At 47.8% G+C, this 71294-nt stretch overlaps 1 protein-coding gene across 1 annotated transcript; it reads right to left on the bottom strand.

Moving 5' to 3' along the window:
- Positions 1-28373: 28373 nt before the first annotated feature.
- FAM155B (family with sequence similarity 155 member B) lies at positions 28374-55176 on the bottom strand. The gene is made up of 3 exons (XM_030807499.1): positions 54223-55176; positions 31713-31884; positions 28374-31306 (listed from the first exon to the last, which is right to left on the bottom strand). Exons 1-3 carry the CDS (start codon positions 55081-55083, stop codon positions 30921-30923), a joined length of 1419 nt encoding a protein of 472 aa, XP_030663359.1. The 5' UTR covers positions 55084-55176; the 3' UTR covers positions 28374-30920.
- Positions 55177-71294: the final 16118 nt, after the last annotated feature.

Here is a 71294-nt window from a genome sequence, read left to right as displayed (position 1 = left end):
TTATAGGCAAAACACATGGCCATGTGCCGATAATTGTTGAAGCTCGGTAATAGAACGTTTTCTTAATGAACTAAAGTATATGTGCAAGGAAAAAAAAAAACTGGTCACTTGGAAAAGACTAGATGATTATCCTAAGATTTCTCAGTAGGAAGGATCTTGTTCTGTCCTCTCATTTGGTCTCTGCCTCTATCTTCTGCCTCTAACTTCTGTTTTGTTCATCTATTCTGAAGCTTTTGCATAAGTATAGGTCCTCGGGCCTCAGTATGAGAGGGTCTAGCTTCTCCTGTCTTCTCAGGACCACAGCTGAGACGTCTTTTTATCCAGGCAGGAGAAAAAAGAGGTGGAAAGAAGAAATGAAGTCCTGATTGTATATGGCTTGTCCCTGGCATATGACCCTTGTTTTGGAACACTCTCTTGACCTGCTCTTATTCCTGTGTATCTGCTCCAGTACTTGCTGTTGACTATCCTATCTTTAGGACATTTCCCCCAAAGGCCTTTATTTTTCTGCCCATCTTTTTTTTCCTGAATTTTAGTAATAGCTTTATTGAGATGCAATTCACATGCCACACAACTCACATACCACACAACTCACATCTGTAAAGTGCACAATTAGGTTGTTTTTAGTGTATATTCAGAGTTATGCAACCTTTACCACTCATTCCAGAACATTTTCATTACCCTTAAAAGAAGCCCCATACTCCTTAGCCATCACCCCCAAACCAGTCCTAAACAACCCACTAATCTACTTTCTGTCTCTCCGAATTTGCTTATTCAGAACATTTCATAAAAATAAGATTATACAGTATATGTTTTTTGCATCTGGCTTCTTTTGCTTAGCATAATGTTTCAAAGTTTTTCCACACTGTAGCATGTGCCAGTACTTCACTTCTTTTTAAGGTTCGATAATATTCCATTGTATGGATATGCCAGCATTTGTTTGTCCATTCACCCATTGATGGACATGTGAGTTGTTTCTACCTTTTGGCAATTGTAAATAGTGCTGCTAGGAGCACTTTTGTACAAATTTTTGTGTGCATGTGTGTTTTCATTTCTCTTGAGTATATACATATTAGGGAGCAGAATTGCTGGGTCAAATGGTAACTCTATGTTTAACCTTCAGAAGAACTGCCAGGCTGTCTTTCAAAGTGCCTCTGCCCAGCTTTTTCAATGTTGCTGTTTCTCTTTTCTTTTTAACTACCATTGATATTTTCCAAAGTTCCACTTCTAGCTCAGATTCCCCTCTGAGCTGCCTATGAACATCTCCACCTGGGCGTCCCACAGACTCTTCAACCTAACATTGCAAAATGGAAAGTATCATCTCCTCCCTGCCCTATACTCTGTTCCCTCCTCCTCCCGTGTTGTCTATCCCAGCATATGTTACAGTAGTCTAGCCAGTTGCCCAAAGGCCAGACAGATACTAGATTCTTGCCCCTTCCTCATTCTCTACATTCAATTCATTACTAAATTCTAAAGGTTCTGTCTTCCTAATAATTATCCAGGGCCGGGGGCGGTGGCTCACTCCTGTAATCCCGGCACTTTGGGAGACTGAGGAGGGCAGATCACCTGAGGTCGGAAGTTCGAGACCAGCCTGACCAACACAGAGAAACCCCGTCTCTACTAAAAATACAAATTTAGCCGAACGTGGTGGCACATGCCTGTAATCCTAGCTACTCGGGAGGCTGAGGCAGGAGAATCGCTTGAACCCAGGAGGGAGAGGTTGTGGTGAGCCAAAATCGCGCCATTGCACTCCAGCCTGGGCAACAAGAGCGAAACTCCATTTCAAAAAAATACAAATAAAAAATAATTCTCCAATCCACCTACTCCTCTTTATGCCTATTTGCCACTGCTCCAATTAAGGTCCCATTTTGTCCAAAATAGTAGTGTTCCATCTAACCTCTAGTCTTACTATCCCTCCAAATCTTTCTAAATATTATTGCTATTGTGATAAGTCACTTTTCTGCTCAAAATTCTTCAGTAACATGCACCAGACGATGGGATGAAATTAACCTTCTTTGCCTGATACGGTAACACATAACGCTTCAGCAATATCGAATTCGGTATGCTTTCTTATACTTCTGTGCCTTGCACATGCTGTTTCCTCGGCCTCAAGGACTCTCCCCTTGGTTGTTCACTGAGAAAGTTTCTATTCATCCTGTAAAGTCCAGATCAAATGCTACCTCCTTTGTTCAGCCTTCTCTGACTTCCTCGGGTAGACTTGTCTGACTTCCTCCACATTTCCACTAAGTTTATACACATACTTCACTAGAGACATTATTATAATTGATGTTTGTTTAACTATCTTCTTTTCCAGCTTGCAAGACACTTGAGGGCAGAGATTTTATCATTTCATCTCTGAACATCCAGCCTCTACTACAGTATGTGGTATAAAGATACACACACACGCACACAGAAGCAAGGAAAAAAAGTAAGCTTTATAAGCTGTATAGACTCTTTGATCATCTGCTGCTCTGGGCCAAGAATGTTAAACAGTTTGCATATTATCTCATTTAATCCTTATTTAACCCTCTACTTGGTATTTCTACCTTTAAAATGAGAAAACTCGGGCTCTATGAGGTTAGGTAACTTGCACAGTGTCACATATACAGTCAAAGACAGAGGCAAAGGTGAGAGAGAGAAAAAGAACTGAACTCCTCTAGGAGTAGTCTTTCTTTAAAAAGGCCCCAACCTGAATTTTCACCAACTCCATCTTGCCTTCAGACCCAAAGCCTCCAAATAGTGTCTTATCTACAGACCATACTCATCTACATCTTCCCTCTAAGAAAGAAAAGAAAAGTTTCTAAGGAAGAAACTTTATGTCTCAGAAATGCCACCTTTCTATGTAACTTGCCTCCATCTTCTCTACCTAAGACTTCAACTGGGCCCATCGCAGCCATCTCCATTCCTCCCTGTTGGGAGCTTGAAACCTTCCCAGCTGTCTTGACCCTTCTATGGCCCAAGCCTTTCACTTGAATTGATCTACGACAAGCTGGGAGTTTTTGAAAAAGAACTTTTCTCAGAAGTTGAGGGGAACACAACAATTTTTTAAAAATTACAAAACCCTAGAAATAAATGAGTTTACAGAAGACATTTATTTTCCTAATGGATCTCAGATCTTTCCACTGATGGATTTGGCCGGCAGATTATAGGGCATTCAATCCCCATTCCTATTCTTGGCCTCAGCCCTGTCTGAATTGGATGCTTGACCATGCTATTCAGACTCATTGCCTGGAAAGTTTGGGTTTGTGCCACCATTAGGGCTGGTGGGATTCTCTGTCCTTTCCAGAATCTGCTTTATTAATTTGGCTTTGCAGTGGGGAGGGGTGAAGGGAGATGGGGGACATTGCCAGATTACCTCCTTGCCCTGGGAAACTCTATACTTGTCGGGAGTAGCTTTTCTGTCCCCTGAGCGAACTACCCTGGTTCCTGGTCCCAGAGTAAGGAATATACTCCCTTATATAGCCCAAAAGTGGCCTTCCTTGCACTTCAAGTAGCCTAGCAGATGTTTCTGTAACTCCTCTTAGATGCCCCTAGGCTCTGGTCTCTGAAAAGCCTACCTTCACTCCAGCCTGTTTCTCTTGGTCCCCTTAGGTTTTCCTGAAGCATATCTGGTAGACACCTCCTGCGGTGGTGGTATGGCTCACAACAGCACCCCTATGGCAGTCACTGCTGATTTTCTATCCAGTAGACCTGTCCCTGCTCCATCACTTATTGTTCCAGGGTTTAAAAATCTCTTACAACTCGGTCCAAACAACTTCACTCTCCAGGGAATTTTAAACCGGCAGCGGGAGACACAAAGTGTGGCAGCCAGTCATTGAAGCTGGGTCTCATGAGCAGCAGTGCTTTAATGAGGAGGGGCCACCAACTGCCACTGTTTAGGTCTACAAAGCAGTCCTGGTTCCTGCCTTTCCTAAGGGTAACTCTTTCTTCAGTTGCTTGCAACCCAAAGAGCCTTAGATAATGGTATCTAACGAATTAGACTTTAGGACTAGTTCTACCCTTCTGTGACACACACAGCTGTTATTGTAGGCCTGAAATTACAAATTGCTTTCATTTTCCATGTCAATGCCTAGCGTACTCAGTTAAGAAGGACTTCAAAGTAGCATCAGCGCTGAAATTGGGGTGCAATGTCCACCAGGGGCAGAGGAGTGAGAAGTGGCATTATGTTTGCCAAGTATTTGCAGACCCTATCTGGGCTAATATCTGAGACTATTCTCTCTAGTAACCTATGTGGCCTCTTCCTGAAGCCTGTTTGTCTACGTAGTTCACTAACTCTGTGACCTTGGACAAATTTCTTCCCTTCTCTGAATGCCGGTTCCTTGAGTATAAAACAAGGAGGTTGGGTCAGATGATCTCGAGGTCCTTTCTAGCTCTATGACTCAGGTCAGCCCCCTTCAACGGGCAGTAGCAGACTCCCTGTCTCTTCCTGTTTCAAAACTCCCTCCCCTCCCCCTTTACAGCACTCACTGAATTCCAGTGTCATGTTTGAGGGACACCTTCAGTTCTCAGACCATTGGCAGAGTACAGTGGATTGACAGGCCTGGAGCCCAATGAATCATCAGGCCTTTCCTAGTTCAGGTTACTAACTCCACCCACTTCCCCTGGGTTTCTCTGATGATTCATTCAGGTGCCCCTCTCCTATCCTTGGGAATGACCTTCCAGAATTTTATCTCTCCAGTTTTGCAATAGACAAATACTTCACATGCTGACTTATGGTAAGAGACAATATCCATCAGCAGTAAAAGGGTTGCTTTCTCACACCCTCCCTCCTCGGCCCCCACCACCATCATCCAAACCATGTGCCTCCCCAGTCAGGCTCTCACTGGCCCTCTCTTTCCTGTCTGCCTTCAGACTCAGTCCCGCATTCCCCGGGATTTCCTCTCCTAAGGCCCAAGTGCCTGCACCTCACCCCTTTCCCCGCATTAGGCTCTGGTCTTCCGTGGCAACGCGGCCTTTACCTTTTCCCCACCCTGCCACCCCACTCCAGTCTCATTGCCCCCTTCACGGGCCTCTCCCTCTGCAGCTGCTGCAGTCTGAATAAGCACAACAAAAAAATTACCACATGTATTAAAGCGAAGCTCTTGTTGGACAACTGCAGATTTCCCTGGGCAGGATTTCAGTTTGATTTTCTCAGGGTTCCTACGGAGCCGGAGTTCCTGCCCAGAGCCACCCCACCCCCGCCCCAGATGTCTGGGCCTGTAGGGAACCAGAGCCCTTCGCTTCTCCGGCCAGTTCTGGAAGACCAGACCCCCTTCCCACCCTGAACTTCCTTGTCCACCAGTCAGGGGCCCAAGGAACAGAGAGGGCAGAGGAAAGTCAGCCAAATGGGGCAGAGAGCCTGCAGTCCGCTCCTTAGGGAAGTTTAACTCAGAACTGGGGGCCCCCCCTCACTGAAGCAGAAACCAATCTTGCAAATAAACATAGAGACAGATTACCAGTGAGTTAGGAAGGGCTGCTAAGGGGCTGGAGAGCTGAGCTGTCCATGGCCCCACCCCTGGCACTTCCCCCAAGGAAGAGGGATTGAGTCTCCAAAGCCTAGGCCCCACCCAGCCTCTCAGTTGCTGAGCTTGGCCAGGCTGGGGCCTCTTCCTTCACTGTTGCCCCTTTCTCCCTGGCCTCTCCACCCAGAATCCCACTCCAACTCTTTTTGCTTCAGAAGGCTGCGCTCCTGCCCATCTCTTCTGTGTACTCCTGCCATCTCTTGCCAGATTTTCGCCATCCCCAGCCACATTCTCTATATCCCCAAGCACATTTGCCACCGTGTGCCTCCCTCTCAAGTGCTCACCAGGAACCTTGAAAATGGCCACAGATAACACTCACTTCACCCCCATCCTCACTTTTACTCTTTCAGAAGACCAGGCAGACCCTTCTATTTAAGTTGTCTGGGCCTCAGCTTGTCCCAAAATGCTGAGAGCCTTGCCCACACCCACGGGCACCCCTGTGAAGTATCTGTATGCTATGGAGCAGAACTGTGGTGCCCAGGCTCTGGGCCTCAGCAAGATTTTCCCAGTTTGTTTCTTCCTGTGGTTGCTCCTTTCTATCACTCCCATCATAACCATTAAGGAATGGTTCCAAGCATTCAGATGCTGAGAGGGCCCAAGGGGAACCTGGTAACAGGCCAGAATGCTCTGCTGGAGGTCAGGTTGCCCATGCAGGTCACAGTCTCCATCCTTGGCCAGAGGGAGAGAATACTGTCCCTGGGCCAGGCTGGAAGTTCTACCGGTCTGTTTAAGCTCTGTTACTGTATCCTCAAGGCCTAGCACAGTGTCTGGCACATAGGAGGCATGCAACAAATATGTTGAATATGTGCATGCAGAAATATCTAAATGAATAAAGCTGACAGCAACAAACTTCTAGGGCGATGGTGCTTCCTCACATGACTAAAACTCTAAGGCTTCTGTATTAGCTTTCTATGACTGTTGTAACATATTAGCACAAACTTAGCAGCTTTAAAACACCACCTATTTGTTAGCTCACAGTTCTGTAGATCAGAAGTCTAGGTGGGCTCAACTGGGTTCTCTGCTCAAGGTCTCATAAAAGCAAGATCAAGGTTTCTGCTGGCCTGGGCTCTTATCTGGAGGCTGAGTAAATATCCATTTCCAAGTTCATTTAGGTTGCTGGCAGAATTGACTTCCTTGTGGCTGTAGGTCTAAGGTCCTGTTTCCTCGCTGGCTGTCAGCTGGGGGCTGCTCGCTGTCCTGAGAGATTGCCTGCATTTCTTCTCACAGGCCCCTTCCTCCATTTTCAAAGCAGCAACAGCGACTCAACTTCTTCAAATCACTTTGCCTTTCTTTTCTGCCTTCCTCTTCTGCCACCAGCTGGAGAAAGTTCACTGCTTTTAAGGACTCGTGATTAGATCAGGTACATCCAGATATTCTCCCTTTTTTATTGTGGTAAAATACAGAAAATGGGCCACTGAACCATTAAGTGTATAATCTGTTGAGATTAAGTACACTCATATTGCTGTGCAGCCATCCCCAACATCCATCTCCAGAAGTTTTTCATCCTCCCAAACTGAGACTCTGTACCCATTAAACAATACCTCTGCATTCCTTCATACCCCCAGCCCCTAGCAACCACTATTCCATTTTCTATCTCTGAATTTGACTACTGTAGGTATCTCATATAAGTGGAATCATACAATTTTTTATGACTTGCTTGGTTAACTTAGCATCATATTTTGAAGTTTTAGCCATGTCGTGGCATGTGTCAGAATTTCCTTCCTTTTAAAGGTTAAATGATATCCCATTAAATCTCCCTTCTGTAAGGTCAACTGGGCCATATAACGCACTATAACCCTGAGAGAGATAGCTTATCACATTTACAGGTTTTGGGAATTAGAACATAAAATCCTGGGGCCATTCTTAGAAATTCTGCCTACTGCAGTCTCCAATTCAAGGATGTGGACTATTGCTATCCTCCACCCAGAGCAAAAAAGAGCAGCGTGGGTAGTAGCCAGAGCATGCAATGGGCCTGGTGAGGGTGACTGGTATGGGGAGTGGACTGAGAGGGCCAATGGAGAAAGGCACTAATCTTTATTGCATGAGCACTGTACACAGGGTGTTAATAGGTGCTTTTACATGCATAATTTCATCAAATCCTGACAACACTCCTGAGAAATACGGATTATCATTTCCATTTGACATATGAGGAAACTGAAGCTCAGAGAGTTTGAGTAACTTACTCAAGGTCTCACAACCAGTAAGAGGAAACATGTACCTGATACTACAGCCCATGCTCTTTTCACTATATAGTGCCACCTTTCAAGACTGGATGTGAGACTGGTCAAACTTATGAGGGCATGACTCAGTGGCTGTTGCTCCCACCTCTCACTAACTCTGCCCACCTGTACCAGAACAGGATTTGTGAATGCTGGGCACAGCATAGGGTGACTGTTATGAACTCAATGTTTTATTCCCCCTGCCCCCGCCAGATTCATATGTTGAAGCTCTAACTCCCAATGTGACTGTATTTGCAGATAGGGGCTGTGAGGAGGTAATAAAGATTAAATGAGGTCGTAAGGATGGGGCCCTGATATGATAGAACTGGTGCCTTTATGGAAGAAGAGAAACCAGAGCTCTCTCTCCCTTCACTATGTGAGGACGTAATGAGAAGATGGCAGTCTATAAGGCAGAAAGAGAGCCCTCACCAGAAACCAAATTGTCTAGCACCTTGATCTTGGATGTCTCCACCTCCAAAACCATGAAAAAATAAATAAATTTCTGTTGTTTAAGCCACACAGTCTTTGGTATTTTGTTATGGCAGCCCAAGCAGACTAATAGAGTGACCACGATACACAGCAGCAGAAACAAAGATCGAAAGAAAGCTCCCAGCCCAATTGTGCAATCCTACTCTATGTCCCCTTTCTGGCATTTACTGAGAGCCAGCCTGGGTGTCCTGCTGGCCCCAGTTCTGGCGCCTAGAAGAAAAGGAGAAACGGACAGTTTTTGAGGCTCAGGCTGTCTTAATGCAGCCGCCTGTGATCTGGGTAGGGCTGCTGGAGCAGCTGGGGCCCTGGGTGCAAGGCCACATCCCCAGGTGGGGTTAAGAAAGGTTGCAAGGGGAGTTAGCTACAGCTGAAAATCTGCGGCGAGAAGCAGGGCAAGTGTACAGTACCATCAATCTGCAATTCATTTGTGACTGTGAACAGCATATTTGGGATGTGACAGCCGACTGCAGGGTCAAGAAGCCAGCAGAGCTGGGTTGGTTTGGAGGCAGTTCAAGACTCTGAACTGAAAAATCATATATTTTTTAGGTAGGGGAAAGACCACAAGCATCTGTTTCAACTCCGAGACTGGCTCCTCCCTCCTGTTGTTGCTGGTTTCTTTTGTCAGAATGTGTAGGTCCCAACTGTGGCTCCTGGAAGCAAAGCTCCCAGTTGTTCAATGGCAGGTTACCCTTGGGACTGTGCATTAGTTATCTATTGCTGCATAACAAATTACCACAAATTTAATGGCTTAAAACAACACAAATTTATTATCTCATGGTTTCCATGCATCAGGAGTCTGGGCACAGTTTAGCTGGTCCTCTGCTCCAGGGTCTTACTAGGTTGAAATCAAGGTATTAGCAGGGCTGCAATCTCATCTGAAACTTGGGGTCCTCTTCTGAGCTCACTGGTTGTTGGCAGAATTCAGTTCCTTGCAATTATAGACCTTAAGCCCCCGTCTTATTGCTGGCTGTTGGCCAGGGGTTAGTCTCAGGTCCTAGAGGCCGCCGCTCTGAGGCCATTGCCACATGGCCCCTTCCACAAGCAGTTCCTAACGTGACTGTTTGCTTCTGCAAGGTCAGAAAGAGTGCGTCTGCTCTGTTGCTCACTCCCTTTCACTCTCCCTCCCTCTTCCTCTCTCTCTCTTTAATTTATTTTGAAATAATTATGGAGTCACAGGAAGTTGAAAAGATAACACAGAGAGGTCCAATGTAGTGTTCCCCGACAGTTATGTCTTGTATAAGTATAGTAGTATATCAAATCCAGGAAACTGACATTGGTGCAATGTATGCGTATACTTCTATGCTACTTTATCACATATGTAGATTCCTGAAACCACAACTGCAGTCAGGATTCAGAGCTGTTTCTTACGTTAAAGGTTTCCCTTGTGCCACCCCTTTGCAGTCACACTATCCCATTCCCTCCCACCATCCCTAACTTGCAACTACTTACCTGTTCCCTGACTCTATAATTTTGTCATTTTGAGAATGTTACATAACATTCAGCATGTGATCTTTTGAGATTGGCTTTTTGTCTCCACTCAGCATAATGCCCTTGAGATCCATCCAACCTTTTTTTATGTATCAATAATAGTGCATTCCCCTTTTATTGCTCAGTAGTATTCTATGGTAAGGATGTACCATAATTTGTTTAACCATTCACCAAGTGACAAACTTTGGGTTGTTTTTGGGCCTGGCCAGTGCAAAAAAAAGGCTGATAGGAACAATTGTGCGCAGATTTTTGTGTCAACATAGATTTTCACTTTTCTGGGATACTTGTCCAAGAGCTGGATTATATGGTAAATGTATGTATAGTTTTAAAGAAACTGCCATACTCTTCTCCAGAGTGGCTGTACTATTTCACATTCCCACCAGCGAGGAAGGAGCCATCCAGTTTCTCACATCCTCACCAGCATTTGGTGTTGTCAGTATTTTTTTCAGTCTTTTGGATAGGTGGTTTTAATTAGCAATTCCCTAATAGCTACTGATGATGAACATCTTTTCATGTGCTTCCTTCCCATCTGTATATTCTCTTCGGTGAAATGTCTCTTCATGCCTTTCACTTATTTTCTAATTGGATTGTTTGCTTTCTACTGTTGAGTTTTCAGAGCTCTTTATACATTCTAGATACATGCCCTCTGTCAGACATGTGGCTTGCAAATATTTTATTCAAGTCTGTAGTTTGTCTTTTCTTCCTCTTAACAGATCTTTCAGAGTAAAAGTTTCTACTTTTAATGAAGTCAAATTTATTATTATTTTTCTTTTATAGATGAGACTGTTCATGTCAAGTCTAAGAACTCTTCACCAATTCCTAGGTCACAAAGGTTTTCTCCTATGTTTTCTTCTAAAAGTTTTAAAGTTTTATATTTTGTATTTAAATCTACAATCCACTTGGAGTTACACTTTGTATAAGGCATGAAATTCAGGTCGTTTTCTCTTTTTGTTGTTGGATGTCCACATGCAGCAGTATCATTTGTTGAAATGACTTTTTGTGTGTTTTAAAGACTCACCTCAATCATTCAGGCCCCACTCAGGAAAATCCCCATTTTGATTAACTCAAACAGAACTGATTATGGACCTTAATTATATCTGAAACATCACTTTGTTAAATAGTAGCATAATCATGGGGGTGATAGCCCTTCATGTTTACCAGTTCCACCCACACTCAAGTGGAAGCAATTATACAAGAGTGTGGATCATTGTGGGAGAGAGGGTCATCTATAGAATTCTGTGTATCACAGGCCATGACTCATGACTCATTCACACTCCCTTTTTTTTTTTTTTTAGGAGTTTTGCTCTTGTTGCCCAGGCTGGAGTGCAGTGGCACAATCTCGGCTCACTGCGACCTCTGCCTCCCAGGTTCAAGTGATTCTCCTGTCTCAGCCACCTGAGTAGCTGGGATTACAGGCATCCACCACTGTGCCCAGCTAATTTTTTGTATTATTGTAGAGACGGGGTTTCACCATGTTGGCCAGGCTGGTCTCGAACTCTTGGCCTCAGATGATCCACCCACCTGGGCCTCGCAAAGTGCTGGCATTACAGGCTTGAGCCACCGTGCCCAGCCCATTCACACTCACTTTTTCGTCCCCTGGGGTGGGAAAGCCTGCTCAGCTCTAGGGCCTTGAACAAGTGGGGATTGGCTTATTTGAAAAGCCCTGCAGGGAGCTGAGGGTGGGTATGGGTACATGTGTATATGCCATGGCCCAAGCAAAACATGATTGTTCCTTCCCAGGGTTAGGGCTGGGTACTCTCACTCTGTACTGAGTAGCTCTGATGGTGATGTGAAACACAAGTGGGATGGGAGGACACTACCACATGAGCCTTTTCTTTTAAAATAGAGCTTGGATTAGCGAACTCAAAGCAGAAGATTGTCATAGGCCCAATTAGTGGAGGAAATGCCCATTCTCTTGCAAACTGTTTTCTAATCTTCACCTAAGTCAGTGTTCTTTCACTGACATTCAGCCAAGAAGCAATGTTTGGGGCCCAAGAGTGAGACTTCCTTTAGCTGTGACTTCTTTTAGCTATTGAATACCTCCTGTCCCTCTGTACTTATCTCTGAAACTTCTACAACATGTCTTCTGCCTGAAAGAATCAGGCTTGTAGAAGAGAAGGCCCACCCAGATCCTTGTAGCCAAATATCCCAAAAGTCTCAGCAGACCAGCCACTTGGCTGATTCTGTGATTCTTGAATGGAAGGTGGTGAAATCAAGTCACAATGATGCCCTTTCAAGCTGGGGCCCAACAGGAGATTGTAAGCAGTAAGTGGCTGAGGACGTGGAGAAACATTCAAGAGAAAAGCTGAATTGAGAGATATAATGGGAAGGCTATTAGCAGATGCCTATTTTAAATGAGTGGGATCCCAAACCTGCTTGTTAATCAGTCCTTCATGAAGCCAAAGAAAAACCTAAAGCAAGCAGAGTAAGGAGAAGCACAGAAGTCTTATCTGGTCACAAACATTCTCCTATTATCTCAACTCCCAGCTCCTCTGGACTTTCTTCTTCTTCTTTATAATTCCAGCGTGAATATCATCCCTGGGTCCGAGTGGTAAGGCAGCCCTGATTCTAATGTGCACTATGGAAATGGCACTCTAAGGTCAGCAAGCTCCCATACACTTTCGACCTCTTCTCAGAGTGCAACCTCCACCTCCTGCACTAGCTGCTAAAATCAGGCCCTTCGTGGACACTCTTCCTCTACAAACCAGCTCCTTCTCCCATATCCCACCAGTACATTGCCTCAAAGTAGGATTGGCGTCACCTAAATCTCTGTGGCTGTTTCCAGGCCATTGTTCTCCATCATTATGTAAAATCCCTTCCTCGTTCAATACTCAGTCCATCTGGTATCATTCCCTTCTATCTGCTTCTGTCCACCATCACTGTCCATTTTCTCTTCATTGTCAGAGGATTTTTGCCACCCCTTGCTTAGTTTATATATTCCTTCTCCATTCCAATTTCTCTTGCCACATTGGCTGATTTCAACATTCATATGGATGATTCCACTTATATCTCTAGCCCAGTGGTTTTTGACCTGCAGTCACTTGAAAAAGTTCTTAAAAGTACTGATGCTTGGGACCAACTCAAATGAATTGAATCTGAATCTCTGGGGATGTGGCCTGAACACTACAGTACAACTAGAATCTTCCAGCTCTCACACTTCCCTACTCTAGTGCCTCTTCCATTTCATTACAACTCCATATTTTTAACCCTATCACTATTAAGATGTATTAGCAGTAGCCCATCATTTTGTTTTCCCACCCATCCTGGCTTCCATGATTGATATTCTCACCAGTAACTTCACCAGCCAAGCTCTCTTGCCTATCTGTTGCACTTAACCTTTACAAATCCCAAACCCTGAACCAACAGGGAAATCTACCTCCCCTGCTCTTCTGTCAGAACTTTTGGAGAAAAATTGGATATGCCATTCAGATGGGTGCCACTGTCACAGGATCTTCGGGTTGTCACTTTTCTGGCCAGAAACCTCTGTGGCCAGTGGGGCTTTTGCCCAAGTTTTGCTTGGGCCCACTGGGCTTGTTCTGCTCACTTGGCCTGTCAGGCTACTCTCGGCTCATGCTACTGGCCTGGATCCCACACCTGCCAAGGGTAAGCCAGGTGTGGAGTGGCAAGGGGTGTGTGAGTGAGTGAGCATGGGGTCCAGCCATTGTGCATAACCAGGCATGCCAGCTGTGGTGGGGTGGGCAGCTCCAGGTGGTGGCATGGGTGCTGGCTCCCTGCAAGGCTGAGGCTGGACCAGGCATACTGCAAGCAGCTTCCACTGTGGCAGTGAGAAACATGGTGGTGCCAGAGGCTTGGAAATGCCAGGAACCTCAGAGCCCCAAAGAGGGTGTCATAGCCCTGGCTTGGGGAGCTCCTAGATCTGGGCTCTCTGAAGGGCCACAGCTCTCTCCTCTCTTCTCTCCTTCTTGTTGCCTGCAATGTAGCCAGTCAGGGACATGTTTCAGCCATTTGTGTTACAGCTCTTTCAGTCCCACCATTAGATGGGTCCCAAGTTCTTCTCCTGCATCCAGGAAGAATGAGGTATGCTGACAAGTGGAGAGTGAGTAAGGTGAAGAGGTGCTTTATTGAGTAACAGTACAGCTCTCGGGAGACCTGAAGTGGGTAGCTCCTCTCCTCAGGCAGGTCGTCCTGTTGCCTGCTTGAGTCTGGCTGGGTCTGGGGGTTTTATGGGCTCCAGACGGGAGGAAGTGCATGCTGATTGGTCCATGGGTGGCCATGGGTGGGCCTGGATAAAGCAGCATAAGTTCTCACTCTGGTCCACGCAACTGGCATCCCAGTTCCTGGGCTTCAGTCTCTCCCTGGCCTGAAGGTGGGGTTTCATCAGGGACCCACCCCTTTTCACCCAGGAGCCTGTCTGCCTCCTGCCACCATTAACCTGCCATCCACAGTACCCATGGTACCCGGGCTGTTTTTGCCGAGGGGTGCCTGCAGGCCTGTACTAAGCCACCCTTAGTCCCCCCTCAGCCTCCCTCCTGTGCTCGTTGATGCCCAAAGTTCAGAGGGGGCCGAGGTGGCAGGGGGTTGGCATGTCAGCACTTTCCTGAGTGCGTGGACACCTGGCCAGGTTGCAACAGTGCCTGGGCTTGCCCACAACTTTGCTCTGAAATCGGAGCAGGTGTTGGGAGTGAGGAAAAGCCAGGCAGTGGGAGCAGGCACTTCCTAGCCCGTCGGCGGGGGAAGATTTCCTGGGCCCTCGAGAGTGAAGACATGCCCAGGTCCACAGTGGCTGCAGCTGCTCCAGGGAGGGCGGGGCTCCCACCCCTCCAACTTGGAAGTAGGTGGGGCTTCTGCCTGTTCCCAGCTCCTGCCAGCTTCATGGAGCATGCAGCCCTGACCGTGCCTCCTCCACGGCAGCTGGTGTCATGGCAGCAACCACTCCAGATGGGCTGCTGCTGAAATGTATGGCAGCCATCACCACTACAAATGTATGATTTCTAACTTTAGTTAATTTCCAATACTATTGTTTTTTTTACTTCTATTCAGCTCTCCCTCCCATTTCCCTTAGCCACAATTCTGAAACTTTTCCACCACTTAGAAAGAAGCCATAGTTTATGAGCCCCTCTTCCACAACCATAAGTTTGTTTGCACCTCCTATTCTCCTTTTCTATTTTCCTTTTTCTCTGAGAAGAGTGTTCCTTTTCCTGTACAAGGCACATTATTCTTTCTGTGTTCTGAATCCTATCATCACGTCTCCTTTATTGAATCTTCAACCTCTGCCAGCTTCTTCCCCTGAGTATACACACACACACACACACACACACACACACACACAGTCTCTCCCATCTTCTGAAAATTCTCTCTTGAGCTTGTGTTTTCCTTCCACTACCATCATCTGTTCGACCTCAGCCAAGGTTCTTGAAAGAGTGGTCTAATTTATTGTCTCCCTTTCCTTGCCTCCCAATTACTCCTCAACCCACAGCTACTAGGCTCCCATCATTCCACTAACCACATGGCAAATAGTTAGCGCAGAATTCACACAGACATTCCAGATTTTTCTTTTATTGAAATTCTTCTCTACATCATCTGTGCTAACCACTTCTGCCTTTTTGAAACCTACCTTGGCTCTCCTGATGTTTCCCTACTATGGATCACCTTCTCCCTTTCTGACTGAATGCTTCTTTTAAATCTTCATTGCTGCATTATACATTATCTTTTATGTGCATTTTTAAAGTTGGCATATTCAAAAGTACTTTCCCTAGCCCTCATCTTTTCTTTCTATATACCTTCTCCCTAGATAGCCTTATATTGAGGACTCCCAATACTCTCAGTCAAGTCCAAGCCTTTTGTCTAAGTTCTAGACCTATACATTCACTGTCTATTGGATCTCTCCTCCTCCTCCATTTCCTCAAATTTTACATGTCCCAAACCAAGCTCATAACCTTCTAGAATCTTCTTCCATCAAATATAAAACCAGATCCCTGTGTTTCTTATCTTTATTTGTGATGGCATTATCTATTCAGCGTATCACAACAGAAACCTGGGTTTAGTTATAATGTCTAGTGATACTACCTCCTAACTTGTCTCCCTGTCTGCAGTTTTGCTGTTCTATGATGCTTCCACCCAGCAGCCACAGTGATAGAAAACCCCTAGAATAGTACCTGGCACGTAGCAGGTATTCAGTGGAGTTTTGTTGGATGAATGGATGTCCAAATGCTCTGTGGAGGAACACATATATCCTGTTCCTAGTTCTGGCCTCATTTCCTCCATTGCAATTTGGATTCTAGCTAATGAGTGCAAGAGCAGATCTCATAACAGGACTTCTGATTCCAAGTTTGAGTGTTCTTTTGACTACAGCCCAGCTGCTTCCATTTCAGTCTCCTTTAATGGGAGTCTTAAAAACCTTCTGCTTGGGAGTATTTGCATACAGTCCCAACTGGAGGCAAGAGGATAGACAATATGACTTCCCCCTTCACTTCCCACTACTAAATTCTATAATGTTAAACCCACCAGAGAAGGAAGGAGATAGATTCTGTAGAGGTCGAAAGCATGGAAAAATTTAGACCATAATTACTGCACTCACTAATTCATTCGTTTACTCAACAGACATTTACTTTGTGCCAAGTTCCATGGCAGGCCCTGAGTATGATGGTGGGCTCCACTACCTTCAGGAGATTTGATGGACAGTGATGGGAACTTTTGATACAATGGGAAACAGAAGGGGATGAATCTGTGCAGCATGACCTTGGTGGTGTGGTGGCCAGGGGGAGGAGAGCATCTCCCATATCCTCTGGACCAGGATCTACTTCTGCCAGGCTGTGGGTCTTTGGGCAAGTCCTTTCTTTTCTCTGAGTCTGTTTTCTCCTCTATTGAACAATGGGAGTTTTAAATAAAGCCTGGGAAGGTTTAAAAAAAAAACCAATAGCCAAAAAATAGCCAAAGAACTGCTCCAGGGTGTGTCCTGGGTCCCTGCAGTGCCAGGGCAATGGGAAGTCATGGGATAGTGGGCAGAGAGGGAGTTCTGGGTCTGAGCAAAACATTATTGCCTTGGCCCTTCACTTTTTGCTCTAACTACCCCTTGAAGCAATAATTATCCCACTCCCTGGATACCTAGGATGTGGCCAAGTCAACCTTCCTGGCAGTGCCCAATATGGCTGGCAGCATAAACTTCCCTGGGAAGATGTTATTATGTGGAATTGAGCATGCCCACTGAGGGGCAAGTTGCCCAGGACTGTCTTCAGCCTGAGTTTTTACCCATATGCCCTTAGCTCTTTACTGGTGACTCACTCAGGTGGCCCCCAAAGGAAAGTCTTTTACCCAGAATCCTAGAACTTCTTTGACAATATTTTTAAAACCACTTTGTATACCAGACAATTTCTGCCAGCATTGTTGGTGGAGAAGCGTTGGTGCCTCACACAGTTGCCGACCTATGAGGACTAGGGCAGGCAACAGGGATCAAGGCTGCAAAGCTTAGCAGTGGAGAAATGTCTGTGCTGTGACTCTGTGTTTTCTCCCCAGGGGTCTGAGCCAGACCCCAGGGTTGGCCTCCTCTGTGCCCCACCCCTTGCCCCCCTCCCTTTCTGGGCAGGGCTGTACCAGACCAAGAAGACACTGCCCCAGGGGCTCGTAATCTGAGTGAGACAGTCCAATTATCTACAATTTATGGAGCTCAATTGGAGTGAGTTCAGAAAGGAGCAACCTGAACAATTAAGGGACCAGAGGGCTCGGCTTCTGGGGCAAGATAAAAGGCAGGAGGTCTGAGGCAGCAGTAGTGGTTTCAGGGGGAGTGGTGACTAAGGGGGAGGGCCGGCATGGATGTCTGCCAGCAAGGGAGTGTTAAAGGGGGCAGACACCTGTGAGGGAGGGGGCAGAATGAGCGGGAACAAGGCAAGGGATATCAGCCCCCAGGTAGGGTAGGCAAGAGGCTTAGAGCTCAGATCCAGCCTCTGGGAGTCAAGCCATGTTGAGCAAGTAGTAAATTTTGGCTTTCCCGGCCCAGGCCCTGGCTTGAGGGAATCCCAGGAAGCCCCAGACAGCAAAGCAAGCAGCAGGGTTGTGTCTCTGACAGAAAGAAGCCTAGACCTGGGGCCCGTGGAAAGCACAGGCCCCATAAGAAGGCCATGAGATGAAGAAAATGGTGGTTTGCTGGGCTGGTTGAGCTCCAGAGTATCCTGAAATATCCATTCCAGCCCTGCAGAGATCCCACAGAAAAAGAAGTCCCTAACCCAATTCAATTCTTAACTCAGACTCTATCTTAAATCTAGAGGTGTATTAGTTGAGAAGAAGCCCTGCTTCTGGACCAGGTTCTACTGCCAGGCCGTGTGACCTTGGGCAAGTCCTTTCTTTTGTCTGGGTCTGTTTTCTCCTCTATTGAACAATGGGAGTTTGAAATGAAGTATGGGATGGTTTTAAAAAACACAACAACAACCAAGGGGGACCTTTTAAACTAGCCAAACCCTTCCCCTTTTAATGAAAACTTACACAGAATCCTACCATGTGAAACAGATAAAAGCAGTGCTTTATTAATAGAAATGTGTTCATTGGGATCAAATTTATGCCATTTACCTTATTATAAAGTGAATCAATCAGAATTATGGGGCTACTTAGATCAAGTCAATGGTTTGAAATTAAAGGTTGCAGCTCTCGGTTGCTATCTGAATCTGCCAACACATCTGACCTTTGCAGAACTCCCGAAGCTCTTCTGTAAAGCCCGAGGGCACCACAGAATTCTGGGTGAAAACCATCACCTCAGTTATCCCCCCACATTTCTCCCAACTCAGACTTTTTCCGAATCTAGACTACGTCTCTCTAGAGGACAGGCACTCTGTCTCCTTTTCCTGGTGTCCCCAGCACCCCAGGATCTTTACACCTGGCCTGGAGCTTTGCACAGAGTAGGCTTTATTTTTAAAGCTGTTGAATTGAATAAGGGGTCTTTGGTCAGGTAATGGAGGTAGGCCTTGGTTGGCAGGGTGCCATACACAGATGCAAGGACTCTGCCCACTTCAGAGATCCCTCCCCAGATAACTGGGAGAAGCACTTTCGGAGAAGGAGGGTTTAAGACCTGGTCTTTGGGTGCACTGTTGTTGCCAAACTTCTTTTCACTTTAGCCACATCCCCGGAAGGCTGAACTTCTGGGTGCCAAGAAGGAAGCCCAAATGAGGAATTTTTAGAGCTTGAATGTAGCCAACCTGAGCAGAATAGAGGAGATGGCCCAGGCAAGAAGCAGCAGAGTAAACGTGATTTATGTACACTTGGACATAGAATGATGACTGTGTAAATGACTGCAAATGAAAGGCTGGGGTACTGCAGACTCCAGGTTGTTCCCTGTGCAGCCTTGATTGTGATTCACCTTGTCTGTGACTTCAGGTTGTCTTAGGAGGGATATTGGAATTAGTTTTTTTGTTCCTTTTGTATCTACTGCAGGATTTATTAAAACAAGATATTTTTTTCCTTAGATTCATGGTGCAAAATTCAAAAGAAATACAAAGGTATATATTGAAAAAAAAAAGCATGTCTTCTTTCTCTCCCAGCTACACAATTCTTTTCCCCAGAGGCAGCACCAGTTACCAATTTCTTGACTTATCCTTCCATAGATATTTTACGTCTACACTATATTCAGACATCCTTCCAGAGATATTCTATACAAATACAAATATAAGCAAGGACATGTGTGGGTGTTTACATTTCCCTTTTCCCTTTCCCACAGAAATGGAAGCATATCGTACACACAACTCTTCGTGTTCTTTTTAATGATCACATAGTATTCCACTGTAGGTATGTGTCAAATTGATGACATTTCAGTTCTTTCTAATAGTTTCTATTATTCCTGATGCTGTACATACATCACTTGGCAGAGATGTGAGTGTATCTTACTAGAATTGTTATTACTATTGAGTCCTTGAGCCAAATTTTAAACCCAACTTTGGCGCTGCAGGAAAGGATGCTCTGGAATGCCATAGCCTCATTTTGCCTCCCTTTACCATCTTTGCTGCTTCTCTTGACATTCAAGTTGGTGTGACTAAGTGCCATTCTGGGACATTAAAGAGAAGGCGGGCAAAGGCTTCTGACTGGCCTGGTAGGGATCTCTTGAGATGTCCCCACTGGCTGACAATTTCTGCTTCATGATGTTCCTTGCCCCTTGAACCATTTAAGCAGTAGTGAGAGATGACAGACTGGTTTTAGAGGCCAGGAAGATAATGAAAACCCATGTAGCTAGCTGCATGTAAGATGACAAATGGCAAGTGACACCTGGCTTCAGTGTCAGGGACCAAATGGGAATTTACAGGACTGAGGCTGACCAGGAAAGAGCACATCCCACCTGAAGAGGGCAGATTCCGTTCTAGGCGGCAGTGGAGATCCAGTGCTGTCAGATCTTCTGAATATTTACGGGGAAGTGAGAAATTTGGGTTTTATGTGCATTCTCCCCAATTTGTATATAATAATAACAATAATAATAATAATAATAACAAACACATAGCATTTACTATGTGTCAGATAGTATTCTAAGAGCTTTAGATATAACTCAATACTCATAGTAACCCTATGAGGTAGAGTACTATTTTTTAAATCTCCATTTTACAGATGAGCAAGATGAAGCACAGAGAGTTTAAATAATCTTCCCAGAGTCACAGAGAACAAGTGGCAGAGTCAGGATGCAAACCTAAGCCATGTTGCTAATGACTACACTATACAACCTCTTATAGAGGAAACCCAACTCAAATTTAAATACTGAATAGATCAACACTGCCAAGTTAAACAAAATAGCTCTGGAAGCTCCAGGTGGAGACTTCTACATTAGAAAGGGTTTGGCATGAGGCTGGCTGTTGCTCTGATGGTCCTGCAAACCTCAACATTGACTGAGTTCCCCTGCCATCATTCAGACCCAGGCCAGGTGTCAGCATGGCCCAGGAGCCAGGTGAAAGCCCTTCACCTGGCTTCAGTCACACTGCCTGCTTTTTCAATCATTCTTGAGAACAGGGTGAAGGTACAGGGCTGGGGCCAGTTGACCTAGCTTTGGGTCCTCAACAGGTCATGAAACCATGGATGGAAAGGTGCTGGCACTGGTCTTAGAGTTGGAGTTCTTGGCTTCTAGTCCTGGCCTTCTGCTCCGCATTTTGCTTGTTTATTTTGGGTGAGTGGATCTTTTGGCCTCTTCAAGCCTCAGTTTTTTTCATCTGTAAACCTAAACTAATTTTTACTGCACGTGGTTATTGTGAGGATTAGCAAGACACTGTGTGTAGTATACATGCAATACAAGTGGAAAAGGATATTCTTAGCAGTAGAGCTAATTTGGGGGACAGGAAGCTGTCATTTCCCAGAGAAAGTTACCCCAAGATGGAGCCAGGGAAGAGGAACTGTCTCTTCCTCTCATCCCAGCCTTCTCAGGGCTATGTCTTTCATTCCAAGCTCTTTTGTCCACTAGGCCACAAATGAGCCATATCTGACCCTGGGCATGGATTCCCCGAGTCCAAGGGCATCTTGAAATTAACCAACAGTGTTTGTTTGCCAATAAATCTACCTTTGCAATTTTCCTCTTCACCTGTATGCTTTTCCATATTAATTTTCAGGTTTGTGTTCTGGGTTCAACAAGGCTAAGATCAATACAGGAGTCTCTGACCTTTCCTCAAGAACGGCTACCTACAGTCTTAGTATCTGTGAATAGCAGGTTCCTCAAGAAAAACAAAAACAAAAAACCAACCCAAGTGCTGAAAGTGAAACTCGATATTACAGAGAAGCCTGGTCATGCATGTCATCAAGCACTTTGTGGCAGGATGCTGTGTGTTTGCTGAGAATAAAGCCTCCTGCCTCCTGTACCAGCAGGAGGGTCATGAGGGGACAAGACAGAGGAGAAGAGGGAACAAGGAGATGGCAGGAGAGGACAGATCCTGGGAACAGGGGAAAAAGAGAGGGGCCAAAGGAATAAATACGGATGTGCTCTAGTGTTCCAGGGCAGGCAGGAATTGTGTTCTCTGCGTCTCTCCAGTCTTGTGACAATGTGATCATGAGTTAAGGCTGTTCAAATAGATGCTATGGAGCCCTGTATAGAGTCTTACAGAGACTCCCACTCTGTTCAGTTCCTGTTCTAATTCCTCTTCTACTCAGGGCAGCCCACCAGGGGTATGCCTTTGAGTCTGGATGTGAGTTGAAGTGAGTTGGCCAAAATGGTCAGAACGTGGAAGGCCTTGAATACCAGCTTTCGATTTTTTCCCAAACAATGGGAAACATTAGAGGGGCAGGATGCCAGGCCAGTGCTCCAGGAGGTTCCTGGCTCTGTGCAAAGGTGTCTGGGCTGCAAGGGCAGGAGGCTAGAGGCAGGGATGCCAGCTGGGAGGTAATGAAGATCTGGGCAGACAACAGCAGTGACGAAGGAGGGATCAGTTTAGGATATAGAATATATATATGGGGTGGTGGCAGATGTAATCTGGGACACATGGCAGGAGGGTGGAAAGGGCCATCGGAGGAGTCCCAAAAGATTGGCTTCTTGCTCCAGGGGCCGGGAGGAAAGGCAGGACTATTAACATAAACGGTGAATTGGCCCCTTAATGGCTCTGGTCCCTCCGCAGGAAAATGCTGCCCTTGCAACCCTGAGCTCCCTTTAGTTCCGGGCCTGGCTGGACGGGACGGGCCGGCTCAGGGCTGCGGTCGCGAGCTTTGTTTTGTCGTTGGGGTCCAGGGAGACTAGAGGCCTGAATGGGCTGAAAAAGAAGGGCGACACTGGGCCCCAACCCCTCCCGTGTCCCGCCCAGGCCCCTGCCTCTGGCCCGGCTGGTCGGAAAGCGAAGGAAGGTCAGAAGCGAAGGAGAGCGGGCTACCGCAGGCCGGGTTAGGGATGGGAACGGGCCTGAACGCGGGAGAAGCGCGCAAGTGGGAGAAAGGAACCGACGAGGAAGAGCCCGCTCGGCAGGCGCCGACGGACCCTAGCGCCAGGCCAGGTTCCACGGCTGCGCCTCCGCCTCCCTGGTGCCTCCAGCCTGGGTAGGAGGAGCCACAGCGCCACCCAGCGGCCGGTGTCGGGGAACAGCAGTCAGGGCTCTTCCATGGCCCCAGAAGAGTGGGGGAGCTGGGTGGAACAGGACAGTGGAGGGCCTAGAGCAAAGCGGGTACTAGCGCGGGCACAGAGTGGTTGATAGGCCCTCTGTTTACTTCATCTACCAGTCCATCCGGCACATGGCACCAGTTGAATCTTACTCCAGGTCAGCTCTCAAGCTCAACATCTTCCATGGCTCCCAATGGGTCACCATAAAAAGCCCACACATTCCCTGGCCTGAACTTCACGGCCTTCTGTGTTTTTACCTCAGGCTATCTTTCAAGCTCATCTCTTGCCACCCACTCCACACATCCTGTACCACTCATTCCTGCTCAGATGAACCACCCACCACTTCTGCATCTACATCCATTCACTCCGTGAGCATTGACTAAGGCACTGGGAAGATAATAAATAAGACAGACAAGGTCGTTGTCTGCTCAGAGCTTACGTTCAAATGGAGAAACAGGCAATAAACAAGAAAGCCAAAGTATAAACAAGATCGTTCCAAATAGTTACAAGTGCCAGATCATATAAAAAGCAGGGTGGTATGATAGAGTGTCTGCGGTGAGAAGGGCACTACTATACCTAGAGTAGCCAGGAAAACCCTTTCTGAGAGAGTGATATCTGAGCTCGGATCTGATCGTGAGGAGCATTGCAAAAATCTGGGGGAATGACATTTCAGGCTGAGAAATGGCGTGTACAAAGGTCCTGAGACAGGAACAAGCTTAGCATATCAGAGGAAAATAAATAAGGCCGGGTGGCTGTAGGAAAGTGAAGGGAATATGCTAGGTGAGGTTGGAGAGATAGACAATTGGCAGGTCGTGTAGGGCACTGTGGGCCATGGTAAGGAATCTGGAATTTATTTTGATTTAGATGGGAAACTAGGAGGGGTGTTAGCCGGGGAGAGACATGATCTGGTTTGTATTTTTAAGAGATACTCTGAGTGAACTGGGCATGGGGTGCAAGACTGGAAGCAGGGAGACCAGTTAGGAGGCCATTGCAGTGGTCTGAGAGTTGGTGGTATCCTGGACTAGGTGGTGACAACGGAGGTGAGAGAAATGGTCAGATTCTAGAGGTATTTTGACCAATTTCTGTCCATGTGTTTTCTCCCCAACCAACCCAGGAGCTTCCTGAGCTTCTTCATGTCTGAGTGAGTTTTGGATTCCCATCCTACACCCCTAAGCAGTTAGTTTCTCTGCGACCTGCCACAGTGAATGTAACAGGAGGTAATGGCAGTTGGATAGAAACTTGGGCATGGCGCAGAAGTTCTGAGACTTCCTTCTAGTTGCTCTAATGGGCTTTTCCATCTCCCTTTTTCCTCTTCACCGCTTAGTGTCACCTAAAAGAATCTAAGTATGTTTTGGAGGGAAGAAAACGCAGGAGTTATGGAGTTGCTCCTCTGTGCTAGCAACTGGGCTCCATGTCTTCATGTAGATTACTTCATTTGGGTTAACTTATTTCATATTTATAAAAACATCTAATCCTATCCCTTCATTTTAGAGATAAGCAGATTAAGAACCCCAAAAGGAAAAGGGACTTTATGAAGTTGGGTAGAAAGGCGAAGTTGTCATAGCATAAAGCAGTCACTATTTTGAGTCCCTCATAGACCCCTCTTTCCATTTAACACTCAAATACTGTTTGTCTACAACCATTTTGCTAAGGTCTTTTTCAGTCTCTTGTTAATTGTTAGTACTGCATAATCCAAATAAATCTCTGGGTGAAACTGCAGGTCTTGAAAAGGATTCAAGGTTTCATGAAGTCAATGAAAGTGATGTTGGAGACCCTCTCTAATGTCATGTAAAGTCTTTGATAAATGGGGATTTGGCAGAGATAGGCCAGTTACCCCTGGCAGAAGAGAAAATTGACCTGGGTAATGACAGGATCAAGGCTTCAAAGAGAATGATTCAACTCTCAGAGGATTACAAGAGGTCCTTGGGATAATTGAAGAAGCTCTCTAATTTTGGAAAAACAAAACAAAATCTCTGCTTATGACTGTGCTGCAAAAGTCAATATTATCCTCTCATGTACTTTGGTCAGGAAAATTACATTATCCCCCAGTGCTTGACTCATTCTTTGTTCATTGTAAGAATTAGTGCATATTTGCAATTATGTATACATTTATACATTTTGTACATTTTAAATGGAAACTAAAATATATTCCATGTTTCCAATTTTATTTCTCAAGATGAAGTCCTAACCAAATCTTTTTCCCCTTTTCTTCTGCTCTACTGTAAAATGTTGGTCCCTATTTCAAGTGGATTCATTGTAAGTAGCCTTTTTCTAGCACCACTTATCCTCAAATAACAAGGACTTCGTGTAGCCAAAGCCTTCTCTTCACCCGGTGGTTGTAAAGCCTGGCTGCACACTAGAATCACTTGTAGAGTTTTCTAAACAATGCTGAAGCTGGGACTTCCACCCCGGACTAATTAAATCAGACTCTCTGCTGGTAAGGCCAGAACTAAAACTCTCCAGGTGATTCTGATGTGCTGCCAGGGCTGTGAGCCACTGCCATGCTTCCTCGCCCATGCTGAGGCTGCAAGAGACAGGCTGTCTGAAGTTGGACTGACCTGAAGAGAGAGTGCCAGGGCCTGGGCCTGGGCCTGGCTGAGGGAGGGAGACCTCAGAGAGGCAGCTGCAGGGTGATGGTAGCTTAGTTCAGGAGTGAAATGGTGACATATGGCTTGTAGAGCTACTTCCTTGGCACAGCTATTGTGCCTTTTACTCCCTTAGCACTGTGGGTGTATTGCCTCCTCTGCTTTTGTATGTAGCAGGTTAGTGTGGGACCTGCAATTCCTCATCTCTCTTTCCTATGCCCAAGGCCAAGAGAACCTGGCTCCCTCCTCTCGGGCATGCAGTGAGACAAAAACTCTAATGTTGTAGTGGGTGATATTATGGTTGTCCAATGCATAAAGTCATGTTATCGTGTGGATTTATAATGTCTCTGTTTCCTGCTGTTTGCCAGCACCCAGCGCAGGGTTCGATATATAGTAATTGCTCAGTAGGTATATTTTGAACGAATAAGTTGAACACAGGCAGGATATAATCAGTACCACGATTAAGGGACAAAGTGTTATTGAAGTACAGAGGAGGAAGAGATTTTTTCCAGCTTGAGAGAGGGGGGAATGTGGCAGTCTTCATAGCAGAGGTGGCATTTGAGCTGGACTTTGAAAACTAGGAAAGTCAGTGATAGGCAGAGATAGAAAGAGGGCATTCCAGGCAGAAGAGACCATGTGAGCCGAGGGCAGGAGATGAGACAGTGCAGAGCTCATTCAGAGACTAACCAGTAGGGCAGTGGGGCGTGGATGTGAGTATATGAGCACCTATGGGGGAAGATCAGACTGGTAGGATATGATCAAAAAACAAAGAGCCTTGAATGGGATGCTCAGAAGTTTACACTTGATTCTACAGACAATGTGGAGCCATCTGATGTTTTTGATGTTTTCCAGGGGTGTAATGTTTGCTTAAGGAAGATTAGCTGTGTCCTCTAGGTAACTCAACTATGGCAGCAATTGTTTCACAAAATCTCTGTCGAGTGCCTCTGAAGCGTGTGGGACTGTGCTAGGTAGAGGATGGATCAGAGCTAGAGTGACTGGACAAGAGATTGGTTGGTAGGCTATTGCAGTAGTCCAGGCAAAAGCTACTGAAGGCCTGAAACAGCTTAGTGGGAGTCAGGGTGGAAAGTAGGGGAAGGATTTGAACATCTTACAAAAGAATGATGGAACTTGGTGACTGTTTTAGGTGGGAGTGAAGGAAAGAGAAGAAAGACTGAGTGAGTAATGATAACAATCAGCATGTGAGTGGCTCCTTTGTGCCAGCTGTTTTGCCAAGTGCTTCATGTACTACACCGTCTAATTCTCACAATAACCCTTATGATAGATGAGGACACCAAGGTTCAAGGAAGTAAAGGAACTCTTGCCCAAACTCATACAAGTAGGAGGTGGTGATGGCAGCAGTGGCCCATCTACAGTGGCCGCTGCCAAGACGTCAGCTGCAGCAGGAAGGTGTGGTCCAGGCCTCCTGCTCCACAGAGCAGGAAGGAGCCCTATCCCCCAGGCCTGGGCGTCCTACTTTACAAAGCAGGCAGGAGACCCACCCTCCCATGTGGGGCTGCAGCTGCCCAAGTCGTGCCTGCAGATCTGAGCATCCCTGTGCTCTTGAGGGGCTGACAGCAGGCAGGAGCCCTGCCCTCCTGGGCACAGCTGCAGCTGCCCAAACCACGGTTGCAGACCTGGGCCTCCTGCTCTATGGAGCAGGCAGGAGCCCTGCTCCCCCAGGCACAGCATAGCTGCCCAAACCATGGCTGCAGACTCGGGCATCCCAGCACTTTTAGGGGCCCAGGAAGGCCCTCCTGCCCTCGCAGGATCAGAAGTGCCTGCTCCGGCTGCCTGGCTTCTCCCTGCTGCTGGTGCCTCCTCTGATCTTGGAGCAAAGTTGGGCCAAGCCTGGGCACCATGAACAGCAGCAGAAGGCAGACAGGTTCCTTGGTGAAAGGGGGCGGGTCCCTGGTGAGGCCCCACCTTCAGGCCAGCAAGGCTCTGAAGGCTGGGGGCCAGGCTGCCAGTCCCACAGACTGGAGTGGGAACTTGTGGTGCCTTTTCTGGGCTTGCCCATGGCTGCCCATGGGCTACCCTCTCCAGGGCCTCCTCTCTGCTGAGAGCTGCAGAGATGACAGGACGACCTGCCCGCAGAGGAGCTACCCACTGTGGGTCCCCTCCGAGCTGTTCTAACACTCAATAAAGCTCCTCTTTGTCTTGCGTACCCTCCATTGTCTGCCTACTTCATTCTTCCTGGATGCAGGACAAGAACTTGGGCAACAGTGTCACTGACCACAGAGGTTTCCAGCCAGAAAAGTGACACCCCAAAGATCCCGTAACAATGGCATTGGCTAGACTTGGAACTCATATGGTCTGGCTCCAGAGACCATGCTGTGACCTCCATGTTATGCTGCTTTTGGGGAAGTGCAGTGGGCTCATGTTTTCTTGGCAAAGTAATTTGGCAGCTCAGTCAGGACACCAGCCTCTCTCCTGACCATGCTCTCCTTTCCCCATTTATGTGAAAGCAGTGTTAGTGATGGAGAGCCCTGTCTGTCACCCCTCCAGCAGTTGTCCCCAAGTGACCTTCCTCCTGTGGTGGGACGATGGGTCTGGTGAAGAGGTGTAGGAGAGATGAGGCTGGCAGACTAGAACCGAAGGCTGCAACAAAAGCAAGAACTGGCAATTCCCAGGCCACGTAGAGCCTACAGTCTTGTTTAGCCCTCATGGAGGTAGGTTTGTTGGTTTTTATACTTGAGCCAACATTTATGAATTAGGGGGCTTCGTGTTAGAATCCCCAGTCCTAACTTCCCTTGAAGAATGAGAAGATTGGCAACACTGGACCTACATTCCCCAAGGCAACCCTGGGCTTCAGCTGCCTCCTTTGCATATGTCCTGCAGTTCTCAGCACTCAAATTGGAGTCTGCACTTTTCCCCAACCTGGCCTACTTCACTCTGTACAGTGATCTGCCTGATCCCTGCAGGTGGCTGGCTTTGTGAGTCCTTGTCTTGAATGGTCTACTACAGTTTACCCTTTCTTCCTGAGATTTAAGCTGACAGAGAGCTGGGCACAGGGTCAACATCTCTGGTCCCACCCCCTCCCCAAGCCACAGACTTTCCTAATGCGGCAAGCTCAACTCCACAGAACAAAGCCATGAAGGGAGGGTTATCATCAAGTCTTACCATTTATTTCTTTATGGGGTTAAACAAGAGCAGAGAGGCCTCTGCCCCACAATGCAACAAAACAGAAAGCAGTACACATACAGAGACTCTCACCGAAACACGGAGGTAGGGTAAGAGGGAGGGCAGAGACAACTGAATCATAGCTGGGTAAGGGAGGAAGGGATGGGGGACTACTAGGAAACCAGTTTGGAGACTCAGTCATAGGAACTAGTGCAAGAAAGTCCTACTCATGAAGCACAGTGTAGAAAATGGCATAAGAAAGCTGCCCGGCTCTGCTGCCTGTGATGGAGGGCAGGCGCAGCCGGAGAGGTGGTGGAAGATTAGGGTGGTGGGGTGGATGGGGGCCGTCAAATGACTTTGAGGTGGAGTGAGGTGCCCCTTTCCCCTGCCACTGGGCAAGGCCTTGGGCTGGTCTGAGCCAGGGGTCTCCTGGGCACTTGGTGAGGGGGAAGAGAGGATGGGAGTCTCCAAGGGTCCATTCTCTGGGGCCATATGGTTCCCCTTTACTTCCCAGTCCCTTTTCCCCTCCTGAGGATGCAGGAGTTAGAAGGCAGTACCTAGGGTCTCTCTGGAGCCCAAGCACCTACCCCTTTACTTATACATAAGCATGTCTGGAAAGGAGCCAGCACCTCTTCCCCTCCCCAGCTGAAAAGAGCACTCTAGGGATGGGGTATGTGACCAGGCCCGAAGTGCTGAGGGCCAAATAGGGGAGTGTGTAGGCAGGGCACAGGGGTAGGGTTGGGGGATAGGCTGTAATAAATGAGAAAACTGGCAGGGAAGGACTCCCCAGTCTCATGCAATCAGTCTGGGACCCAGCTGAGGCCCATGAATGATTCCTTCTCCATTCATCCCTAAGCTGACCAAGGCCAGCTCTCCCTTCCCCATCCGCTTCTTGGTTTCACTCTCACGCAGCTGCAGTCCCGCCCTCCCATTCACTCACTAGCATCGCATCCCAGGACACAGGACCTGCTGGCACTAAAGGCTCCCTGGCCTGCCCCAGCTGTACAGCCCTGGCTCCCTTTCCTGTCAATTCGTATCAGCATTCAGATGTCCCAGGCAATATGAGATCCCCCCTACTCCCCACCCCCACACAGCAGAACAGAGAAAGGCTAATGGCCCCCAGGGGCTCTCAATGCCTCTTCTCTTGTCCAGTCCTCTAGCCTGACTCAAGTTGCTCAGCCAAGATATGACAGCACATTATCTTTAGTCAAAGGGTCTTCTTGTCAGTCCCTGGACTTTCTCTTGCAAGAGGCCGGGGTGACTGGAGCAGAAGACCCTGCTACAGGGTGAAGAGGAGTCTGGGTGTTTCACAATTGGGACAGTAACCCATGGAGTCAGGGATGGAAAGGTGTGAATACTCTTTGGTAGGCTGGGGACGGGGACAGGGTGGGGATAGGGGAGGCTCATCTCTGGAGAGCTCTGGGGCAATGCCACCAGGTTCTCCTTCATGGAGGCCTGGGCTAGGACAAGATAAGGGAGTATGAGGACCTGGGCCAGGCCTGACCCACTTGGGCTTAAGTCCCTCCTCCCCATGGAGATCGGAAATGGAAATGTCTTTGGCCCCAAGGCCAAGATCTCCAGGGCAAGAGTGGCCCTTGGGAGTATGTGCACCTTCTGTAAGATATGGTCCTTCAGACAGCGGCAGTCTAACCATGTGCCTGCAGCCTTTTGTTTTGAGGCCCAGCAACTCAGTTCCTCTGCTCTTTCCCCAGAGGGCTCCTGATGCAATTCTCACTGATTTGGGGAGCAGTTCTCGAGCCTACCTCAACATTTATCACCCATCTCCCCAAAGCTGGGTGGCAGTAGCCTATTCGGCCATGTCTTCAAGCCCTCTGTCCACATTTCTCCTCTCCTCTCCCCCTTCCCTATCTCCACTCTTTCACCATTCATTCTGTATCCCTTTCCTGCCCCTCATTGCCTAGGGTGGTGGGGCACAGCTTAACTGGGGCCCCGACCTAGCTGCAACTGTGTGCACCTCATCTCCCAACCTGGTGCTTCACGTGTGATGGTCCCAGGTGGGGCAAGGTGTGCTGAAGTGGCAGGAGGGCCATTGCACTGTCTGCCGTCGCCTGTAGGGATATGGGCAGGAGGGAATTAAGGATCTTGGCAACAAAAGGAATGTGGAGTGGGGGAAAGAGCTTCTCCCCTCTGTGCCCCCCAACATTCCCTGCAGGGCCAAGGCTGGGTGAGCAGCCTCCTTCCCTGGGGTCAGGGCTTTTGGCAGGGGTGGGCATATCCAGCCCCCACTTCCTCCCTTTTTTTGCTAAGCCCCATAGATGGGGGCTTGGGAGGGGTCACCTGCCGCTCCTGCCTTTTTCTCCCGGATGAGTTTTGCAGCTGCCTGAGGCCCTCTGGCCATTCTGTTGGAGCTGCTTTTGGGGTGGGGGTAGGTTGGGGGGGATGTGTCGTTCCCCCATTTCCCCCGCCCCCACCTTATCCTACACCTCCCATGGGAGGAGCCCCCTCCCCCCCACCTGGGGGAGCTGGAGCTGATGTCAGTGTGGTGGAGGTCTGTCCTCCCTCCCTACTGTCACTCTTCCCGTGTCAGGCCCTCCTCTAGGGCAGGCAGTGTCTCCAGCCCCAATCCCCCACCACCCTGGTTGCTGGAGAAGGACACCACGGTATGGAGGAGCATGAGAACAAGGACGCAGAGCCGGATCCTGCTAGGGCTGAGGCGGGAGCTCCCAGAGACCGGCAGCAGGGCGGGCTTGTTGCTGACGCGGCCTGGGGGATCATGACGGGGGTGGTAGTGATGGTACTGTTGGTGGTAGTGGTGGAAATAGGAGTGGTGGAATTGCTGGTGGTGGGTTTTGGGGGCCTCAGACTCCTTGAACTTCTTCTTCTTCGCCTCACAGGAGACCCACTGCACGTCACAGCACTTGGTTTCCGGACGCTTTGGTGAAGTATCCAGCAACCCTGCCAATGGATAAGGAAGGTGTGGTGGGGTGCTCGGGGAGCTGATAGCTATGCCTTACCTAGGGAGCAAGTTTTCAGAGCTGGGGCTGCTCAAGTAGCCTCATCTAAGGCTCCCTCCCCACAGCCCTCAACACTTGCCCTTTCTGAGCCCTTCTTTCCTGCGGACCCCTGCCAGTTTCTTCGGGATGACTCCCTGGGCATGTTCTGGGCAGAGAAAGACACTCTGGTCTTCTTCCCTATTCCACTTGGCCCTATCCCAACCTGGGGACGTCACTGCCCATTCGTCCAGCCACTGGCCTTCTTCTCACCTGACTCCCCTGTTGTTCTCCCTGCTCCCAACTCCTCTGACCTGATGCCTGTCCTGGGCCCCCGGCCTCCTCCCTCTTCCCCAGTGCCCTGCCTTTACCTGTACAGATAAAGCCAGGGAGCCCTCCGTACACCATTTCCTCATTGTCGGGGAGTATAAAGGGGCACCGGGTCTGCACCTCCAGGCAGTATTGCTTGCAGGGCACCCAGCGCTGGCATTCCTGCTGGGTCACGCTGAAGTATTCTGAGCACAGCCAGGCCTTGTAGACAGCCTGTGGGGAGAGGAAAGAGCATCAGCCCATGTGTCAGCCCCTTCCCACCTCAGAGGAGAGGGATGGGGGGACTTGCGGTCTCTCAAGGGGGCCTCACCAACCTAACCCCAAGATCCAGGGGGTACAGAGGAAGAAGGGCTTGGATCAAGGCCACTGTATCTTACCTAAGATCTCCCATCTCATAGCCAGTACTCCCAAGCACCCCAGTCTGCAGTCAACCAAGACTCAAAATTTGTGTGTTGGCAAAGATCACAAAATTACTGGAAGGTCAGAACTGGAAGGAGCCTTGCCAATCATTCCATGCAACCCTGTCATTTTACACTTGGTCCAAGGAAGTCTCTGACTTGTCTGAGACTACCTATATTTAATGAGGCAAATGTCAGTTCTGTTCAATTCAGCAAACATTTCTTTGGCTGATGGTATTGAGTTTCTAAATTCAAGAAAGAGAAAGAATAATCCTTGCTCTACCTCATTAGGGTGTTGTATGGATGAAATAATACGGCACATATGAAAATGTTTTGTAAACTCTGAAGTGTAATATAAATGTGAGGGGTTACTTTTTTTTTTTTTTTTGAGACGGAGTCTCGCTCTGTCGCCCAGGCTGGAGTGCAGTGGCGCAATCTCGGCTCACTGCAAGCTCTGCCTCCCGGATTCACGCCATTCTCCTGCCTCAGCCTCTCCGAGTAGCTGGGACTACAGGCGCCCGCCACCACGCCCGGCTAATTTTTTTGCATTTTTTTTGTTTTAGTAGAGATGGGGTTTCACTGTGGTCTCGATCTCCTGACCTCGTGATCCGCCCGCCTCGGCCTCCCAAAGTGCTGGGATTACAAGCGTGAGCCACCGCGCCCGGCCGTGAGGGGTTGCTTTTAATAATAATTAAAAAAAAACCGGGAACCTGCCTTACCAGGCACCACATGTGCCTTTGAGCTCTACTTGATCCATGCTCTGCCCTATTGGCTTCTGCTCTGGCATGGAGCAGACATCACACACACTGCTACATTTCATTTAGAACCTCTGCTTTGCAGTTTCACTTCACGGGTATGCTTCCTGTCCTTCATCTAGTCCACTCCTACCAGGCACTGGGTCCTAGCTAAGAAAGATTCCCTGCTCCACAGTCTTTGGTTATCATGAAGCCCAGGGTTTCTTAACAGTGATACTACTGACATTATGGGTCAGATAATTCTTTGCTGTGGGGGCTGTCCTGTACACTGCAGGATATTGCACAGCATCTCTGGCCTCTACCCATTACACAGTAGTAGCATTCTTTCCCCTCACGTCTTGTGAAAACCAAAAAAAAAAAAAAGCCTCCAGCCATTGTCAAATGTTCTCCTGGGGTAGGGGTATTGTCTCCAGTTGTGAACCACTGATCTAGGTCCTTGCTCCTCAAAGTGTGGACCTGGACCAGCAGCATCACCATCACCTAGGAGCTTGTGAGAGATGCAGAATCTCAGGCTCCACCCCCGATCTGCCAAGTCAGCATCTGCATTTTAACAGATGCCCAGATGGCTCTCATGCACCTTGCCTGTTCCTGTCTTGCCACCCACATCTAGTCCTGTATCTTTAGGGGTGCTTTCTAGGTTCATTGTTGTTCCTCACAGCAATGGTTCTCAGACTTCAGTGTGCCTCAGAGCCCCCTGAAGCATTTGTTAAATATGCAGATGTCTCCCTCTGTTTCAGCTTCAAGAGGACGGAGGTGGGCTCAGAATCTGCATTTCTGAGCCAGGTCCAGGTGACTGTGCCACAGGAGGCTCTTCTGCCATATTCTGAGCAACATGGTTTCAGAAGCACTGTCAGTTTCTTATACTTACTTTAAACATTTTCACTAAACTACAAATAACTGCTGTGAACATGGACTTTGGCAATGCAATCCCACACTGGCCTTTTCCAAAGCAGGGGGGTACTAGTGGGTGATGGTGTAGGTTGTGTTGCTAACCAGTCCCCCAAAGAGCAAAGCATTGCTTGGGACTTTGGTATCTCACAGGCATCTCAAATTTAACATGTTATAAACTTTAAAATGTAGATCTTATTTTTTTAATCCCCAATCCACTGTCCTCCTCAAGTCTTGACCATTTCAGTGACTGCCATGAAACCTAGATGTCAGCCTTCATTTCTGTTTCTCTGTATCCCCACATCTAGTCCATCAGCAAGGCATGCCAACTGTAGCTCCACATCTATGCCTCTGGGCAGGCCATCATCATCTCTCACCTGGATGACAGTCTCCCATCTGGCCTCTCCACCTGCACCCTTGCTCTTTCCAATCCACTGTTCACACAGGAGGAAGAGTAGCCTCAAAACACAATTGACTCATGTTACTCCTTTGCTCCAAACCCTTTGATGCATTTAGAATTAAGCTTCTGACCACAGACTTCTAGCCCTCGTATAACTTTGCTCCTGTCTCTCTCCAACTTCATTTTCTTTCTTTTCCTTGAACATGCCCTACTTGTTCCCACCTCAGGGCCTTGGCACATGCTGTTCTTTTGGCCTGGAATGCTCTTCCCCCTACTCTTGACATGTCTGGGTCATTCTCATTTTTCAGGTCTCAGTTTAAATGTCCTCTCCTCAGAGAGGATCTCCCTTACCCCTCTCACCAAAGGATGCTGCCCTCATTATTCTCTTTTCCTTGTTTCTTCACCACAAGTATTACTTTCTCTGCACTCTTGTTTTGTTCCTGTCAGCCCCACTAAAATGTGAGTTGCGCATAAGTAGACATGGGTTTGCTTTATTAACCGTTGTGTACTCGGCACAATATACACTTTAAAAAATCTGTTGAATGAATGAACAGGGCAAGTAAATGAGGACATGTCCCTACGCTCATGAAAATTCCAGTTTCATGGGTAGACACATCTAACTTGAATCTATGGCATATGATCTATAGAAAGGAGAGTTCAAACCATGGACCACTGGAGGGAAGCAAGTAGAGAAGCAGGGAAAGATTTCAGTGGTGGGAGAACAGTTGAGCTTGGACTCAAATCAGGATGTTAGATGTGGCAGGTAGAGATGAGGTAAATGGGCATTCCAGGCTGAGACAATAGCTTAAGCAAAGATATGTTGGCAAACAAATCCATGGTGTGTTAAGAGAACAGAATGGTTTTGTATGAATGGAATGAAAAGGGCACTGGTGATCTCTTGTTCATGGACATTTATTTCCATGTTTTCACTATTATGAACAACGCTCCAGTGACTATCTTTATACACACATCTCTCACACACTTGTGTTAAATTTTATTTATATAAATTCCTAAATATGAAATTACTGGGCTAAAAGAGTATGTGAAAAGGAATGGGAAAAGAGTGAAAGGAGGGTAAAAAAACAGGTGAAAATAGGAGGGAGGGTAAGAGAGCTGGAGGGCTAAAAGAGGGCAGAAGAGAGGGGTTTGAGGGGTGTGAGAGAGTGGTAGTTGGGGTTAAGGGGTGGAAGACAGGAGGTGTATAGGAAAGAGAGGGTAAGGAATGGTAGGAATAGTGGGGGTAGGAAACAACGGGGTTGGGGAGAAAGAGCCAGGGAATTAGAGGTGGAGGGTGTAAGGGAGGTGAAGGGTTAAGAGTGGGGTGAGGGTGAAAGAAGCTGAAAGGTTGGGACATAAGAGAGGGTGAGATAGGGGTAAGCGGGGCTGTTAAGAGGAAGCGGTAAGAAAGAGGGAGTAAGAAAGACGGGTAAGAACAAGCAGGGGGTGAATAAGATGGAATTAAGAGTGGCTAAGAGAGATGGGGGTGTAAGAAAGCAAAGGTAAGAGAGAGGAATAAGAGACCACAAGAAGGGGAGGAGAAAAAAACAGAAGGCAGGAAAGAACATGAAATTACAAGAACTAAGGGTCCCAGTACCTTAGAGACTTCCCTCCATCTTTTGAGCCCCACAGTGCCAAGATGAGTCTCTGTCCACAGGCTCTGCCCCAATGTCTGTAGCCTGGACCCAGAGCCTGCCTCACCCTCACCTCAAAATGTGTGCAATCGGCCCCCTCCCAACCCTGCATCCATCAGTGTGACTCAGAGGTCCCTGTGGAATTCTTTCTGGGCTCTTCTAGTTCAATGTTCCAGCTCCTAGGTGAGGAGGCCCCAGTGGAGTTCCTGCCCTCCTCCCAGGCAACTGCAATTAGCCCAGTAACAGGCTATGGTGGCTGGGCGCTCCCCTCATCTGCTCCTGGAGGGAGGAAAGGAGGGAGCCAGCCAGGGTAGGTTGGGGAAGGGGGAGGGGTGGCCTGACATTGGGAGTGTGGCCTTTCTCCTTAATTAGACGACCTCCCCACTCAGTCCCCACACCCCCAGCCAGAGTCACCATGACAACAAGTGGGTGAGCAGATTGCTTGGGGAGGACACCAGGCCTGTGGGTGGCGAGGCAGGAACAGGCAAGGAGCTAATGAGGGGAATGGAGGAAGAAGAGTGATGTGGGGCTCAGAGGTAATCCAATTCCTCAGCCCCACAGCCGGCCAGCGGAGGCCATTGCTATCCCTCATGCCTCAGAGGTAGCCTGGGGTCCTTCTCAGGTGAAAGATCTGGCTCTCAGTGTTTGTTACAGCTTGGGCAACAAGCCTGCCTTAGACTCTGCAGCCCTGTTTCTTAGATGGACCTAGGTAGCTTGCCCTGTCTCATTAGTGTTAGGGCTGAGCCAGGGGTTGACAGGCGGAGGTTGTTTGGGCATTCACAGGTTCCTGGGCACTTGTCTACAAGGATGGAGGAAAGCCAGGAGGGCCCGGCTTAGGAGAGTTGAGGGGCTTGGTGGAGGCAAGGGATGCAGGGAAAGGGAAGAAATGTCTCAGAACAAGATAACAGTCAGTTCTGGGTGAACCATGGAGCTCTTTTGTTCTCCAGGATCTCAACTCTGGCTGCATATCACAATCACTCAAAGAGCTTCCAAAAAATACTCCTGTCTTGGGCTGGATGTGGTGGCTCATGCTGGTAATCCCAGCACTTTGGGAGGCTGAAGCTGGTGGATTGCTTGAGTCCAGGAGTTCTAGACCAGCCTGGACAACATGGTGAAACCCTGTCTCTACATAAAAACATAGCTGGGTGTGGTGGTGCACACCTTGGATCCCACCTATTTAGGACGCTGAGGTGGGAGGGTCACCTTCGCCCAGGAGGAGGAGGTTGCAGTGAGCTGAGATCACACCATTGCACTCCAACCTAGGTAACAGAGTGAGACCCTGTCTAAAAAAAAAAAAACAACTCCTGTCTGGCTCACATCACATCCAGACCAACTAAGTCAGAATCCTTGTGAGTGGAGCCAACACATCTGTAGTTTTTCAAAATACCTCAGGCAATTTTAGTATGCAGCCACAGTTGAGAACCATCGGTTTGGGAGGAAATGGAAACCTGGTTTCCCACCTCCAACTCCAGGGTTCTTCCTACTGAACAATCCTACCAGCAACAGTGAATTCAAAATTTGAGAGGCAGGACACAGGGCGTGGGGAGGGGAGGAGAGCTGAGGAGAACCAGGCCTGCTCTGGCATGTTAGGCTCTTCAAACTCTAGCCCTGGCATAAAAGGCTTTCCAATTATGTCCTGTCCTCAGAGCTTAACCATCCTGAACCCTTGAGATGGCAGCGGGGGATGGGTGGGGCGGGAAGCATTGACCTGGCAGTGCCCTCCTTTCCCCACCTCAGTAGGGCCACTGCTGGGCTCAATCAAGTTCTGGCTGCTACAGCCCAGTTGCTATGGGAACTGGGAGGGGAAGGAAGCAGGGAATAACTAGAGGGAACACCAATTAACCCAAAAAGGAAGCTGCGAAGGCTGTCCCATCCCTCCTCCCAGCTGGGCTGCAGAGCACTCCTGAAATGGGAAGGGCAAGATGAGAGGTGTCACCACTCCTCCTGGGCTCTGCAGTTGCCAATGTAGGGAGGACCCAGAGAGTCTTACCCTCCAGCTCTGGGGCTTGCAGCCCTGGCCAGGGCATCATCATCCCTACTCTCCTCTAGAAAGAAGACTTTTACATCCCAGAGCCAGGACTCAGGGCCAGAAAGTTTAGAAAGCGGAGGCCATCCCGAGTTCCTTTGTTCTGGGGCTGAAAAGCCCTCCAGGGAGGAGAGCTTTAGTTCTTGCCAACCAGGAAGTAAGCAGTTTCCTTCTTGGATTCTAACTTGCTTCCATCCCTGGGGCCTGTTTCCCCATCCAAATCCTCCCTATAGGCCTTCTCTCCAGGGCTGCTTGTCTTCCTAATGTACCCCTGGGGCCCTTGGCCAGCAGCTGGAGCTGCAGCCGCAGAGCCTGTGGAGGCAAAGCAGCAATGTGAGCTACACATGGGGATGAAATCCACTGTCCACAGACACCACGGTACACTCCGCTCGCAGATTTTACTCATAAGGAAACTGAGACCCAAAGAAGAGGGTTGGCTTAGCCAAGTCAGAGGCATGCAAGAAATCAACTATAAGCCATGATTAGAAGGGAGGCAACCTGACTGCTAACCTGATGCCTCTTTGTACTGCATTAATCAGCACACAGAGAAGTGTGTGAGGGACCCCCTCGGGCAGGGTCTGAAAAGAGCCAAGTGTTCCTAGTCCCGACTCTGGGCTTTCAAAAGTTGGATGCAGTGAGCCGAGAGCGCGCCACTGCACTCCAGCCTGGGCGACAGAGCGAGACTCCGTCTCAAAAAAAAAAAAAAAAAAAAAAAAAAGTTGGATCAGAAGAGGGTTAGGTCAAAATCAGTCTCCTCAACCAGAGGAAGGAGATCATGGACATAACTCTGGGGACAGTAGTTCACTGGAATTGGTAGAATCAGACTGGGATTAGACGTATTAAAGGGCAAATCCAGGTGGATGACAGGACTCTACTTAAGTGGCAGTAAAAATAAGCAACAGCTGTCCTGCTTCTCAAACTGAGCAGTCATGAGTCAAAGTGGCATGGCCTGAAGGAAAGGCAGGGGAGATGGCCGGAGAGGAGGGTGAGAACCTAGAGCCAGCACAGTTCCAGAAAGCTCTCCCACCACCAGGCCTCTTGGGCCATCTGCTCAAAGGCCAGTGGCTGGATGGGCCCAGCCTGGACAGGGTTGGTCCAGTGGAGAAACAGTGTCCCTAACGTAGGAGCAGCTCTGAAGGGGCCTAGATAATCCATGTCAATCAGGGGAGCAGAGGAGTCAGGTTCATGACTGTTCCAGAATAGGAGGGACCATGAGAACCATCACAACACTGCCCTATCTGCTGTTGGAAGTTCCACTCCAACATCACTGCCAAGTGCTCATCCAGTTTCTGATTGTAAGCCTTGTCACAGGGGGTCATGCTGTCCTAGGGCAGCCCATATCTTCAGATAACTCTAGCAGTTACAGAAGTTCTTCCTTCTTTTGAACTAATTCCTCCTTGTGGCTTCACTCGCAGCTCTTACTAGCTCTTCTGGTGCCATATGGAACAGCTACCTTCCTGTCCCCCGTGCCAACCCTGCAGGTATTTTTAGACTTCTCTGAGTCTGTTTTTCTCATTATTTGTCCATGCAAACATTTCTTGAACATCTTCTGAGTGCCTGGCACTGTACTGGGAACTACAGATAACAGAGATGAGTAAGACAAGATTCCTGTCTTCAAGGAGCAGGGGAGACAACTATATGAATCAATCATTTTAAGTCACTGTGATAGGTAGCACAGACAGTCCCTAACTTATGATGGCTCAACTTACACTTTTTCAATTTTACCAAAGTGAGAAAGCAATATATATTCAGTAGAAATGATACTTCAAGTACCCATACAACCGTTCTTTCACTTTCAGTACAGTATTCAATTAATTACATGACATATTCAACACTTTATTATAAAATACACTTTGTGTTGGATGATTTTGCCTAATTGTAGGCTAATGTAAGTGTTCTGAGCACGTTTGAGGTAGGCTAGGCTAAGCTATGATGTTTGGTAGGTTAGGTGTATTAAATGCATTTTCAACTTACAATATTCTCAACTTACAATGGGCTTATCAAGTTGTAACCCCATTGTAAGTCAAGAAGCACTGTATCTCCTTGGTACAGTAGTAGCATTAAGAGAGGAGTGATCAGCTGTGTTTTGAGGGCTGAAGGACAGGAAAACATCTCCATGTGGGAGAGGGTTGAGTTAGGGATTGAAAAAAAATGAGTAGAAGGTAACTAGATGGAATATAGAAAGAATAAGTGCACTTCAAGCAAAGAAATGAGCAGGCATAAAGGCCTGCAAGTGTGAAATAGTGCTGAGTTTAGAGACTGTAGGTAGTTCAGCATAGTTAGAGGGCGCAAAGTGGGACACAATGGGAGATGAGGTTGCAGAGGAAGGCCATGGCCATGGTTATGATATGCTCTGGAAGCTGACAAGGAGCTGGGCTTCATCCTATAGGCAATGGAGAGCCTTTAACAGGTTTCAAATAATTGCCTAAAGATCGCTTGCCACTCCCATGACTAACTTTTCGGATTTCTGTCTGAAAGTGTGGATGATGGAGTATAGGCATCAAGACTGGAGGCACAGAGATCAGTTATGAGACAATTCCAACAGTCTGAGTGAGAGGTTTTGAGGGCCTCAACTAAGGCAACAGTGGCAGAATTGAGAAATAGGGAGGAGGGGGTGGATGTGAGAAGAGATGTTAAAGAGGTAGAATCACCAGGATTACTTAAGGATGTGGGGAATGAGAGAGAGGGAGAGATCCAGGATGATGACCAAGCTTCTGGGTTGGGTAGCTGGATGAATAGTTTCATTTATTAAGGCAGGGAAAACAGGAGGCATAGAGTTGGGGGTGGAGACAATAAATTCAGTTTGAAGCCATGTTGACTTTGAGGTATATGTGAGTCAGCCAGGTGGAAATGCTGCGGAGGCAGTTGGACACAGTGGTCAGCTCAGAAGGAGGGTCTCCATAAAGGCTTGGAAGCCATCAGGGGTTAGGGACTTAGTCATCAGGAACACAGTAGGACTACACTTTCCCACACCCTCTGAAGTTAGGCACGGCCATATGACTTGCTTTGGTCAATGAAGTGTGAGTTGAGGTGACATGAGTCACTTCTGGGGAGAAGCTTTAAGAGCAAATGTATGGTGTGCCACATTCTCCTCCCTCTGATGCTGACTGTGGAAGCAGTGTTATGTTGGATCCTCTACCATCCTGGGTCTTTGGTGACTATCATGAGCAGATGTTCCCTGATGACCTGTTTCAGACACGTATCATGAGAAAGAAGTAACCATTTGTTGTGCTAAACCTCAGATATTTGGGGGTTGTTTGTTAACAGAGCATAACCTAGCTCACCCTGGCTGCTTCAGCAATCGTGGAAGCCTATAAAGTGGATGGCATTGCCTAGGGATCAACAGTAGATCCCTAGAAAAACTAACATTTAAGGGGCAGATGGAGGAAAAGAATCAGATGAAGATGGAGGAGTGGCTCAAGAGATTGGAGGAGAAACAGAAGAGAGGCATTCTGCCAATTAAGGGAGGAGAGAATTTCAAAGAATAGGGAGTGGCCAGCAGATAACGATTTAGATGGGAACACACTGGTTTGGGGAATTAAGAGGCAGTCTCATTATGGTGAGAGCAGTTTCAGTGGAGCAGTGGGGGCAGAAACCAGCCTGTAGAAAATTGAAAAGGAAATGTGAGGGAATAAAATTGAAGATAGCTATGTGTAGACTACTCTTTCAAGAAGCCAAACATCCCCAATTTTTTTTTTTCAACTATTTCAAAAGATGTGGTTTCCAGTCCTCTCTTAGCCTGGTTGTTCACATTCAGATGAGTCCCTGTATTTCCATGTCCTTTGCAACTACACACAATCCCTGGATAGGATTTATCAACACAAAGTGAAGTAGAGGAATCAGCCCTCCTGTCCTAGAAACTTTTTGTTAATGCAGCCTAAGATCACATTTCCTCTTTGGGGGACTGTATCACATTCTGGTAATTCATGGGAAACGAAGAAGAGGAGGCCTGCCTGAGTGTGGGACCAAAGGGACAGCCTAGATCAAAGTCTTAACACAGAGCCTTCTGGCAAGACATTTCTATAAATTATACACTCATGAGACTGTAGATTCACCAAGGATAGATTGTATCTTACTCATCTGTCCACTGTCCTCAGGGTCTCACATGGAGCTGGGTATACAAGTGGAGGAGGTATACACACGGAGGTACTTGACAAGTACTTGAAAACCAAACCTCTAGCAACTACAGCAAGGTGGAGAGCTCCAAGAAAAAAAGTGAAAATAATGGGTTATGAAAGTGTTTGTGTGAGATTTTATAGTTCTGATAAAGAAATTGGGAATGTATCAGCAAAAAATGAGAAAACTAAGCAAACAGAAAACAAGAGGCAATTATTAACGCCATGCAAACAAGATGACCAAGGAAGGAAATATAATCACAGTATTCTACATAACTCAGCTGTGAACAATATTTATAATTCTAGTAATATAAACATGGAATATTGTTAAAACCAGAAATTTTGATTTGCCAATATTGAATGTATGAGGGGAGGGGAAGCATGTGTGTATGTTAAGTGCTACTGGGAGTAAAAGAGCTAAATCTTCCTCTAATCACATTTTAAAAGTCAACAGATATTTAAAAGAGAAAAATTGGGAAATAGAATATTGACATGGCATTTAGAAATGTGGAGGTAAATATCAGAAGAAAACAGCCAAGAAAGTTGGAAGTATTTAATTCTGAAGAGTGAGGCTCAGGGGTGGAGTAGAGGGCTACTGTTTTAATGATAAGCATTGAGATCTATATATGTCATTTAACAGATATTTTATATATAGAATTTAAAAGCTTTATAAGCTACAACGATACATATAAATGAGATATATACACACAGGTGTATATATGTAGATGTGTGAATATCTATCTATACATGTGTGTATACACAAATATTTAAAACAGAAAAAACAAGAAATAGCAATATTAGCATACCATTTAGAAATATTGAGGTAAATATCAGAAGAAACAGTCAAGAGTGTCTGAAGTGTTTGACTCTGAAGAGTGAGGCTTGGGGTGTGTGTGTGTGTGTATACACATATATATGTGTGTGTGTGTATATATATATATAGCTTGTACATGCCTTTTAAAATTATGAAAATACAGTACTTTGATAAAGTGAATTTTAAATAAAAACAAACTGCTTTGCAGCCAAGAACCTCAAAAACAACAAAAGAAAATCTCCAAGACCTGACCTGACCAACCTTGCCAGACTCAGCCCACACTGCCCTGCTGCAGAGCCCCAGGCCCTGCACTGCCCTGCCCTGGATCATCTACTCCATCACCACTGTCTGGACCACAGTAAATTTATCAGGACAACAGAGCTAATGAGGGGTCCCACAGCCACACAGAGGACTAAGATGAGAGGAGGGGAGCTTTGGGAGCTTCTGTGCACAATGGTTGTGCAGATTACCACAGGAATGGTGCCAGTTTGACAGTGACAGCCACAGGTTCCCTTGAGCTGCACACACTTCCCCTTCCCAGGCACACTTGTTTGCCACATACAGCTATACCTGGGCCCAGGCCCAGGAAGCAATCTCCGGCCTTCTCCAGGGATCACCAAAGACAGATCCTTACCTCCTCCTCCAAATTCTGTGCCTTGCCAGAAAGATGAGAGGCTGGAGAGAACAGAGATGTGATCAAAGATGACTGTCAGCTGTGCTTGGTCTTTGGCGATGAGGTAAATCAAGGGCTTTGGAGTCTTTCCATCTCCTTCTCTGCCTCTTTCCTCCCCCATCTAAGTACATCCTTGTGCCTTCCCTCACTAGAATCCCTCCACTTGCCTTCTGGCTCCTCATCCCCTACCCTAGATACTTCACCTCCTGCTCACAAATTACCTTTCCCTACTCCCAAGTATCCCACCCCAGTGTTGTCAACCTCCATTAGATATTAAGCAGTCATTTGGATTAAACACACCTAATTAAGGAGAGAATAATAGCAGCTACCATTTATTAAGTGCTTACTATATGCCAGGCTCTGTTCTAATCACCTGACCCAGACATTTATTAATTCACTGAGACCTCACAACCATCCCTTGAGGCAGAGACAGATCTTTACAGATGAGGACAGGGAGGACCAAAGAGTTTAAATAACTTGTCCAAGGTCCACTGCCAATAATAATAATAACAATGGGGGCTAGCATGTCTTGAGCACTTTCCATCTCGCAGGCACTGTGCTCTTAAGAGATTAGCATGCTTCATGTTATTTAAGCCTCATAATGACCCTATTTTTTTAGTTCCAAAGGTGAATAGTCACCACCTGTAGGGAGACAGGAACTCAGCCACTAACTTTCTGGTGACTGTGAGAAAGGCACTTTTCCTTCCTGGGCCTCAATTTGGATCCAAGAAGTTGATGCCTAGGGAGTAATCAAATACAGTGGGAAGACAGGGTCAAACATCTTTAAACTCAAACAGTCATGCAGTCCAAACCCTAGGTTTGCTCATACTGGTTATAAAACCTCAGGCAAGTTACTGGACTTCCCTGATCCACACTTTCCTCATCTGTAAAATGGAGATAATAAAAGTATCTACCCTTACTTTTCTGTAAATGATGCCTGTTAAGCAACTAGCACAAAGCTTTACCACACAAAGCTTTACCGATAGTATAATTACACCAGCAAAGACTGGGTGGTACCATTGTCTGCTGCCATTCAAATCCCTGGATTTGACCTGGGTTCAAATCCCAGCTCCAACTCTTACTAGCTGGATGACCTTAAGCTAGCCATTTAACCTCTCTGAGCCAGGCTTCTCCTCTGCAAAATGGGAATAATATCATGTACTTCATAAGGCAGATGCAAGAATTAAGTAAGATAAAGGACACAAAGTGTGTGGAATAGTTCTCTTCCTTTCCATTCCCTCCTTTCAGCTCTATGGTGCAAATAAGAAATGAAAAAAATCTGTCACAAATGTGATTAGAAAAAGGTTAATATCATTAATACATACAAAAAAGCACATACAAGTCAGTAAGGAAAACACAAAACATGAAAAGATAATTCACAAAGCAAGCAAGACAAATGGCCTATAAACAAGAAAAACAAATGTCTGACCTAAGGAATGCAAATGAAAAGCCAATGCTGTACCATTTTTCAACTACCAAATTAGTAAAGCTTTAAAGATGTGATAGCCAATACTGGAAAAGTGTGCTGCATTAGTCTCACACTTTTGGTGAGGGTATAAACTAGAACAACCCAGTAATTTGAAAGAAAGTTGGTAATGTATGTCAAGAGCCTCAAAAAGGTTAATACTCTTTGATTCTGTACGTCTAGCTCTGAAACTTCATCTTGCAGAATTAATGTCTATGCTCCCATTTGTATGCAAAAGGAAAGAAAAAGTCATTTTGTGTGTAGACGTTTATGTAAGCCTGGACAGAGGGGCAGGAGAACACACTACATATTGTTAACATCAGGGACCTCAGGCAGTGGGATTGGGAGGGGAGCTAATAGGAGGATCATTAATGTTTTCTTTATAAACCACTGTATTGTTAGATTTGGTACAAAGAGCATGCATTATTTTGTGATTTTAAAAACTCAGCAAAGTAGAGAAATAAGAAAAAATGACTGAGATGGCATTTATTAGTAAAAAAGAATCGTTCTGAAACAGATTTACGAACAAAGAATATCATCACAGTATTATTTATAATAGCAAAATGTTGGAAGTAACATAAATGTCAATAGGGGACTAGTTAAATAAATTACATTACATTCACGTGATGGAATATTGTACACTCATCAAGAATGATGTTTATGAATATTTACATGAAGAGATAGTGTAACAAGTTTAAAAGAGCAGGGTAAAAAACAGTATGATTTCAACTATGTAAAAACATATAGTCACACATATCAAGGTGGCTATTATCGAAAACACTTCAGAAAATAACAAATGTTGACAAGGATGTGGAGAAATTGGAATTCTTGCGTATTGCTGTTATGTATGTAAAATGGTGCAGAATGTATAACGTAAAATGTAATATAATGTAAAATGGTACAGCCATTGTGGAAAACAGGATGGCAGTTCCTCAAAAAGTTAAACATAGAATTGCCATATGATCTGGCAATTCTACTCCTAGGTATTAATATAAACCCAAAAGAAATGAAAGCAGGGACTCCAAGGATACCTGTACACCAATGTTCATAGCAGCATTATTTATAATAGCCAGAAAGTGGAAATAACCCAAACACCCACCAACAAATGAATGGATAAACAAAATGTGGCATAGATATACAATGGACTATTACTCAGCCATAAAAAGGAATGAAGTACTGATGCATACTGCAACATGGATGAACCTTGAACACTAAATGTTCATGCTAAATGAAATAAGCTGGACGCAAAAGGACAAATAGTGTATGACTCCACTTATATGAAGTACCCACTCAAATTCCTAGAGACAGAAAGTAGAATAATGCTTACCAGGGGCTGGAAGGAGGGAAGAATGGGGAGTTATTTTTTTTTAATTTTTTTATTTTTTGAGACAGAGTCTCACTCTGTCACCCAGGCTGGAGTGCAGTGACGCAATCTCGGCTCACGGCAACCTCCACCTCCCGGGTTCCAGTGATTCTCCTGTCTCACCCCACTGAGTAGCTGGGATTACAGGTGTGCACCGCCATGCCCGGCTAAGTTTTGTATTTTTAGTAGAGCTGGGGTTTCGCCATGTTGGCCAGGCTGGTCTCGAACTCCTGACCTCAGGTGATCTGCTCAGCTCGACCTCCAAAAGTGCTGGGATTACAGGTGTGAGCCACCGCGCCCGGCTGGGAGTTCTTGTTTAATAGGCACAGAGTTTCTGTTTGGGAGGATGAAAACGTTTTAGAAATGGATAGTGGTGATAACTGTACAATACTGCAAATGTGCTTAATTCCACTGAATTGTACACTTAAAAATGGTTGAAATGGTCAATTTTATGTTACGCATATTTTACCATGGAAAAAAAAAGACTAAGTGCTCTGGGACTTTTTTCCTTTTATACTTCTACTTTCCAAAATTTCTCAAAGACCTTTTTGGTTAACTGGAAAAAAAGATATTATTATAAGATTCTGAGACTATAATAATTCTAAGAGATTAACTTGGTTGAAAGTTTTAACGAGTTCAACACTAAACAGACAAGCTCACCTTTCACAGATCAGCCAGGTAGCCATGCTATCTTCTTAAAACCAAATAAGACAGGGAACATTGGTAACACGCACCACCACCAAATGCCCCTCTTCTGGCAGAACTTGGTGGGTTGGCACTTCCTTCAATCCCCAAGAAAAGCCTAGATGTTCAAGTTTAGGTGCTCACCAAAACCCTTGCATGGGAACTGGGCATCCAAAGCCCAGGCCAGGTCTCAGTGGACTCTGGGGCAACAAAGTCTTACTGCAGTCGTTTTCCCTTCCAGCTCTACCAGCATGTGCGAGGATATGGAGAAACTGCACATGTTGAGGTGCAGTAGATGTGGAGGCCAGGGTCTCAGGTCTGCATTAGGCCTGCTTAGGGACTAACTTAGGTTAATGTTCTGCACCTTCTCCCCTGTTGCTTTGCTGGATCCCTCCAGCAGATTGGGGCTGAGAATATAAGAGATACCTTCCCTCCACGAAAGAGGAGCCCAGGTCCTCCCGTCTCCTTTGCAGTTCCTTCCTTGCGCCCTTTCTCTTGTTGCTATTCCAGGAAGGTAACAGTGATTGTCACTGGGTACAAGGACAAGAGACTGGGACATTGAACAAAGAGGATGTTGGTGGGTCCTCATTTTGGATCTGGGCCATTCCAGAGGACCTCTAAGCTGCCAATAGGCTCTGTTGGGCCTCCCTTCCAGTCGGCCCAGCTTCTGACAGTTGGAGGAGATTATTAGCATTTTCTTCATGCATCTGTGCACTGGAGAAAGAACAGACAGACCTAGGTTTGTATGCCAGTCCTTTTGCTATGTGGCCTGCGTAGGTCATTTCACCTCACTGAGCCTCAGTTGTCTCATGTGTAAAATGGGAATCATGATAGTGCCTGCCTGCTAGGATGACTGCCAGGATTAAATGAGTTCATGAACATATATAAAGCCCCTGGCATCTCCTAGGCACTCAAAGGCTCGCAATTTTCTTCTTTCCTTCCCCTTTCTTAGCCCTTTCGTCTTTGCAGCCAGCTGGCCTCATCTTTTGGTTCATAGACTTGTGGCTCAGGTTCCAGCTCCTTTCTCTAGAATGCATTCGAGCAGGAGCTTTGGCCCTGGCAGTCCCTGTCACTCCGTAGTAACTCCTTCCCTCTCCAGAGCCAGCTGCAGATCGCCTGGTGCCCTTGCCCTCCTCTCTAAGCACCTATCTGGCTAACAGTATCAAAAATTCAGGCTTTACTGAGCCCACTTTTATGCCCAGGGAGAAAAGGCTGGTCCAGCATCCTTGGCCTCTTGCACACACTCTGGTCTGTGTGCCTGTAATCACACAAAATGCAAACGTACCCATTCCCCAGAGACCTACCAGGCCAGCATTGGAGAATGGTGCTTGTAGGGGTCCAGATTTGTCCAGACCCCCAGAAGCAGGGGCCACCCCTGGCTTTCAGCTAACACTGGCAGCTGGAATCCACATGTGGCTGAGAAATGAGCTGGGGAGGGCAGGTTTGATGCCCAGTCTGTATGGGCACACAGAAGGTAAACAGCCGCAGAGGGTGGGGGCACAGAAGAACTGCCCCAAAGGAGAAGTTTTTCTAGGGCACACTCCCGCCCCTGAGTCTGAGGTTCAGCCTATGTCCCTACCCACATGTAAAAAAGTAAGTATACCCTTTCCTTAGGGTACTGACATATCCAGAGGGGACCAGCATGCATCCACATGGCTTAGAAGCACCCTCTCATGCTTACGAAGTGTTGGGAGATTCTTGACCCTCCTTTGATCTTGGTTCCAGCCACTGTCTTCCCTTTCCTCACTCCCACCTTCACCATGTTCAGCAGACTCTTCCTGCCAGACCACAGTATTGGGTGGGAGGCTGTTAGGCTCCCTTTCTCCACCTAACTCCCCCAACCCCCACTTTCAGGAGATACCAGTGTATCCTTCCTGGAGGTTCCCGTTGCTATGGTGACTGTAGTAGTCAGGCACCAGCCTGCGGGAAGGATGGGAAGTAGCCATGAAGACTGGGGGATGTGTGGCTGTATGAATGTGTGTCTGTGTGTGCATGCACACATGTACATGTCTACCCTGAATGGTAAGGAGAGAAGGGAAGTGGGAGAAAGAGAGCAGAGAGGGAAAGGGGGAGGCAGGAGGAAAGAGGGTGGAAGAGAGGACCAGAAGATGAAAGAGAGCAAGAAAAAGGATGGGGAGAAGGGAGGTAAAGTGTGAGTGGGGTGTGAGTGATGCAAGGCCCAAGGGGCATGCAGGCCAGAAGAGGGTGTGGGATCTTGGAATAAAGGTTTGGGAGGGGTGTCAGGTGGGAGATGGGAATGGGGGAGTAATGTGGAATGTGAGGGGCTGACTGTTGAGAGGAAAGAGGTGGGGAGTGAGGTCCAGAATTGAGGTGGAAGGGGGCAGAGATAACTGTCAGGAGGGGCAGGGGTTGGAGGACTGTAGGTAGAGGGAGTAAGGTGTGGGTGTGGCTTGGGAAGATTGTAGGGTGATAATTAGAAGATTGGGAAGGTTGTAGGGTCATTGGAAAGTGGATAGGCATGTTGGGTGTGAGCTAACATGTGGGAAGAACATGGGGGTTGGAGTGGGGGCAGGTCAGGGTGGGAGTGACCACTTTCCCACTCCCAGTCTTAATTCACTGTGTGCTATTCCAGGAAGGTAACAGTGATTGTCACTGGGTCCAAGGACAAGAGACTGGGACACTGAACAAAGGATGTTGGTGGGTCCTCACTTGTCCTCGCTATAAACATTGCCTCCTCTCTGTCCCTGCTCTAGGATTCCTGGTTCCTGCTCCTTCCCAGAACCCCATGCTCACATTCCTTGGTGATGAGATGAGCTTCTGTGGATCTGGAGGCCCCTCCCCAAGGGCAGGCTTTGTCATGGCTCCCAGGAGGCTGTTTATTGACAGCCTGCCCCTTCCTCTACCACCAAACAGGGACCAGGGTACCTCTCTGGCTCTAAGAGCCCTGGGTCAGGGAGGCTGCCTGTGGGGCACTGCTTCCTGACTGCAAGCCTGTGTGATGATAACAGACACCACTGGCCAACTTGGGGCTCCTGTCCTTTACCCAGTGCCCTGAGCTCCCTGCTCTCAGCACCCCTCATACCCAGTGTTAGCAAGGAGTCCTGCTTGGCAGGAAAGCTGTGGCAGGTGGGAGGAGAGAGGAAGGCAGTGAGGCAGAAACAGCTGCCAGCCGGAGTGGAGGAAGAGCAGGGCCCCAGCGGGTATGGGCAGAAGGCAAGGCGTTGGCTCTGGCAGCCCCCCACCCCCTCTCTTTGTGTGGGTGTTAGGACCAACCTCCTTCCCCAGCCCTCCCCATCCAGTGCTGCTGTTCAAGGAGCAAGCTTTGCTCACAGGCCTAAAATCCAGGCTGAAATATACCTCAAAGGTCACCTGGTCCAACTCTGCTCATAATCTGGTGTTAGAGTTGCCTCCATGGCATTTTCCCCAAGGGTCCACCTGTATCGGGCCAGACACTTGCTGGGAGTTGGAGCTCACTTCCTCCTAAGGCAGTCTGTTCCTTTTTTGAAAGGAAGAAACTGAACAACTCTGATATGGCAGGTCTAGGTACTGTAAAGACTCTTCTCATTAATAATGACCTCCCAAGACTGTTACGATGAATTAGCCCCATTTTACAAGTGAGAAAAGTGAGGCTCAGAGAGTTGACGTCCTTAGCTCAAGGTTACACAGGTAATAAATAAAAGAATTAGGTTTTAGCCTAGAACTTTCTAACTATAAAAGCCCTTTGGGGCCACGCAGGTCATGCTTCTTCATTTATACCATGTCAACTATTCTGAGGTGTGAAGACAGACAGCACATCTGCCTGAGTCGCCTCTTCTCCAGGTGAAACACCTCCTTCAACTCTCTCCAGAAGAACATGGGTTCCTGCCTCCTCCTCAGCCCAGTGTGAGACCCAAAATCAAACACACTGTCTGCCAGGTGGGTTGGGTCAGTCTGGAGTAGAGCAGAACTATCACATCCTTCCCTGGCACTCATCTTTACTAATGCAACCCTATGGCTGGTGAGAGAGCTAAGAACTGCCCCTCCCTTGGGCCTCTATTTCCTCTCAGATCAACAGCTATGAGAGAAGAAGCCAAGATTTTGCCCCCATCTCCATCACTCCCCCTAGTCTGAATGTTCTGAAGAGAGAGTAGGAAAGAGACAGAGGTGGGGGAAGAGGCAATCAGAAAGGCAGGAGTGTGGCAGAACTGGGAGGATGGAGAGCCATGGGGGAGTGAGGTGGTTGTCCAGTAACCCTAGCTAGGGCCAAGAGAGTGGGGTGGGGGGTGGAGGAAACAGGGCTTGTGAGGATGCACAGGAAGCTAAGAGAGAGGTGAGGCATGACCCTGGGAGTTGGGAGAGGCCAGGGCGGGGAAGGGCATTGGCCTGCGTAAGTTAACATTGCCCTGCTGTGTGAGAGGAAGTCAGTCGCACATTAAGGAAATGTTGCAGCTGGTACTAAATTGGGAGGTGTCACAGGCAGCAGCGAGGACAGGTATGACTCGTGGGGCCCTGTGTGGCCTGAAACGGGGGCAGATATTGCAAAAGCAGAGAACAGGGTTTCTGGGGCCACCCGGGAAACAGCTAACTGACAGCACTCAGGACAGGGTCCCGGGGACAGAGGGTCACCTGGCTCTGGAACAGGGGTTCCCAGCTTGGTTTCTAGAAGTAAGAAAGCCTCTTCATCTTGGCCTGGGGCTGTGGTCTTTCCACTCGGGAGAAGCTCTGAGGGTGGGGCATCATCTCCCAGGGATCCCATTTGGGGTGGGGCCCAGACAGGAGGGCTTGGAGCCCAGAAACGGGGTTTGGGAATGGCAAGTAAGGCCTGCCAGGGAGGTGGGGTGAGGGGCTGAGGAGAGAGGAGCCTACAGTCCAAGTAGGGTAGCAGGGCTGTCTTCTCCCTTAGTGCCCATCATACAGCTGGATTTGAGAGCCAGGTGGGTCTGGCCTCAGTTGAGGGAGAAAGCATTGGACAAGGGTGGGAAAGGCAGGAAGAGAGCTGTGGAGCTGGCACTGCCCTTTTGCCGGCACAGCAGGCAGCGAGAGAGCAGGAGGAGTTCGCTGGTTTGCTGGAGACAGACAAGAAGACAAAGGAGAGGAGGGAGGGCCATCAGGAACTTGATGTGAGGCCAGGGCAAAAGCACGAGCTTAGCACTAAAACACGTGGGCTGGAGTCCTGGCACTCCTGCTCATTAGCTGAGTGACCTTAGGGCAAACCGTGTGATCCCCTTGCACCTGAGTTTCCTCATCTGTAAAATGGGAGTAATGGTGCTAGTATCACCAGCCTCCTTGATCTCATAACATACACAAGAGGGGCGGAAAAACCTTAAGCATTAATGTCAGATGTTATATTCTTATTACAAAATACATTTGCACCTTCTTCCCACCAAAGACCCAGGATGTGGGCACAGCAAGGATGATGATCCCTGTTTTACAAATGAGGAAATGAAAGCTTACAGAAGTGAAGTGACTTGCCCAAGGTCATACCACTAACAAGAAGTAGAGGTGATAAGGCCTCCTGAATTGGAGAGATCAGATGTATTTCTCCTACGTCACACTGCTTGGTAAAAACAATCAACATGAGAGATTTGAATTTAGTTCAGGTCCAGACAGAAATCGGAGTCAACTACAACACGGAGCGAACCCCATGGGGAAGTTGTGGCATGCCTCTCATTCATACTGGTGATTGAGGAAAACAAACAAACAAACAAACAAAAACAGGGCCATGGGGTTGAAGGGAGGGCCACAAAAAACAGATATCCTTGATTCCATCTGCTTGTGGACCCTGTCTCTCTGCTCCCACTGAGTGTATGTGTCCGTGGCTGACATCGAGGGTATGTGTCTCTGTAAGACAAAATGTGTCCTTCTTCATGTGACAGTACTTCTGCCTGCGTGTCTCTGATACCATGGGGAGATGTGCGTGTGTGTGACACGGCATCTGCTTCTAATGACACTGTTTGTGGGTGTGACGACCTCTCTGCATGCCTATGTGACTTTGCCCGGGGTGGTGGTGATGGTGTATGGCAGTGTGTGTGTGTCTGTCTGTCTGTACACCTTTAAGAAGTGGAATATCTCATTTGGTAGTGTGAGTGAGGCAGTGAGTCAGCTGAGGCTGAGGGAGGCGGGAGGGAGACTGCTAGGTTACGAGAGCAGGAAAAAGGAGAAGGAGAAAGTGAAGTCAGGAGCGAGGAACTACCCTTTTCCTTCCCAACCCTCTGCCCCAATCCCTAGGGAACCCGCTAAAAGCATGGAAGCCCTGCAGAAGTCCACAAGGGCCATGCTGGATGGAAAAGGGCACTTTCTGCCCCTCCCCAAAGTCTTGGAGGGACACGAGCTAGGCTAGAAAGCAACTGTCTCACTCTCCAGCTCTTGGCCCCAGCTGGAGGATGTGTGAGGCCACCACCCCTCCCGGTCTCCTTGTCATTTGACCCTTTGACCTTGCTGTTCTCTTTCCTCCCAAAGGCAGGTCACCTGGCCAGGCTGAGCGAGCAGGGCAGTAGCATCAAATCCCAAATGTTTGCAGACCTCACCCACCTAACTGTCCAGAGCAACCCCGCCGAGGGTCAAGAAGTTTCTTAACACTCAGCTCTTCCCTAGGCAGGCCCGTCTACAGCTGCCTCAACTCTCCTCTGGATACCTATCCCCAGCAGCTAGAAAGCCAGTGTTCCCTCCACTGTCACCATGGGGTGCTGGGAAGGCACTGGGAGTTTTGTATGAGAATGCACCAACCTTCAGTGGCCTTCCCACCAGTCGCTGTTCCCTGTTCCCAGCTCCTTCCTTTGTCAGGGGAGAAGAGCCTGCAGGTGACTTCCTTGGGAGAAGACAGGCAGCCCCTGGGCTCGACCTGCCTCGGCTCTGGCCAGTCACCTCAGGTCACATAAGGTCAAGAGTGTGGTGTGCCCCACCACCAGGAGTGCTCCTTCTCTCACCCACTGGCAGAAGCCAAAGGGTGAGGGTTTGGTTGCCAAATATTCTTCCTCCCATCTTTGGCCTTCCCCCTGCACCAGCCAGTCCCAGGACGTTCAATTCCAGCCTCTGAAAGGAGAGGGGCATGGCTGGCTGAGGATGGAGGCTGGGGGGAGCACAATCCCTCCTGCCACCTCATTGTCAGCCCCGGGCCCCGTGGCCCCGCCCCACTCATGAGGGGGCAGGGCGCCAGGAAGCCCCAGGCCTAAGGTGCCCAAACCCGGAATTAATAGAAGTTAGCCAGGTGGTTACCTGGCCTGAATCCCTGAGGCCCCTTCACTAGGGAGGGTCCCAGGGTGGCACTGGTAGTGCTGCACTGGGCACGGTGGGAGTGGTGAGGTGGGTAGAAATGGAGACTTCCTTTTTTCTCCCGGTCCCACTGCCGCCGCTGCCGCTGCCCAGGGCGGCTGCTGTGGCTGCGGAAGCCAGTCCTTACCTTACAGCCTTTCGTGCAGGACCGGATTGAGTACTCTTCCGCCTGTAAGTATTTATGCAGCACGAGGTCGAACTCGTCATATTTTTCCTGAGCGTGTCGGTCCAGCCGCTGGTACGCCTCGATACAGTTGCTACACGCCTCCCAGGCCCCGGAGCCCGGGCTGGCCACCACCGCCAGCAGGTCCCCCAGCAGCGTGTCCAGGCTACAGTCCAGGCTGTCGGGGCGGTCCATGCCCAGCAGCAAGTCCCAGACCGTGTAGGTGTCGCAAAAGGAGAGAGTGAAGTTCCGAAAGTGGCCTTTGAGCAAGTTTTTTTTGGCGGAGGGGAACTCGGCCGGGGCACGGGAAGGGGAGTCAGGGGGCCGCAGAGGGGGGGCCGGGGTAGTCGGTTCGAAAAGTCTCTGCAAAGATTGCAATTTGGTGCAAGCTGCGTCCAGCCCCGTGGGCTCTGGGACGCCGCCGCAGACCGGCCGAGAGCCGACGGCGGGGGCGACTTTGGTCAGGTTGCTGTATCTGGGGCCGCAGGTGCCCGGGGGCGCGCTGGTCTCGCCGGGCGGCGGCGGCGGCAGCGGCAGCACCGCGCGAGGAGGCACCGGCTGCCGCTCCTGGCCGGCCCCCCAGGGCGGCCGCATGGCGCTGCTCAGCTCCCTGGCCCGGGGCCGGGCCCCCGCGCACAGCCACAGATGGTCAGCGAGCAGCACGGTGAAGAAGAGCAGGGACGCCAGGGACAGTCGCCATCGCTGCGCCCGCTCGGAGTCGGCGCAAGGTTTGTCGCTCGGCCTGGGAGCCCAGCAGCAGCAGCAACAGCAGATAGTCAGCGCGGCGGCGTCTTTCCCGGGCCACATCCAAGCGCCCCTGAACATATTTCAGGGGGGTCCGGGCTGGAGGGAATAGGCAGGCGCGAGGCCGGACGGCCGTCTCCGGCGGGCGGGCTGCGCGCCGCTCTGCGCTCCTTGGCGCCGTCCAGGCTCTACCTTGGGGGCTGCATGGTGAGGCAGGCCGGCCGACCCGGTGCCCCGCTCAGGCCGGAGTCGCGGGGCGCTCTGGTGCCGTCTCCGCGCCGCTCCCGCGCTCCGTCGCTCTCAGCCCGGGCGCCGCCGCCCGGCCCGCTAGGCGCTGCCCGGCGTCCCTGCTGGGGGCGGTGCGGGGCACTGGGGCGGTGGCGGCTGCGGCGGCGGGGCCGCACTCCTCATAGTGTCGGGCCCCTCAGCTGCCCTCGGCTCCGTGCCACTTCACTCCCCGCCGGCGGCCGCCCGGCTCGCACTCCAAACCGGCCGTCTCGGTTCGGCGCAGCTCTGCGCCCCTCAGCGCCGCCGTGCGGGCCCCGCCGCCGCGCTCCGCTCCACTCCCCTCGCCCCGCGCCGCGCCGCTCCGCTCCCGCCCGTCCGCCCGCTGCCCGCTCCACGCCGCTCCCTGCCTCGCTCGCGCCCTCCTAGGCCGGCCGGCCGGTCCGCTGCCGGGCCCTTCGGGCTTCGTTCGCGCTCCGGGTGTTCGCCGGGGCCAGTCCCGGGCGGGCTCTGCTCCGGCTCCGCACCCGCTGCTCCTGGAGTTCCGGCTCGGGCGGGCCACCTGGCTCCCGGCAGCGCCACAGGCGCCGGACGCAGACACCGGGCTTTACTTAGTGCGCCTCTCGCTTCCGCCTCTCGTTCGCACCGCTGTAGCGGCAGCCCAGCGGCACGGCCCCGTGGCTCCCGCTGGCCATGCCCCCTCAGTCTGTCGCCATCTTCCGCTGTGCGGAGAACACCTTGAGAGCCCCTGTGCAAGTGTGTTTGGCGGGGAGCAGGGCGGAGAAAGAGGCACGGAGAGGAGGAGGGAGCGGGACTGGTGCCCCGACTGCGCCTGCGCCTCAGGACTCCCCCCACCCCACCCCGCCCCAGCCCCCGCCGGCCGCAGCCGGTGCTGTTTGGGGATGTTTCCAGTCCACCCCCAACTCCATTCACTTCAGCGCCTCCGTTCATCCGCCCGCTGCCCGCGTGCACATGCCACACGCTGAGTCCCAGGCCCCGGCGCTCCCCCTCCCCCACTAACCCGGGCGCCCGCCTTCCTCTCCATGGCCTTCCCTCACTCCCCCGAGGGCTAGGGGACTTCTGAGGGTGATTCTTGGAGGCAAGGGGCAGGAGGCATCTCGTAGCTGCTTGCTGCCTCTCTGGGTGCCTCCGCCGTCCCCGTGACTGGAAGACGCTCGAGCCGGCTGCGGATCGGACCAGTCCAGTGTCCCTAACTCCACCTTCGCCCTCACCGTCCTGCCCGAGGACAAGGCGGCCCTTGGTGCTGAAGGACAGCTCCCAGCTTAGCTGCTGAGGAAGACTGAGTTTGGAGAGCGTCCTGGAGGGGGCAAGGCCGTGGGCTAAGATAGTAGTGGTGGGGTGTCGGTGTTTGCCCTTAGGAATATTTCCAGCAGCCTCCACCCCCCACCCGCCCGCCCCCCGCCAAGCACCAGCCCCCGTCCTAGCTTTCTGGCTCCCCCTACAGGCTGCTGAGAATAGCTGACTGAGAGTTAGGGAAGCTGCGCCGCCCGGATGGAACCATGTGCTTGGGCCCTCACAGAGTCACGTGGCACTAGGAACTCGGACGTACAAACATCCTGACGCGCCACTAACCTTGTTTGGACTCCACTGGCCCTGTGGTCTGCTTGCCTTCCTCACTCCCAGTAACTCTCACATTGTAATTTTTTGTCAACCATTGCCGGCAAGCATTTGTTAATGTTAAAAATAACAATAAAGAAAATAGCCTTAATTGAGCGCGTACTATGTGCTAGGTACTGCTCTATACATTTTGCATGCATTCGTCATCCAATCTTCACAACAGTGTTATGAGATAGGTACTACTGTTATCTTCATTTACATACAAAGAAGCTGAGGTTTAGTGTGGTTGTTGCCTAAAGTAACCAGAGCAGCTAAAAAAGAAACTCAGTCTGACTCTAGAATTCTCTTAACACTCCAGTAAGGCCCTGGAAAGATGAAAGAGCCAAGGCATTCCTTCCTTAAAGGAAATTATAGTCTATATAAGGAAACAAGACATGTATATTGGCTAGTGGAAAGATTCATGAACTAGAGCCTTGGATAAATAACTCAATTGCTGAAATGCTGTGTACCCTTGAGAGTCTTTTCCTTTTCTGAGTCTTGGTTTTCCCCTGAGTAACACGAAGGGATGCCAAGGGTCAAATGAGTGGGCATCGTTAGCACTACTCAGAGGTGGGCTGGGGTGGGTACATAAAAGGTTTCTGAAGAGGGACAATTGGAGCTAGTTTCTAAAGTAGCAGAATTTGGGTGGGTGGTTGAGAAGGGCATTCCAAATAAAAGGAATGCAGATGAAAAGTTTCAGGGGTAGGGAGCAGCTTTGTATGTTTGTGAAGCCACGAGTGTGGCAGTTTGGCTATATTGATGGTGAGAATTTGTGGGGAAGGGAGTAGCAGGAAATGAGACAAGGGACAAAACTGTCAGGCATTTGGGAGGCCTATTTATTCATTATGTTTCAAGCACTGTGCTGGGGGCTAAGTAGGATACTGCGGCGAATCAGACGGCTCTGCCTTTGAGGTGCTCACAGTTGAATTAGAGAGGCAGACATATTAAAGAAGAAATTACAACCTAGTGCAATAAGGATGGTAGGTGCCCCTCCCATAGAGGGAGGGACCAGTCAGCTTTGCCAGATTCCCTCAGAGATGATTCTGCACACAGCCGCTGGAGTTGAGTCATTCATTCATTGATTCGTTCCATTGTCAAACATCTATTGAGGATCTATTACATTCTAGATGCTGTATTAGGCATCAGCAGTATAAACATGAGTAAAATATGCTTCTTGAGCTGAAGGAGTTTAGTTGAAACCTTAAGGGATGAGTAAGGACTGGCTGGACAGGTAGCAAAGAAGGTGGTGTGTGAAGGATGTCCCAGGCAGTGGGAATGTTACGTGTAAAGGACCAGAAGTAACGCCAGGAATGGTACGTTCAGAAACCTGCAAAGTAGTTCATCATGACTAGGTGTGAAGTGGGAGCACTGCCAAAATGAGGCTGAGGATTTGGCAGGAGCCAAATCATGAAGGGCCCTGGGTGCCATGCTAAGTAGTTTGGACTTTATCCCAAGGGCACTAGGAGCCATGGAAGAGGCTGAAAGGTTTTCAGCAGGAGATGACACAATCAGACTTGTATTTTTAGAAGATTTATTTGACTGCAGCATGGAGACTGGATTGGAGGGAGTGAGACGGCAGGCGGGGAGACTAGTTGGGAGACTGGTTAGTAGTCAGGTGAGAGGTGTGGAGGGCTGAACAAAGGCAGCAGCAGTGGAGACAGAGAAAAGAAATGCACATGGGAGGGAAATGAAAGAAGTAGAATTGAAAGGAGCTAGGAGGCAGGGCTAGAAAGAGGATGAAACCAGAGTTCCAGTTAGTGACACTGGCACGACTGCCCCTGCCCACCTAGGAACTGTCTTTCCTGAGCCATTCTTTGTTTAGTCCTTGGAGGGTTCAGTGTTCTAACAAAGAAAGCTAATCGCTTACAGATACCTAGTTAGGAGCTGATTGGCAGGGCCACAGTGATTGACACCCTTGAATGCCAATGAAAGAGCAGCCTGCCAGGTCTAGGCTATCAGCTCTGAGCACCTCTGGAGCTTTCTGTGAGAAGTCACTCAGGCAAGACTCCCTCCCTCTCCCCAAGCACACACAGGGTGAAAAGTGTCTCACAAAGGTCCATTTATCACAGAAGCACAATATAACAATAACTTACCCACACAGTTCCCGCTGCACACAAAGAAGAAGTGCTAGCAAACCAACAGTCAGAAGAGGCTCTCATTCTCTAACTCCAGATGACCCAAGAAATTGGAATGGGGGAAGGGAAGGCATTGGCCTTAATCGGCCCCTGGAGCAGAATAGCCAAGGTGGGGAGGGGGACTGGAGTGGCCCGCCGCTCCCCCAGAGCTGGTGGGCCCTGGCCAGTCCTTCTTCTCAGCCCTTTCTTTCCACCTGCTCCCGGGTTAGTGGAGGCTAAAGCCAGGGGATGGAGGCGGGTCATTCCTGAGGGGGCCCAGACTGCACAAGAAGAGCAATAGAGTGCCCTCAAACTAGGCAGAGGGGAAGACAACTTGAAGGAGAGGGAGAAGGGGAAGGTTTCTTGCAGTGAAATGCTGACAATTAGGAGGAAGACAAAGTGGGAGCTGTTTAAAGCGACCAGTGTGGTTGCATCAGGAGCTTTCTGTTAAGCTCAGATCTTAAAAGGTCATGGGAAAAAAAGATGGAAAGAAAAGCGTGAAATTAAGGGTGAATCTGTAAGAAGAGTGTCAGGATGGCTAAAGCGCAGCTTGAGCTGACGCTTGTCAGGCTCTGCCTGGATCCTCCCTTCATAGTTGGAGTAATTTCTCTCCTATTTGCAGGCTATCCCTGTCCTAAGACAGGAAAGATTGAAGTAACCTGGGTATGCACACTGAAACTCAGCATCAAGTTGTCCCTTCACCACTGATCTGAGTCTGATCTCAAGTTTCCATTGAGTCTCTTCCTCATTCCCCACTTCTGATCCCTAACCTTATGTCTCATGTCCTGTATCTGAGTCCCTCAGTCAGAAACCCTGCCTGCCTCTACCAGTGCTCTGTCAAGGCCTAGACCCAGTCATGCTCTTTCAGTCCACCATCCAGGAAGGAAGTCCTGACCCTGAGCCCTAACCCAGTGGCTGAAAGGTCTGGTGGCCCACTGACAGACTCCTCTAATCCCAACTGCCCGCTTGTATTTCTCCATATCTTCTCCTTCTGGATTCCTATAGTCATGTTTGCCCTCCATTTGGAACCCCAGTTTTTCTGTTATGTAGGGTTACTATGTCAATTAGAAATATTTTTGGCTGCAAATACCAGACAACTCTACAATAGTGGCTTAAACAGACAGAGGTTTATTTGTCTCATTCAACAAAAATTTCCTTGATGGATGGCCCAGATAGGACTGATGTGGCAGTTCAACGATGCCATCAAGACCCTGGTTTTTCATCTCCACCATCTTGAGGTAGGCTTTCATCCACTTGCTTTTTGCCTCATGGTCACAACATGGCTGCTGCAGCTCTAAGCCTCATGTCTGCATTCTAGAGAAGAAGAAGGGAAAGAGCTAGGGGGCAAGAAGGCTAAAGACAAAGGATCTTCTAGAGGAGCTTTACATTTTTATTCCAAATGGAACGCCCTCTCCAGTGACATCCACCTACATCTCTGACTAGAACCACGTCATATGGACATTCCTAGCTGCAAAGGAAGCTGGGAAATCCAGTACTTTTAGCTGGGCACACTGCTGCCTTGAACAAAATTGGGATTCTATAAGTAAAGAAGAAGAGAAAAATCATTATTAGGCAGGCAATGAGTAGCATCTTCCATGAACCCTAACCACCAATTGCTTGCCTGAACTAAACCCCTAAGACACTGGGCTTTTGGCTACTAGACTTGACTTTCTCCTAGCAACTACAGCCAGGTTTATTCCTCTAGCACAGGAAAGAAGAGCCCTGCCTGGTTTAACAACAGCACATGTGAAAAAGACCTTGATTAGATTGTAAAGTCAATGTGAGCCAACAGAGTGATGGTGCTGCCAACAGAGGTAATTAGATTTTAGGCTGCATTAATATAAGTAGAGAACCAGAACAAGAGAAGAGATGGTTCTGCCCTTCCCTGCACTTGTCATATCCTACCTGGAGCACTGTGCTCCATCCTGGACCACCCATTTAAGCTAGGATACAATGACAAGATGCAAGATGTCCAAAGGTGAGTCGCTGGGCTAGTGCACTACTGGTCACATCATACAAGGAACATTTGAAGGCCCTGAGCTTATTTGGTCTAGAGGTAAACAGACCCGGGAAAGAACCTGCATAGGGGAAGGATCAAAAGTAGTTATTCAGGTTAGGGTTCAGAGCCAGGGAGATTCCAGCAAGCAGGGTAGTATCAAGTGATTGGGTGAATGAGAGAGAGATTGAGTGAATTGGGAGAGAGTCAATAACAATAAAAATGAACAGTTACATAGGGCTTAACATGCACCAGGTACTATTCTAAGCATTTACATATTTTAAGCCACTTAACCCTCTATGACAACAATTATGTGGGGTAGATCTACCATTGTCTCTATTTTCTAGAAACTGAGGTACAGACAGGTTAAGTCACTTGTCTAAGGACATGCAGTTGGCAAGTGGCGAAGGCAGAATTTGAGTACATGCAGTCTGGTTCCGGAGTTCATGACTACTTGATCTCTTCTCAGAATAAACTTAGTGATTCTAGGTAATTGCCAAGATTCAAACACCAAATAACATTTTCAACTTCTTGATTGTTTGGCAGCTGTGGGTGAGCTGGGATAGATGGGGCTGGGACATGGACTTAAACCCAGGAGATTCCTCCTAGATATTTTAATATCTTCTCAGTCAAAACCAAGAGAAGTAAATGTTCACATTTTAACCCACCTTGGGCCCTTTCACTTTTACTTTCTAATATGAGGAATCCGACCTTATCCCTAAGTTGACAGAGTGGCCTCACCTTAGGATCCATCCCACTCTAGGCCACAAAGGTACCTAGATGGCTACTTCTAGGCTCACCACTACTCCAGAGCTTGGAGTGTACAGACCCTGCAGCTACTGAAACCAAATGAAAGATTTGGTTTCTGTCTCACTGGCTTCCCCACCCCTGACTGCAAGGCCCGCCATCATCCTAGGGGACTTCAGTATACAAATTAAGATTCAGCCATCACCTGGGCTTCCTGGTTCCTAAACTGCCCCATCTCTTCTACTCTACCTCAGCCACCCACCTCCATTGTCACAAACGGGACCTGCTTCACTATAAATCACCAATCTCAATCAAGCTTTTGACATTGCTTCACAATCCAAGCAGATACTAAATTTCTTTAGTACTTTTCATTCTCCAGGATGACTATTTCAAATCTTCTCCATTCTTTTCTTAAACCTCCAACCCCTGTGTCCACCCTCTCACTCTTAGCCAATAATCTGATGTCTTAGTCCATTTTGTGTTGCTCTAACAGAATACCTGAGAGTGGCCTCAAGTGATCCTCCTGCCTAGGCCTCCCAAAGTTCTGGAATTGCAGGTGTGAGCCACCATGCCTGGCCCACACTGGCCACCTTTGAGTCCCAAATGCCATGTCTTTTTGGCCACAGGGGCTTTGCACATGCTGTTTCCTTTGCCTGAAACACTCTCTTTACTCCCTACCTCTAGCCACTTTGCCTGGCTAATCCGACTTACTACTCAGATTCCAGTTCCAGCATCACTTCCTCAGGGAAGGTTTCCTTGACTAGTTCCTGCAGGCTAGGTCAGGTTCCCTTGTTAGATCTCTTGTAGAACTGTCTTCCTTTCCTCATAGCACTTATCTTAGATGCATTCACACCCTTATTTGCGTGGTTCCTTGGTTAATCACTGTCTCTCCCACTACATTCCAAAATCCATCAGAACAGGAACCATGTCTGCTTTTGTTCCTCCTTGTTTCTCTAGCTGCAAACACAATGCCTAGCACATAGATGCTCCATATTTAGAATTAATTAATTAATAAACATTTCAAGTGAGAAAGTGAGACCATCCCAATTCCATTAGAGGAGTATGGCTTTACCTTAATGAATCTGCTAGCATGACTGTGTTTTAATACCAAACATGACCCACACCATGTAGAAACAGAAGGTTATTCTCTCATGTCTGCCTCCAGAGATAATGAATTCCTCTCAATGAAGGTATCTTCAAGCAGATATCTAAGGAGAAGTTGAATGACTGCTTATGGTGATATAGCCACAAGATGATCTCTAAAGCTTTTGCCATCCAAGGTTTTGTGATTCTACGATTTGATGCATAGAGAGGGTGGCTTGAGCAAAGGGAATTCAGACACCCTCTAGGATGGAAAAGCCATGGAGAAAAGCACTTTAGGATTTTAGTCACATTGAGATTACCTCATTCATTTCTTTCCTTCCCACAGAAGCTTCTCTTCTAGCTTATACTTTGGAGGACCATTTTTTCCTATGTTAAAGATTGCCATAGGTAGAGGGTCTTTAATTTTCAAAGCTCTCTCAGTTTCAAGATTCACTGGAAATCTTGTTTCCAACTTTCATTTTTCCACTTAAATTGAAAGCTATTTCCTTATGCCTCTCATAGCAAGGATGACAGTACAGTGGTTCAGGTATATCCAAAGAGTTTTTAATAAAGGTTATTGTTTTGGGCTGAATGCAAGTCCCCACACTTCACAGTACAGAGAATTGAGATGCAACTCTGATGAAATCAGACCCTTGTTGTACATGTGTGGGTAACTCTTGATATTTGGATGTTAAAGGTTTCGTAGGGCTACAGTGTTGTCAGACTGTGGGGCCTATAAAGGTCATAGCCAAACCCCTCAACGTAGGGGGTTGGCACTCACTTGAACTGTCAGTTAATAGATGGTCTGAGTCCTAAGGATCACCTGGAAAAGAAATGTATTCTTCAGAGAGGGAACCAGAGCTGAGGCGGAGGACTCCAAGAAGACTGTGACTCAGGTTTCTGTAGTACTGGCCAGGGAGGGAACCCAGCCCTCAAACACTTGCTCCCTGAGGTTGGAGGTAAGAGGTGCCTACCCTGTGAGCACAGGTCAGGAATGGAGAGGGAAGGAGCCAGCCTTCTGCTGCTTTGGAGCCTGAATATAGTACAGACAGAATGTGTGAGTCTCAGAGAAAACTTGGCTGTGGTTGGCTCTGAGACATGTGCTGTGAAAGCTGGACTGTTTGGGTTTCTGGCATGTCCCTCTCCTTCTCCCAGACTGCTTCAGAAAGTTCTTTGTGCAGTTGCTTCCTGCTCACTCTACTGTGCCCAGGGAAAGCCAAAGATGGGCTTTGTGCCTCTCCCAGGCCAGAGTCTTAAAAAGATAGTGACACATCCCTGGGGCATGTAGTGTGTGGCAGCAGGGGCAAAAAGAAAGAGGCCAAGCCCTACCATGGAGTTCACTGTGGGGGTACTGGGAATGAGAGCTTCCCTCCTGCATGCCTCCTCCCCAAGATATTCGTTTCTTCAACCTGGGAGCCCCCAGGTTCTGTTTTACCAAGGAAGTGATGATGGTGAGATCAGACAGAGACCTAGGGCCCTAAGGGGCAAGGAGAAATTCAAAGGGCCAGAGTTGGGGGGAAACTAGAGTTGCTTCTTCCATAGATTCTCTCTTTAGTGCTATGAGTTTATCCTTTCAAGGGAAGCAGCTTCTTTTTTCACTGAGTACTGTTTAATGGGTGAACATGAGACCTACCTGTCAAGATAGAGGTAGATTTTCCATCTGGTAATGGGTAGATGGGACGCCTGTAGCACTGCTCTTCAGATCCTCTCTGGAGTCTGCTTCCCAGGCAGGGCAAGGCCTTGGCCAAAAGGCTCCTGGTCCTGGATCTGGTGCAGATTGCTTGTCAAGGCCAGAAAGCCCCTCTCTGTAGCTTCCTGCCTCATCACATTGGAGGCAACTGCCTCCTGAAAGTGGTGAAAGGTAGGGCCAGGGCGTAAGGAAGGAGCTCCATCCTCCACAACTCAGTGTGAAGTCACGGTCAGACTCATCTCCTGTCATCAGTAGAGCTAAGTATAGAAGGGAGCTGAGTAGAGGTCTTGAGGCAGTAAATCTGGGCGGAGCACTAGAGTCCAAGTCACCTTGGACACTGACCCATGTGTGACCTGGGACTTTGGGCCCAAGGAAAACCTGGGTTTCCTGGACTCGGGGGTCTCTCCAACAACCTGCTCCTCTACTGCCTCTGTGTTGGAGGGAGGGCAATACTCCGGCATATGCCCTCCACAAAGCCAAAACACTTCAGCTTTGTGGATGTCCTGTCTCCTGGAGGGTCTGTGGTTCTCCTGTGGCTTGGGTCCTGGTCCAGTGATCTTGCAGTTGCCTCAGTCAGCTCCCACTCTCTTCATAAAGCAGCACTTTGGTATTTGAAAACAGCATTAACTTTGGAATCAGGCAGGCCTGGGTTTACAACCCAGCCAGCACTTCTGAGCACAAAGAATCAGAGCCAGTTTTCCGATCAGTTAAAAAAAGGGGGAGAAATAGTTACTTCGTAAGGTTGTTGTGCAGAAAAAATGTCATGATGACCTTAAAGTGTCTTATATATGGTCCTCAGTACATACTAGTCCTCCCTGAACTGTTCTTTGTTGGAGAGAATAAGCCCTCCCTTTTTCTTCTCTCATGGTGTCTTTCTATTCTTTTCTGCTGCCTGAGACACATTCACCAGCAGGTTATTAAGTCTGGTTATCTGCTGGGAGGAAACTCCCAGAGGGGAAGATTTCTATGTATAGCAAAGGCTTGTGGGTTGGGTGCTCCTCCTCATTCCCCAGGGTGAACATCCTCTGAAATACAGATTCCTCATGCAGAGAAAAGAGGTCTGCATGCCCTTGCTTCAGGGATGGGTTGGGTGAAATGTGGGTGGGGGGATTAGAGGGAGATGATCTCCCTCCAAGGAGTGCAGAGGAAAGAAGCCTAGCAGCTTCCAGTGGCCATCGTAGAAGGGATCAGGAGATAGAGCCCAACTTCCAACTCTCTGGAAACTTTGGAAGGTGGATCCTTTGTCACTTTACATTTATTCCACTGTAACAATTCACCAAACCTAGTATGTGCAATATGTTGCTTTTGTTACTTCTGTCTTGTTTTGCCTTCATGATGGCCAGTAGAGCCCTTTACATGAGGGTTATCTTTAGAATTATCTTTGGGGGAGGACCAGGGCAACTTTTTCTCACTCTTGACCCAGTCCAAAGGAGAGATGTGACCCACCCAAAGGGATAACATGTTAATGGAAGCTTTCAGGATGGAAGTCTCTAGGCCGGCAGGAAGGAAGCCAGGAAACCACTCGAAGTTGGTCTGACCCTGACACATGGGTATGGAAGCGCAGGAGAAAAACAGTGAGGCTTCTCCAGGACATTCCTCAGGGATGCTCAGCCCCTTCACTGGTTGGTCTAAACTCATATCTGGGTTTGTTTATTCTATCAGGTATGTGGTCTCCAGAGTGGATGGCATCTCGGACTCCAACACGTCAGTTAACAGGCTCCCTCTTTCTTCTCTGAAGTCTGAGCTTGCTTTTGGACTCTCCCAGTAAGGCCATGTCTTTCTGGAGTTTTTCTGGCTTTCAGGCTCATTTGTAGAATGTAGATAGCCATTGTTTTCTGAGTTTTGTAACAAATCAAGCTAGCACTGGTTACCAGCCTTACCCTCTTCCCCAAGAAATCACTGATGACTCACCCTTCTTGTGTACCCAGGGGGAGGATGACACTCTTCCCTGAATCCCTGAGTTGCATTCTTACAATATCCGGATACCCTAAATTCATGGACCATAAAGGTAAGATGGTGGCTCTTCCAGGCAATAAAGGCCAGGATGATGGACACGGAAAAGTCATTGCTAGGGTGATCTGGGGCAGAAGCTGAGGTAGCTGTTCTGAGCAGGAGTTCTAGGCTGGGAGAGGTCAGCCAAGAATATCAAAAGTGGAGAAGAATGTATATATGTGAGAATCAGTTAGGGAGGGAGAGATTTCTGCACATACTCACAGTAAGGACTGAACGAAATTATATGTAAATAACTGCTCTCTTCCCTTACTATGCTTTGGACTTGTCTATTGTGGCATTTTGGGTCTTCAAGGCTGCCCTACTGTCCGGGAACCTTTCCTCTTCTTGGACTTCTCTGACTGCACTTTGGAACACCCCCTCCCCACACTGGGCCAGGTCTGCGCTGGCCTGCAGGGAGGTAATGCTGGCCTGGGACTGAGCAGACTCCAGACATGACTCCCCACACAGATCCAAACCTTTTAACCCAGGAACTCCTAGTCCAGGCTCCAGGTTTTTTAATTGGCCTTTGCTGCCCCCACACGGTAACTGAGGTTATTTTTCCTCACCTGAGGTGACTTCTGATGAAAGGTTGTCAGAATCCCAAATTTCTGGCCACTTTCTCCAGCTCCTTATAGCCACCCCCACCCTCTCTGCAGTGCTTCAGGAATGTTGCTCTCTCTTGAGACAGGCAGGACGAAACTCAGTCAAATCCTGGGACTGACGAGGTTCAGGGTCGTGATTGGGAGGTGGCGCTGCTCACTTCAGCTCATCTGGGGATGTGGGAAGTCATAGGAGAAGGAAGGGGTTCAAAACCCTGGAAATAGGATGACTTCTCTTACAGACTCAAAAATCATCAGCCTGAAGCCCCTAAGATCCCCAAGCAACCATGTCAAAGTCTGAGGAGCATGACCCTTCCCAAGTTATTCCTCGAAGCTAATCCAGAAACCATGACTCAGCTTCTATTGCTCTTTGCCTGGTAGCTCTGATAGGTCAGAGGTGGCCCAGACTTTCCACCCTCTGGGCCTTGCACACCTTTGGACATTAAGGCATGGATGGAAAAGGAAGCAGGATTTTGATCAGATACAAAAGATGTAGGCTTCCCCCACAGAGTCCAGGGAAGTGTCCCATTGCTCTCAGAGAGAGTACCACTCTACCCACCAAGCCAGAAAAATGTGGTCCAAGGCCAAGCTTGATGGCCCAGGTAGAGGTAAGAAAAGAGGTTTAGAGGGTATATGCTTCTCAGACTATGAACTAGAAGAGTGAGGTTATTACCAGCATCCCACCTGCCAGCTTGAGAATCTGGTGGGAAGATGTCTCCTAAAAGTAGATCTAGTGACTTTTGTCCTGGGCCCCAAGTCCAGCCCTCACCATGCTGGGAAACTGCTGTTCATCCTCACTTTGGGCTCTTTTCTCTGAATATCCCTTCTATAAGTCCTTCATGTATCTGAGACCACTATCTCATCCCAGAGGCAGAGCAGGACTTGTCTAGGGGCTGAGTCAGAAATCTGAGAGTCATAATTGAATTCCTGTAGGTCTTTACATGTATTATTTCATTAATGCTTATAAAAATTCATGAAAGATGGATTGTTATCATTTTTACAGATGAATAAACCAAGGAAGGCTCTGAGAGGTGAGATGATTGCCCAGGATCCCACAGCTAGTTCCTGGAGGAGTCTCTTACACATTTATCTGGCTTTAAAGTCAGGATTCTTACAGATTATTACTCTGCCACCTTTCTTATTGCAGTCCCTTCTCTCTCTGATCCTTTATATCCAACCAGATGTCAAATCCATAGATTCTATTTTATAAATATCTCCTGAGTCTGCTCCCTCCTTTCTCCCTCTCTTCCCCTCCCCCTTCCTCTCTTCTATTTCTCCTCTCTTCCTTTCTCGAGTCACTTGTCTCCTGTATCCTCTTTTAACTGAGGTAAAATTTACATACAGTGAAGTGCACATATCCTAAGTGTGCAACTCAATGAGTTTTAATGATTGTGTGCTCTCTATTTCTACCACTCAAAATCAAGATGTAGAATACTTCCATCACACTTGAAAGTCTTCTCATTTTCACTTTCAGTTAGTCCTTGGTCCACACAGGCAACGATGGATATGGTTTCTGTTGCTATGTATTAGTTTTCCTGTTCTAGAATCTCATATAAATGAAACAACACAGTGTATACTCTTTGGGGTCTACTTCTTTTGGTTTTGTGATATTTTTTATATTCTACATGTTTGTTTATCAGATACTTCATTCTCTTTTTTGCTAACAGCTACATTGAGATGTAATTCACATACCACACAATTCACTTATATAAGTGTACAAGTCAATGATTTCTAGTACAGTATATTCACAGAATTGTATAACCATCACAACAATTGATTTTAGAAAGTTTTTATTATCCCAAAATGAAACTCTATACCCCTTAGTCATCACCCTCCAGCCACAACCCCCTTCTCCAACCCTAAGCAACCACCCATCAATCTACTTTTTGTCTCTATAGATTTGCCTATTTTGGATATTTCATATAAATGGAATCATATAACATGTGGTCTTTTGTGGTTGATTTCTTTCACTTAGCATAATGTTTTGAAGGTTCATCCATGTTGTAGCATGTATCAATACTTCATTCCTTCTTATGGTGAATAATATGCCATTGTATGGTTATACCACATTTTGTTTCCACTTTTGACTAATATGCATAACGCTGCTATAAATAATCATGCACAAGTCTTTGCATGGACATATATTTTCATTTCTGTTGGAAATGTACCTAGGAGTGGAAATGTTGGGTCATGTGGTAACTCTGTGTTTAACTTCTTGAGACACTGCCAAACTCTTTTCCAAGTGGCTGCAGCATTTTGATTCCCAACTGAAGCATATGAGGTTCTGATTTCTCCACATCCTCACCAACACTTGTTAATATCTGACTTTTTGATTATGACCACCCTATGGTTGTGAAGTAATACCTCATTATGGTTTTGAATTTCTTTCCCTTTTTATTGCTGAATAGTATTTCATTGTATGGACATACTACAATTTGCTTATTTATTCTCCTGTTGATGATGGACATTTGAGATGTTTTTAATTTAGGACTATTATGAATAAAGATGCTATAAACATTCTTGTAGAAGTCTTGTTGTGGACATACATTTTTATATCTTTGGGGTAAATATACAAGAGTAGAATTGCTGGGTCATAGAGTAGGTATATGTTGAACTTTCCAGGAAAATTCCAAACTCCTTTTCAAATCGTTGTATCTGCTACCATGTGTGAAAGATCCAGTTGTTTCACATCTTCCCTAACATGTGGTATTATTAAACTTTTTCTTTACCATTCTGGTTGTTGCTTGGTGGTTTCTTGTGGTTTTAGTTTGCATTTCTTCAGACCAAAGATGTTGAACACCTTTTATCTGCTTATTGGCCATTTATGTATGTTTTTCTGTGAAGTATCAGTTCAAGTTTTTTGCCCATTAAAAAAATTGGGTTATCTGTCTTTCTGTTACGGATTTATATAACAGGGTTTCTCAATATAATACTATTGACATTTTGGGCCAGATAATTCTTTGTTTTGTGGGGCTGTCCTGTGCATTGTAGGGCTTTAAACAGCATCCCTGGCCTCTGCCTACTAGATTCTACTAGGAAAATACCCCCTCCAGTTGTGACAACCAAAAATGTCTTTAAACATTGTCAACTGTCCCCAGAGAACAAAAATCACCCCAGTTGAGAACCACTGATTTATAAGGATTTATATATTCAGGATACAAGTCCTTTGTCAGATATATTTGTTGTGAACATTTTCTTCTAGTCAGTGGCTTACTTTTAAATTTTCTTAATGATATCTTTTGAGGAGCAGAAAGGTTAGATTCAGATTAAGTACAAGTTAGTAAGTTTTCTTTTATGTTTAGAACTTATAATATAACATTTCTTTTATGTTTGCAACCTAGCACAACATCTGGGACAAGGCTCTCATTATGGTGGGATCCTCCTGGCTACCAGTGCCACCTGCTACTTGGTATGAAAGGGAATCTCTTGCCCTGTGGAGAAGAACAGTGTTTCCTGGCCTAGTGCTTCTTGCAGCATGATCTCCCTGTCTACGAGAAACTGAGAGTTCCTCCAGCTCCAGACAGGTGGTTTCAATGGAATTTTTCCTGCTGATGCCCCTGGACCAGCCTGTCTCATATCTCTTGGTGGGGCAGGGGAGTGTCAGATCATGGAGACAAAGAGGTTTCCAGTTCCAGGTTGTTTGATATGGTATGGTCCCCCTTGCTGGTGCTTCCAGTTGCCCATTGTCTCTCCCTGAAAGAGGGGGTTCTTGGACATAGTGAAGCAGGAGAGGCTTCCTCTGGCCACATATTGTCAGAGGGAATCCCCACTGATCCCCCTTGCCAGTGCTGCCAAGTTCACCTGGGGTTGTCGTTGGGAATCCTGTTCCATCTGGGAAAGAAATGAATCTACCTGGGCTACCTGTTGCTAGGTTGAGGTCAGTTGCTGATAGGCCTGGGTTTACTTCTTCTGTTGGGTGGGGGATTTTTAGATACCCTGCTGTATCTTTCCTCAAGTCCTTAGGTCCCTAACTAGTTCATCATCCTCTTTTCACCTTGCAGAGTTATCTTTTGGTTGCCTCTTGCATTGTTTCTAGGATTATAGTTGCATCCAGCAGGGAGAGAATAGATGAACGAATCTATACTATCATTCCTGAACTGGAAGTCTAGATAAAATTTTTTAAAGAACCAAGTAAGTTTTCCATTAATAAAAAAATGTAATTGTTGATTTTAAAATTTAATGGGCAGGTTAAGCAGCAAATTAGATAGAAATAAAGAGAAAATTCATTA

The sequence above is a fragment of the Nomascus leucogenys genome, chromosome X, assembly GCF_006542625.1.
Source record: "Nomascus leucogenys isolate Asia chromosome X, Asia_NLE_v1, whole genome shotgun sequence".
Classification (NCBI taxonomy): domain Eukaryota; kingdom Metazoa; phylum Chordata; class Mammalia; order Primates; family Hylobatidae; genus Nomascus; species Nomascus leucogenys.
The sequence above is the reverse complement of the archived record's forward strand: the minus strand, read 5'-3'. Positions and strand labels throughout refer to the sequence as shown.

Coding starts and splice junctions, on each gene's coding strand:
- FAM155B (XM_030807499.1), bottom strand. CDS start 55,083: ATGTTCAGGGGCGCTTGGATGTGGCCCGGGAAAGACGCCGCCGCGCTG. Junction 31,885..54,222: donor CCTGCACGAAAGGCTGTAAG/GTAAGGACTGGC, acceptor CTCTCCCCACAG/GCTGTCTACAAGGCCTGGCT. Junction 31,307..31,712: donor CCCTGGCTTTATCTGTACAG/GTAAAGGCAGGG, acceptor ATCCATTGGCAG/GGTTGCTGGATACTTCACCA.